Below are 72089 nucleotides of genomic sequence, written 5' to 3' on the forward strand. Positions count from 1 at the left end.
TCAGAACTGTGTGAAATCTCTTTCTGGGTCGTAAGTTCCCCCCACACACACACACACCACCACCACCACCACTGGCTGGCACCAGGTCTCTTTAGCGTATTTTCATTCCTGTCAGGAAAGTTAAAGAACCAAAACTGATAGTGTAGATAGGTAGCGCCAGTTTTTTTCAATCAAGAAATTTAAAAGCAAGCAAAAGCTTGGACATTCACCAACTCTGCTGGCTTCTGAGGCTTTAATTAAGTTATAGGCGGCCTCACTGCTCTCTGGGTGCCTTTCTTTGGCACCACAGAAGTGGCATTAGGGAAAGGTTCCTGGTGCTAGAGAGTGACACGGCCGTGGCCTCCAGACGCAAACTTTCCAATGTGATTGTAAAGTTAGATTGCGCGGAAGGTTGATAATCAGTAAACTATTCTTAATCGCGAGGAAGGTTGAATGAAGATTCTGGGTGCGGGTTGCATGCCTGCTCGCCGGCTAAGGAGCGGAGGGCTCCTTGTAGTGTGGGTGCTGTATGGGTTCCCGCCGTGCTCAACAAGCGCCCTCTGCCGGGCACGCAGCGGCCGCCAGGTACTTCTGCCCCGGTGCAGACGGGGTGCGCGTTCCCTTCATGAGAGCAGGGCTCAGGCGGCGTGCAGGCCTTGGCCCATCCAGACCTAGCCTAACCGACTCTCCAAGCATCCCCGAGGCGAGCCACCTGGGCCCCAGAGGCTGGATGCAGTAGGTCTCCCCTGCGTCCTGCCCTCCGGTGCAGCGCCACCAAGACCTCAACCCTGCCAGAGCAATGGGCCCGCGTCAGAGAGGAGGGTAGACAATCCAAGGCCAGCCTCACCGGAGATGGCTTAGCCTAAGAACTGAGCTGCATTCTGAGTCACCAGGCAGCTTGCAATGACTGGCTGATATTAAGACATTTCAAATGATCCCTTTTAAAGCCATTTGTCATTCCCTGGCACGATTGTGGAATAGAACAGTGTGCATTGGTTGGGACATGAAGACTGGTCTCGGGTGCTGTAAGTTCTAAGCCAGAGCGTGCACCCTTCCTTCATGGAAATCACAAGTGAGGTTTCGCCTTAAGTCTGATGATAATTGTGCAGTAGATGGAAGAAACGCTTGTAGTTCCTAAACTGATTTACCTAATACTCATAGGGTAGATGTTAGATCAAACTCAGGGAGGCAAAGAAAGAGTGCAGACCTGTAGGCCGCCAACCCAACTCGGCAGGTCAAGATGGCACCGGCCTCCGCCTCTGGTATCGGCTACTAGTAAATAGTGCACTGCGCATGCTTCAACTCAGTTTGGCGCCAACCCCTCCCGAATGGGGTATGCTAATGAGGTACCACAATCGAGCAGGGTATGCTAATGGAGTACCACGATCCTGACCAATCACCCCCTCCTGGGTGGGGTATGCTAATGTGGTATGCTAATGAGGCACTGCAATTCTGACCAATCGTGCACCTCCACATGCTTCTCCCCGGGCTGAGGGTATATAAGCAGCTCGCCCTGGGCATTCGAGGTCTCCTCCTGAAAACTAAAAGAGCGCTTCTGCATTAAAGGCTGTTGAGAAGGATCCGATTGTTCATGTCTTCCTTGCTGGACGAGTGGGGTGCGACACAGACCTGCAAGATTCCAGTCCTCCAGAATCACTAACGTTTATTATTAGTCGATCTGCCTTGTTTGACCAATTCTTAACACACGAGTGCCTTTTTTTTTTTCCCCTGGGAACTTAAGCTCACAAATAGGCTGGACTCTGTGGTTTGTGTCTTGGTTAAGGGGGGATAAGATGCTGCAAGGTGATTACCACTGGCTGCTTAGTTTTTGCTCTTTGAGCCAGCTTTACAGAACTTTTTAAATTTTTGTGTATTGGAACAATAATGCCTATCAGATTAAAGATTAGATTAAATGAGAAAGGATTTTTAAAGTTGCTTGTGCAATGTCAGACCCACCAGTTGTGACTATATTTAATAATATTTATAACATTTAATAATATTTGATTTATTTAAATTATTTAAATTAAATTGTTTAATATTTAATAATATTTAATAATCTTAGAAACATCAGATCCCCAGAAAAAGCAAGTTGGGTTTCACTGGTGTTGCTGGGCTCATCCCTGTGTTCCCTCCTGGGAGTACTGTCTCTGGGTTCCAGCTTGGTAAGTCTGAAGTTACTAAGGCAGGACTGGCTTGTCTCTTCCCTACATACCCCTTTGCAGGACAGCCACCCTTTCAGAAATCAGATCACAGAAACAAAGGTGGCTGCTATGATGTTTGCAATTAGACCTCTGGTAAGGCAGATTCTACTGGTTCTGACCTGCTGCGTTGGCTGGAGGGCATGGCTACTATTCTGGAATCTTGAAGCTTCTCTGCCTCACCCACACTCCTTCAACTGAGACCAGAACCAAATTTTTTGACCCATAAAAATGGAACCATCACAATAAAAGTTATAATCTATAAAAGAATGTACTATATGCTGGGGGCACAAAGGTCCATGTACTCACAGAATGCTAGGGAACCAGGAATGTTAAACACACCAGGACCTGTCCTCGATGGAGAAGATTAAAACCTGTTTTACCACCACCACCACCCCCAGAAGGCTTGGAGTGAATATTTTTGACATCTGGTGACCTTTTTGCTATCCATAGTGACCTCATTTTTTCCACATTCTTTTCTTAATGCTTTTTTAAAGATTTATTTATTTTTATTTATATGAGTACACTGTAGGTGTCTTCAGACACACCAGAAGAAGTCATCAGATCCCATTACAGATGGTTGTGACCCACCTGTGGTTGCTGGGAATTGAACTCAGGACCTCTGGAAGAGCAGTCAGTTCTCTTAACCATTGAGCCATCTCTCCAGCTCCCTTTCCACATTCTAATAATCAAAATGTATGGTGTTTTCAACAATAGGGTCTTACTGTCAAGTTCTTGGGAGCAACCAGGAGCAGTGGCAAAAGCCTACATTGTTAGGAAGTTATCTCTAGGGTCCTCTGACCAACAACTCAAAGAGATACCTCACACCTGGCCCCAGGAATCTTATTAGCAACCTATTTAAGGAACATGATCCCCTATGCAGGATAATTTCAATTAAATGAATTCATATATATGTAATTAGAATTATATAACATAAAATTGTGTATAGAGAGAACGCATATGTACACATATATGTACATAGAGAATGCATATGAAGATATACACATAAACATATAAGATCTTATAAAATGGAAGGTTTTTCTATGTAGCTTGTTTCTGAAATAGGATCTTTCATTGAACCTGGAGTAACCAACTGGGTAGGCTGGCTGCTGAGCCCTGGGGTCCTCCTGTCTCTACCTCTCTGTCCCAGCACTGGGACTGAAAGCAGGCCATCTTCTTTACATGGGCCCTGGGGATCAGAACTCAAGTCCCCACTCTTACACAGCAAGTACTTTATCTACTGAGCTTCCTTGGCCCTTGAATGTTTTCTTTTTAGATTGTGTGTTTGTGTGTGTGTGTGTGTGTGTGTGTGTGTATTTCCCTGCATGCATGTTTATGTACCCTGTGTGTCAGTACTCAAGGAAGGTGGAAGAGAGTGTTGAATTCCCCTGGAACTGGAGTTACACATGGTTGTAAGCTGCTTTGTGGGTGCTGGGTCCTCCAGAAAAGCAGCTGTAAATGTAACTTTTATTCCCCTGATGTAATCCATCTGCTTACCTAGGCCTAATCCTGGAAGCTTCTAGCCTCTGTACAATCTAATCTAGGCTTAGAATGTTTTCAGCCTCTGAGACTTACTGCTGAATAAGCTCACCCTTTCTTGTTTTTCCTGAATTCTGCTGGATGGTTTAACTCAGCTGTCCTGGCTCAAACTCCTCTAAGTTACAAGCCTGCCCCTGACATTTCACTTCCTAACAACCACCAATCAGGAGGAAAACAGAAGTTAAGTTTATGATTTGGCTCCCAGCACCAGCCAATTATGTTAAAGGCCATAATGTCCCCCCCCCCCAATCAGATGTGTACCAGGCTAGATACCCCCTTCTTGCCTCTATAAAAGTTCTCCTGAAACTGGGCCCATTCTTCTGTATCAGTGATGGTGGTGTGGCCCAAGCTTAAGATTAAATAAAAAGACCCTAGTGTGAATACATCGGAATCAGCTCCTTGGTGGGTTTTGGGGGTGGTTCACAAACTTTCCTGGCACAACACTGGCTCCTCATTCCCTGGCTGGTTCTGTCTTCACCTGTGCTAAGTTTGTTCTCTCTCTGTAAACTCTCCTGGTAAAACTGCCTCTTCCCTCTCTGCACTGCCACTCGAGAAGCTTCCCTTTCATCTCTCTTGTGACAGTTGAGCATATCCTATTCTGTCAAATCTTTCTCTGATTCATCACTTTGTCTGCTTCTCAATTAGACATCACTTTCAAACATGGATGCCTCCTTCTACAAACTAACTTTACTTTCATTTGAGGGGATTAAGGGTACTAAGTATTATGGGTAAGGATATTAAATATTAAGTATAAGGGTATTGTGTACTAAAGGTATGTCTATATTCCAGACAGACGGATTAAAGGTGTGTGCTAAAGCTGAGACACACCTCAACTAGAAACAGGGGTTTTCAGTAAATAACACAACATTGGTGTTCACCGTGTGATTAAATATCCTACAAGAAGCCAGTGCTCTTAACCACTGAGCCATCTCTCCAGCCTTCCTTCTGTGTGATTTTTAATAGAGAAGAATCTCACTGGATTTGCTACTCTAAAAAATAAATAAGAGAAATTAAAATAAAGATAGGAGTAGCTTGTACCTCAGATGGTAGAGGACATGTCTAGCATGCGTGAAGCCCTGGGTTCAACCCCAATACCATATAAACTAGGTACATAGTGCACACCTATAATCCCAGCACTCTGGGAGTGAGCCTAGGAAGAGTCAAGGTCATGTTTGGCTCCGTATTTTAAAGCCAGCCTGAGACACATGCCTCTTACATACATATGCATACACACATGCATCTGTCATTGTAGTCCGATACTCAACTGCACCTTCCCTCAATTTTACTGTCTTTTTTTCTAGAAAATATCAAATAGTCAAATTTCTAGTTAAATATCAAATAGTGAAACTGTATGTACATTCTAAGCCTGTGTTTTGTTTTGTTTTGTTTTGTTACCCTGTTTAGTGAGGGTTCCCAGCTTAGGTCAGAAAAGCAATTTGATCTGTTTTTTTTTTTCTTTTCCCCCCAGATTTGGAGACCAATTCTGCAACTAAGGATGCTGTACTACCAGAGAATGGCTTTGGAAAAGATTTATCACAGAAGATCATTGTAGAGAGGCTGAGGGAGAAAGGCCTGTGAGACTCCAGAATGGAAGGCTCAGGAAATGGAATGACAGGATACGAAGACTGTGAAATATTCAAGAGCATCACCCTAGTCAAAGACTAGCGACAAGAGAGAAGACACTTGCTGCTCAGAGGGGCTGTAGACTTGGAGCTGCTCTTTTCCCAGAACCAGGAATTGTCGCAGAAGAACCTGACCAAAAATGCCAAACACACGAGGGAATTTCCACAGAGAATTTATATTAGAGTACAGATACCCATTTGGGGGAGAGAATCTTCAAGGATATGGAAGACAGCAAAATTATAAGACAGACTTCATAATTTATTTTGAGGGAAAAAAATCCAGTACAAAAAAAAAAAAAAAAAAAAAAAAAAAAAAAAAAAAACCCTATAGATGTAGCACATGTGAAAAGGCCTTTTGTTCTAAGTCACTGCTCGCTCATTCAACATGGAGAGCTCACAGTAAAGAAAAACCTTATGAATGTAGTGAATCAGAAAGACCTTATTTGCTTCTCCATCACTGAGGTACATCAAAGGATTCATACTAAGAAGAAGTCTCACTGGTGCAATGTCTGTGGAAAATCCTTCAGCCAGTGTTCCCACCTTAATCATCATCTAAGAATTCAAACTGGAGAAGAAGCCTATGCAGGCATGCCATGTGGAAAAGCATTTGGCGATAACCCATAACTTGTGCAGTACCAGGAAACTCACAATGGTGAGAAGCCCTACAAATGTAGGGACTGTAGAGAAGCTTTCAGAAGTCAGTACTGTCTTAGTGTGCATCAGAGAACCCAGACCAATGAAAACCATATAAATGCAATGGTTGTGGAAAGTCTTTCAAGAACACCACAATTTTTAATGTTCATCAAAGAATCCATACAGGGGAGAGACCCTGTAAATACCATGAATGTGGAAGAGGCCTTCATGTGTTCTTATCCCTCATTAGTACATCAGCCTGTTCACACCAAAGAAAACCCCTACCTATGTTCTTAATGTAGGGAATCCTGCAGGATAAAATCACGTTTAAGTGTACATCAGAGGATTTGTACTGGGGAGAAGCCATGTAAACGTACTAACTATGGGAGGGTATTAAGCAAAATGGCAAATCTCAAGGCGCGTCAGAAAATTCTTACTGGAGTGAAACTGCATCCGGGTTCTGGGTTGCATTCATGTTAGTATTAGCGTTAGACTTGTCAAAGCATTCAGGACGAAGTCATGCCTTGTTGCACATCGAAGAACTCACACTGGAGAACACCCATGTGTTGGGCCTAACACAAGGTCTAATCTCCATTCCACCTCCACCCTTCAGTCACGTACACAGGTGGAGGGGCGAACAGGCCCTAGAGAGATTTACATACTAATAAGGTACCTGAAGGCCAGAGGTGGAGCCGATTAAACATTCCTCCCCAGCCCCTCCCCCCTTCTCCCCTCCCCTTTTAACTCAGGTCGATCCTGGGTTTGAGGGGGTATGCATCCAGATCCATCCACGATCTGCCATGTGAATAAACCAGTTTTGGAAACCCAAGGGCTTCCTCGTGTGTTGGGGCTGTGCCGCTATGAGGAACCGTGAGGAGCCAGGGAGAGACTTTTAGTTAATGAACAGCCGGGCCCAACTTCCAGCTGGAGAAACCCAGAGCGTTCCCAGCCGACTACCCACAGCATGGCAGGAGGAACCGCGGGATCCCCAAGCCTTTTTTTTCCCCACACCCATGTAGAAGTAGTGATGTGCTAAAACATTCACTAATCCAGCACAGCTAACGTGCATCAGAGAAGGCACACAGGAGAGAAACCCTATAAATGTTATGAGTGTGCAAGCAAATCAGGAGAGAAACCATTCAAGTGAAATGACCATGGAAAAGCATTCAGCCAGACGGTGCACGTCACACAACATAAGAAGATCCATAGTCGTGATGTATGGGGGAGAGAGGTCATACCTTACAATGCTCCGGAGAACAACCCCGGGGGGAAACCTCTATACCTGTAAGGAACGTGGGAAAGCTTGTGTTACTCCATCACAGCTAACTCTGCATCAGAGAATTCATACTGGGGAAAGGCGCTACAAATGTGATGAGTGTAGAAAAGCCTTTAGAACTGACTCAGACTTCACTGGGCACCTGAGAATGCACACTGGAGTGTAATCACTGTGGGAAAGCCCTCCGGAAGTAGCTCAAGCCTCACATCAAAACCAAAAGCAGAGCTGGAAGAGAGCCTCCTCTGGGCTGTATAAACTACAAACCAAAGACAGAAAGACCTGGAAGCAGCTGCTGGGGAATCAGGTCATGAAAAAACATAGGGTGAAGAAGAGATAAGCCCAGTGGTCCCTCAGTCCCTATATTGTTCTGGGGGATTCAGATCAAAATAATGTAAAAAAAAAAAAAAAAAAAAAAAAAGTAAAAGTTTTTTTTTTTTTAATCCTAAAATGGCTAATAAATGTCACAAATGAAATAAAAAAAAAAAAGAACATGAGACTGGAGAGAAGAGCATGAGGCTGGAGAGAAGAGCATGAGGCTGGAGAGATGCTCAGCAGTTAAGTGTTTACTTCCCCTTCCCAGGACACACATAGTAGCTCACAACCATTTATAAATCCATTCCAGGGGATCCAGTGTCTCCTTGGACATTGCACACATGTGGCATCTATACGTACAGACAGTCAAAACATAAAAATAAGTGATTTTTAAGTATCTGTGCACGTGTGTTGGTTGTTTTTCTGTTGCTGTGATAAAGCACTGTGACCTAAGCAACTTATAGAAGAAAGAGTTATTTGGGCTCACAGTCCCAGGGAGCTAGGCATCTATCTATACCATCTGCGATGGTTTGAATGAGGATGCCCAGTAGGCTTGTACATATGAATGCCTGGTCCCCAGGTGGTGGAAATGTTTAAGAAGGACTGAGACAGCCAGACCTACATAGAGAAACCCTGTCTTTAAAAATGAAAAAAGCAAAACAACAACTACAGAAGGTCTTCCAACCTTGTTGAAAGAGGTCTCTCCTCTCTCTCTCTCTCTCTCTCTCTCTCTCTCTCTCTCTCTCTCTCTCTCCCTCTCTCTCTCTCTCTCTCTTTCTCTCTCTTTCATCATCATCATCATCATTGTAGATTGAGATGTAAGCTCTCAGCCACTGTTCCTGCCTGTCTGCTGCTATGCTCCCCACCATAATAGTCATGGACTCGCCCTCTGAAGCTGTGAGCCCCCAATAAACTATTTGTTCTATAAGTTCCCTGGGTTGTATGATGGTGTCTTAGCACAGCAATAGGAAAGTAACTGAGACACATCACAGGGGCAAGCATGGCTGCAGGAACAGCTTGAGAGCTCACATCTCAAACCTATAGGAAGCAGAGAGAGTAAATGGAGAATGGTATGTGGCTTATGAGACCTCAAAAAATAAAACAAACCTGCAGAGATACACTTCTACAAGGCCACACCTCCTAAACGTCCCCAAACTCACCAGGGACCTCTGGGGCATTCAAATGCCTGAGACTATGAGAGGCATCTCACTTAAACTATCTCAGTAGGTAATCTTCATTTACTACAGTGTGTCATATAGGTAATTTGGGCTAAACTCATATTTAATATAAATTTTTAAAACAGAAGTAAGTAAGAAAGTTAAAAGGGATATAAAATAAAGTTACTTTTAATTATTTGTACACAGTGAAGATACTTGGATGTTTTTCCAAAATGGGGAGGAAAATTCTAAAAAGCCTAAAGCAAGTCATAAAAAGACCTGAGAAAGTTATGTAAACTAAGAGGAGATGGAGATGACGCTCAGAGATGAAGTATCTGGTATTAAAATTTCTTAAGTTCAAAGTCTAATATAACTGATTAATCTAATCAAACCTCTACATAAAATAAACAAGTTCTACTCTTGGTAACAATTCTAAATACTAGTTTAAAAAAACAAAATGGGGGGGGGGGGGGGTTGACTTGCAGGGCCAAGCATTCAAACCCATGAGTCTATGGGAGTCAGACCCATTCAAACCACCACACAAATGAAAGATGTTTTCACCAACTATGAAACATGCTCACTCTGAAAGACAACTTTTTACAACTATGCGTGGCCTTCTGTGCCCTAACCACCCACGTTCTCTGATTTAAAAAGACTACCAGTACCCTGTTGTCAAAATCAATAGGTTTAGGGGACAATAATTAGGATACTTAAGGGAGCATCCCCAGGCTATCTTACAAGTCCCAATAGAGAATATTTCTTTCTCAGACTGTCAGTTAGAGACTAATGTCTGCTGTGTCCTCAACAAGAATGGCACTCAGCTTTTACCAGAATCCTTCATTTTGCCTTATTAAACAAGACTTATATTAATTGTGATGTTGAAAAATTCTCAGTATCCTTATCTCTCAATGTTTCCCACAAAGTTATAACAGGATAGATCCAATGGCCAATCTGAACTTAAGCTGGACCATGGAAAGCTCCTGGAGTTCATGAGCTAACCCAACCGCCTTCTTCGTGGTGTACACCTTTGGGTGGACAATAATAGCAACCATATCAGCAAGCTCCCTGGTGTCTATACTAAGCTGCCCAGGGGTTCTTTGGATGGTTTTGTTTTGTCTTGTCTATTCTTTTTCTCTAATGAGCTCAAGACTGCCCAACTGTCTTCCTAACTACACTCTCAGTGGGACTTATAATTATGCCAATAAATCTTACTTTGTATATGCCATAGGCACTACTTCACCAGCACAGCATATGATAAGGAGATATGCTATCATCAAACAGCTGTCAACTCTCCTTGAAGGGACTCTGACAGCTGTCTCTTCCTATGTTGCCCCTTTGGTCAGCTTTGGTCTACATCCCAAAACTCCAGCGACACATAGGGTGACCTCTGAGAAGGGGACATGAAAGCCCAGGAGCTACACACAAAAGGAAAGAGGCCACCGATAAATAACAAAGATGGCAAACTTTTGGCTTTTTTCTTGCTCTCCTTACCTGTAGACAAAGCCCCTTCCCATTCCAACTGATTTGTCCAGGCTAGTCAAATAAATCCAAGGCCATGTTTTACTTGAAGGTGGGCAACTGTCAACTCCCCTTCTCTTTGTCTAAGCTAACCAATACAAAATGGGGAGAAGGGTACCATCCCAGGCCACCAAAAATGTTTGGAACCACAAGCTCACCAGGGAAAACCAAAACCAGAATTGAGTTTCCAAAGCCCCTCTTCTTACTTTGTCAAAAATCCTCTCTCTCTCTCTCCCTCTCTCTCTCTCTCTCTCTCTCTCTCTCTCTCTCTCTGTGTGTGTGTGTGTGTGTGTGTGTGTGTGTGTGTGTGTGTGTGTGTGATGGATGTGTACATCCCTGAAATACAGAGGTGCCACACTAACTATATTACAAACGAAAACCCTAACCCAGTGTAAAGGACCTGAGGAGCAGAACTCAGGTTTGTAAGGCAGCATGTCTCCTAAAGAGGAAGATAACTGCACACACAATGTGACATTCTAAGTAAACCTTGATTCTCAAGGCTATGGGTCAGTGTTAGATTCCTAAATGCAGAGTAAAGAGACAAAAGGCCAAAAGGGATCAAATCTGACCTGAACAGATAAGACTGTTTATTAGCACACACAAGGCACAGCCTCGCTCCCAGGGAAGGAGGGGTCTGCAAAGGGAAGAGAGCTGGACAGCATTCTTATAGGGGTTGGCAAAGGGCTCGGGTAAGGGAGGTGCATACAGCGCATTAGTCCAGATCTAGCAAAGTTTGTTCAGAGTTGTTCCAACAGTAATCATGAAACATACACCTATTTGCACACATAATTCTACACATTCATAAAAACATCTGCACCTGCACATGTTAACGTATGTTATACATGCACACAATCATGTAGCTAACAACAGCTGAGTATCTCACTGTGAGAGAGAAATCAAAAATAAAGAAAAATGGAATCATGCTGCATTGCAATGAGGGCACCTAACACCCAGATACACCACAATCCATCAATGGGAAACAGAGTTCTCCAGAGAACAGTGTGCAGATCATGTGCCATACAGCTGGGGCAGGGGAAGCACAGAATGAGATTGGAAGGTCCTGTCCTATTAGCAGTGTCAAAAGGTTAGAGGAGCCCGTCCCAGCTGCCACTGTGCCACCTGATGACTGACAGCACTATGCCTCCCACTCCTGACCATCAAAGCAGAAGAGGTGACTAAGGAACTCTGGGGACCTTTGCTTGAGCAAAGTAGACTCCTGCAAACCAGCCCAGGCAAAGCACCTAGGAAACAAATGGCTCTAAAAGCTGCTTGCATGAGTGCACTCTTCACTTACGGAAGGAATGATTTCAAAGACTGCACTGTGGCACTCCTTGAAATTAGATGGTCTCACAAGTCCACTAAACTTTGCTTCACAGTCTGGCCTTCCACTGTCTGCTATGAAAAACCATTCAAGACTTCAAAATCTTCCTTCCAGAGTGCCACCGCTGGGGCCATGTGGGAGGCAAGGACAGCCAGATATGATTAGTCTTTTGGAAGACACCAACTTAGACACTTTCTGTTGTAAATGTGTTACAAGCATGCCAAAGGCCATCGGCATGCATGGGAAAATGGGAAAATGTTTCCATTCCAATGGGAAACATTTTGCACACACAATCCAAAAGCTTCTATTCTTCACTCTCATTGGTAGTTCTGAATATCAGGGTAGGTCTCCTGAGGGATCACAAACTACCAACATATTTGAAATTTCAAGTAGGAAAATGGGAGGCAGGAATCAAGAACTGGTTAGTTTCCTTTTTCCTTTGTGTGCAAGTCAGTGTTTCACTGAGCCAATTTATTTTTCTTTTCTTTTCTTTTTTTTTTTTTTTTTTTGGTTTTTCGAGACAGGGTTTCTCTGTGTAGTCCTGGCTGTCCTGGAACTCACTCTGTAAACCAGGCTGGCCTCGAACTCAGAAATCCGCCTGCCTCTGCCTCCTCCCAAGTGCTAGGATTAAAGGCGTGCACCACCACCTCCCGGCACTGAGCCAATTTCAACAGCTCAACTTTAAGACCATTGAAAACAAACCTGTCGAACCTTCCTGGACTGCCGGCATTTGGCATTTATATCGGAAAAAAGAAACTAAAGTTGCTTATTGACAGCAATAAGCAGGTGTTTGTGGCTTCCATCTGCTTGTTGCTTTTCTGGGTTGTCCACATGTGAGCGCAGTCGCTCATGTCTGTCTTTCATGCATTCAGATGGTGGAATTTTACTGAAGTGCCATCAGAGATGCAGAAGACGCTCACCCCTAAGAGGAAGAAGGTTCAAGATCGGGATAAGCTTTTGTATCACTCTCTCTTGCCAAACAGAATACATTAGTAGACGTCAATGAGAAGAGACAACATGCAGTTAAAGGAAGATTAAACTGTGTTAAAGCATACTCCGGTTAAATGCTCAAAGACATCTCTAAATCGCTTATTGGGCAGGAAACTTAAAAGTGTAACTTTAGAATAGAAAAGGATATCAAAAACATAAAATACATTGAACGTTTTTAAGGCAGAAGGGTGTGGTGTATCAGAAGTACAAGAGCCCACCTGAAGGATTTATAATGGCTGAAGTTAAAACGTTTTCAGCAACAAAATAAAGGATAAAATTGTATGAATTAACAGTATCCACGAGTCTGTGTGGTGCAAACAAATAAGTACATATGTAAATAAGAAAAATCAGCTTTCTCCCGAAGGAGAAATATAACGTTAAGTGTAGATGAAAATCGCCAATAGTCAAACACCGCAGCAATAGTTGTTCCAGTCAAAATGGGTACTGCAATCAGTGGTTTCAAGGGTAAGAAATGTGCACCTTCGACAGTGTGTCCCATCCCTAGATATTATTTTAAAAGGGAGAAGAGTAGCTTTACAATGAAGAAACTCATCGGCCCTCATGTGGATCTACTTTTATCCGACCTACTAACAGCGTGCAGCTCCTGCCCCTCAGATGCTGAAAAGGGCACGCCATTCCTTTAAGAGATGAGGGGGGAACAGTGTGAGGAAAAAAGAGGTGGATAGTAAACCTCCCGAAGATTAAAAGTGAGCTGCGTATCACATAAAACCACCGTGTTTATGGGTGCACCTGTGATGATAAACCAGCAGGTCCTGAGAAGAGGCAGCGCCTAGGGTCAAGCCGGCAAGGCTGTGGCTGACCGCAGGGCTGGCTCCGCCCATTCTCCTGGCCGCTGGTATCGGAACCCTAAGGGCGGTGGGTGTGGTTACCAGTTTTTATAATGCTAGCCTTTCCCCTGATGTTCAGTTTTCAATACGTTTAAGTTTTATAGCTACAGAAGGAAGAAGGGGGAAATGACACAATTCCGTTCTTAAGTGTGTGAGTGTGACCTGGGGTTTTCCTTCCTCCTCGCCTTGGGGACAGGGTCTGCCTGGATGGCTGGCTCGCTGCGCGCTGCTATATGAGCTGGTCCAGAAGGAAAAGGAGGAGAGGAAGCCGCCAGGATGCTGGAGCCTTAGAGGATCAAAATTCATTATGTATCAGTGACCTCGTGGCGCAATGGTAGCGCGTCTGACTCCAGATCAGAAGGTTGCGTGTTCAAATCACGTCGGGGTCATGAATACCTGTTTTCCCACAATTGTTTCAGTGAGCTAGAAAGGCCAAAACCCTGGCATTTTCAAATCTACAGACAAGTCATTTACCCAATTCTTCTCTATGCTGACCAAGAAACTTGGCTACTTGAATGTAAAACCGCCTCAGCATTGAGATGGAAATTTAATTAAGCAAAGAACCAAATCAATTCACAGATGATGAAATAGAAGCTAGAAACATAAGCTCACTGTAATTTACACCAGCGCACTTGTATATTTAAATACATAAAGAGGAACAACAGAATGAAGAATTAAGTTTTAAACTCTCAGAGTTTTGTTTGGTTGGCTGGTTAGTTTTGACCCAGGTGTTGGGGGCTTCAATAAAGGCCCTCACAGTCATTTTTAAGCTGAGGTTGGGGTGACCGAAAAATTTTCACTGAAGTCCTTTACTCACACACTTCAAGCTCTGGAAGACGACATAGACCTAAAATCCAGAAATGAGAAAAATTAAAATCCTTATGATTGAATTTTTCCACTCAGCTGGTTTAGGAAGGTTTTCTGGAGTGTTTCTAATGCTGCTGGTTTCTTTTAGCACATCTAAGCAGCAGGTTTTAACCCGATTCTAAGGCATGGTCTCCCTGACTGTGACAGGAGACGCCTTGTGCTCATTCACAACTGTTTAACTCACTGCCAAACACAAACTCTAAAGTCATTAGATTCTTCAAGCTTTCAAATCTTTATAGTCAACAATCTCTTTTTTCAGCATCAGATTCTAAGAATTAATTCTGTGGAAACACCTTCTTTTAAATGTCTGCTGTTCAGGGTTGTGAATGGATAAAAGTTCCCCTTCTCATATGAATAAATAAGGTTTTAAAAGGTCTGCCTGTCAGATAATATTCTATCCTAGCATCATCCTCATTATTACAAAAGCAGAATTTGCTGGGGACTTCTTTGTGTATATACGTGCATGTGTGCATGTGTGCATGTGTGCATGTGAGTACAGATTTCTCAGTGATTAAACACCAACTCATCTTATTTAAAATTAGCAAGGATTTGTTTCCCCATTATTTGAAGATCAAAATAATCATACATTTTATAAAAACTGATACAAAAGTGTTTTTCTGAAAAAGAAAAAATAGGGGGGAAGAGAAAGAAAACTTGATTTTTTGTTTGTTTGTGTGCATTCACTGACACAAAATAGTAAGCTTCATCACTACAATGGGGTTAACTTCATAAAGAACCAAAAGAAAAAGGAAGAAGAAGAAGAATAGTAGGAACTCTGACAAAGGCTCCAAGGCCTGCGACAGAATCCTATGTGGGAGAAAGAGTCCAGTCCTGAGCAGAGCACTAAAGTCAGAGAGAGAGCAAGGGAGACAGGCTTACTCCTTTCATGTCAACTATCCAGGGCTTGTAGGACAATTTCCTGTCTCCAATGACTAAGGAGCCTCCTCATGGCCACTGCACCCTCCTAAGGCTCTGCACCCTCCGAACACAACAAGCCGAGGAAGAGGTGCTCCAGGCAGGAACACTTTTTAAATGGTTCGCATCTATCTCTGAGTCAGTGCAGCCGCCTCAGCAGGTGTCCATATAGTGGCTAACCTTATATTTCTTTGTTAGAAAGGATTTCCAGCTTCCAGATTATATTGAAGGAAAAAAAAAAAACCTAATGAATGTTTCCAAGTGTGCTTCTCTAAGGTTTAGGAGGGTTGTAGACGGCCAACTTGCAATCTGACACCGCCCTCTAGTGGCTAGATGAGAAAATGACATGACCCCTGGGCACGCCTATGGCTTTAATAACAAATGCCTCCTAGAAAGGCCTCTTTTTCCACATCACACTCTGAAAGACAGGACTGCTTGCAAAGTAGGCTATCAGAGTGAATATTTAAGAACCAGAGTCAAGGCCTGGATCACATGATTAGCAGGGCCTGAACCTAGAGACTATTGACAGTACCTGGTTTATACCACAGCTGTGTATGATCATGCCTTGTAATGCCTGTCTCATTCTACTCTAGGCAGGTAATAAACCAACCTCTCAGGTGCAAGGTATTCTCCTGAGCCAGCCTGTGCCTGCTAGAGGGAGACTACAGCCCACTGTTCTGTTTTTCCAGCAAAAGTGCCACAAAAACAAAAGTCAAAATAAACAAGCAAAAGACAAAAAAAGAGAAAGAAATAAACAATCTACAAACAAATACCACTGGGTTCATTTTGAGTTAGTCAGTTAATTATTCCTGGGCACCATACCCAGTTGATGTACCCAGTGATGCTCCCCTGAAGAATACTGGTTGTCCCTTTGCCAGTGGATGCCAGTGGCATATAGCTTCCCAGTTTTAAAAAAAAAAAAAGTGAGTCCTGTAAACTTCCTCCTCTCCATGCTAGGACCTGCTCTAGCTTGAACCTGTGCAGGCCCTGTGTGTGCTTCCAGTCTTTGTGAGCGCATATGTGCGTCATTGTGTCTGGGAAGACCGTCATGGTGTCTTGCTCTCCAACCTGAGGACACCTGATTGCTGCCCTGGCTGCAACGAGATAGAGGATCCAGAGGAAGGAGCCACCACCTGAGACATGCCAAACGAGGGATGGGTTGGCAGCCTTGCTCTCGAGCCTCTCTGCCTCTTGCTTCTGAGTCAGGTACCCCATGCATGTGTTGTCGACTGACGCTTATCAATGTAGTGAATAAACCTTAAAATCAAACAGTTCCTGGATGGTCTCTCCTTCCTAGCCTTAAGCTGAACGTGACTGGAGTAGTCGGCAGGATTCCACCTTCAGGGTAGGATGCCGAGAAGGAAACTGGACCCTCTAAGGACCAGAGTAGTCCTGATTATTTTAACTTTCACCAAATTGGCAATAAGCCTCTGGTCATACAAAATTAATTGCAGCCCAGGCACAGAACTAGCCAGAGCTCTAAGGGAGATGGTGAACGAAAGACCACCACCCCAAAGCCAAGAGCTGCTGAAGCCAACCAACCGGCGCTGAGGAGGTAGGAAGAACCAGGGGTGAGGGGCCTCATCATGAGACCACAATACCTTAATGCCATCTGCTGCCTGTGCCGTAGGAAGAGCTGAAGGAAACCCATCGAGACTGGCTGACCAAAGCCTGGTGAGAAGGGCAGATAAACTATTGGAAAAAGTAATAAGAAACTCACCCCACACTACCTTTGGGTGGTGTATAAAAAAAAAAAAAAAAAAACTATCAAAGCTCTATACTTACTTTCGTATATATTAACACCAGAATGAAGAAACTAATTAGTGGCCTCAAAGCCATGAAAGTGAGGCCACATGCCATGGATCCCACAGAAAGGAACTGGCCTGGAACAATATAAGGCCTGAAGGGAAGCCAGGTTTAAGGAAGTGAAGATTGGGGTCTCTCTAACAGGAGCCACTGCCAGGCTGCCCAGATAGTAAAGAAGATCCTGTGATAATGAAAACCATAGTGGACACAGATAAAGACAGACTAATTCACAAGAGCCAAGCTGCTAATATAACTAAGAAATGGGGATGAAGAATCCCTTTAAATATGCTCTCCTAACCCAGGGCCCAGGCAAGACAGCCATATCCCTCCCAGTGACATCTTCCAAAGTTACTACACCTAGAAGATTCACAGGATTTGGTAACAATGGTGAGGAACCACTGGTGCAACAAATAGAAATTAGTCCACACACTCCTCAAGAAATAAGTCAGTCATGACAAGAATATGCCCAGGATGGAATGAAGGATGCATCCTAGCTGATAAAACTCTGGGGGAAAGGAGCAGACACAGTCATGCTGTCAGAATTAGAGATGAGGAAAATTAAGACTACAGTAGAAAACCCAGCAGTGTATGAAGCTATAGAGCAAGTCCTAGACACTTCTCAAAGCTATGTATGCCCTCCCTGGGCTGGATAACCGCAGCCTGGAGGTTTGCATTTCCATCTTTAGACCTTACACAATTTAAAGCAATGGCAAAATGGAACACTTTCCAAGAAGCCATTCAGGTAGTGAGAAAACTAGGAGTACTGTGGTTTATATATAATGAAACAGCCACACCACAGGCTGCTCCATTTATACCACAATTCAAAAGACTTTTAATTAAGGGGTCACCACCACATGTGAGAATTAATTTGGCAGGACCATTTCAAAATTGCAGAACCGTTTCTGAGGTAATTGGATACAGGGAGTTAGGCCAAGAAAAAGTAGTAACATTAAATATAAGAAGAATGCACTTAAATTAAGGAGAAAAGGCAGATTTTTCAGACCATTCACAAACATTAGACCCTTCGGCAGAAAACCTGGAATGCCGTTCGTTTATAAACAGAACCCCACAGAGGTGAACACCAAATAGGATTTTTGGAAGGAACAAACATAAGCCTTTTTTAAGGAACAGAAGGCTGCCACAAAGGTGGCCGCCAGTACAAAGAAACAATCAGTGCCCAATTATAAGAGAGCAAACACGTATATCTTTCAACAGGAATCAAGCCAGGTGCCAATAAGACCATATATGATGTTGCCCCTAAGAATTAAGAATAAGACAATAAATGTTAGGTGGCTTATTAACACAGGCAGTGATGTTAATATATATGCAGTACTACCAGACACTATACCAAGTAAGGAAAAAATAATTATAAATTGAGTGGCAGGAGAATCCATAGTACCAGTATATATGTTAGAATTAATGGTATATGACAAAATTATTCCCTTGGGTTTTGCATGTTGCAGTGCACCAGAAAGTACTTTAAGCTTCCCATTTTTAAAATGTTTCCTGATTTTCTAAATTTTAAAAAGATTACCAAAGTAAAAAGTAATCTAACAGAAGTAAAAATAGAGCCTATAAGGCTACCAACAACTAAAGCCTCATTTACACCACATACCCAATTCAAGGAGGAATGAGGAGCTATCTGAAACCATTAAACCCTACTAAAGGAAGGGGTAACTGAACCAACTTAGAGCTTCAATTTCTAAAGTCCAATTCGGCCAATTTTAAAACCAAATGGTAAGTGGCGAGTGACAGTAGATTGTAGGAGAATCAGTGAATTGTCCCCTAAACTACCAGGACAGTTACCAGATGTAGAAGATATTTTCATGAGAATTAAGAAAGCAGCACCAAAATGGCTGGCAACTATAGATTTGTCAGACATGTTCTGTGGCATACCACTGCACCCACAAAGCAGAGAATACACCACATTCACTTGGCAAGGAAGACAGTACCAATATTTTAAACTACACACGGACACATAAACAGCCCAATTGCCCATAACATTTTTAAGTGGTCACTGGATAAGGTCAGGCCAGCACCTAACTGTAGTATATAGTCATTTGTTGATGACTTTTCGATAATAAGACAAGAAAAGGAAAATATACACAAAACAGTATACCAAACCATACAAGTATTGAGAGACGATGGTTGGGTCATCAATAAGGATAAGGTATCAGGACCAGATACAAAGGTCACGTTCTTGGGTGTAATGTGGTCTACTACAGGACCAGAAATACCTACAGAGGTCATAGGTAAATTTGAATAGCTTAAATCACCAACTGATAAAACAGAGGTACAACATCTTATAGGATTATTTGGATATTGGAGACAACACATACCATACTTACAACTCATTCTGCAATCTTTGTATAATATTAGGAGGAAAGCAAATGATTTTATTTGTGATAAGCCCCAAGAACAGGCAGTGAAAACAGTGCTAGACTATGTAAAGGAATATTCTAAGCTACAATACATCCAACCAGATGATATAGTTTATTTAGACATAGTGTACCTGAAACAGTATGGACACTGGAACATCTTTCCCAAAAGAAACGGTAGAGAATGGCCGGTAGGCTTCTGTTGTAAATAGCTTCCTGTGGTTGGAAAATGAATCCTCTCTATTTGAGAAAACAATTTGGACAGCATGCCAGGTCTTAAAACCTTGCCACAGCAGAACAAGCAAGTAATATTCAGAACCACCATTTTGATCCTAGATTGAGTCTATGCACCAGAGGAAGCATGGGCCGGTCTACCCATTTTGAAGGGAAAGTACTACAGTGAAAATGGCACTTAGCAGAGCTCCTTCGCTCTGGTACCCTGTCGGCAAAGGGGCTGTGCCAAAAGCATTGGAGGTAATCATTCAGACCGACTGCTCTATGACTCCACAGGGATTGGCAATCATCCCAAATGCCACCCCTCCCCAGAAACAGGTACCGCTAGGGCTTTGGATACAGGAGAGTACCAGCCTTCCCTGGTAAATGCCTGGTTTGCAGATGGTTTAGAAACAGAACAAGGTCTGGTGATACAGAGTCAACCACACAACCCATAACCACAATAAATCCATGCAAACCAATGAATTGGACATACCATCTGTTCAACCCTGGCCCCTACGATCAGGGATGCCGCCTTTGTCCAAGCCATATGGGAAGAGATGCCCCAATTACTTGAAAGAAAAGTTAGATGAAACTTTAAGACAGCAATAGGACACAACAAATTGGCTATGTATAGCAGAATGTCCTAATATACCCTGGTATGGCAACCTAGTGCCATACAAGACACCATCCTGGGACTACAGTATTAGAACTGAAAAATTCCAAGATCTAAAACAATGGTGAAAAGCAATGGTATTGGGCCATTACAACATTACAGACAGCCATGAGTGTTTACTGACTCCATTCTACAACCGTGGACAACAACAGTGACACCATGGAGAAAAGCACCATCTTGCATGTACAGCACTACAACACATACATGCTACCTTGTAGGAGTAGAAGGCAACATTGCAGGGACATCGACCCCCCAGTATAGCTTATTATTGTCTGAGCAAAACAGCAATACCATATGTAACAACAAGCTTTGTGGGTCAGAATGTTATGGGCTCACTTTACAAAAGTTTGAGCCACACCTCTTCAACTTTTAAAATCATGAACACAGAAAAGTTTGGATGGAACATTAAGAACAGAATAAGGGTATCAAAGATGCTATATATTGATTGGTAAATGGAATATCCCAGTACTATTTGGATAGCAATGAAGGCTATATCATTTAAGCCTGGTACTTATAATAAAACTGACACACAAAGAATAGTAAACATAACAGGACCTTGGCACGCATTACCTTCCTATAGGAGGACTTAATAGGCAGTCACATAGTCCTCATGCTTGCTGATAAGCACCGAGGTAACGAGACCTTCTGGGACACAGGTAATAGAATGAAGTTCTCCAGTCAGTTGAAATCAATCTGGGATACAGTACTAGACACCCAAAGGATAGATTTCCCAATACCATGGGACATTAAAGCAAATGACACTACGAAACCAATGCCAGCTAAAAATGTTACTGTGTTTAAAGAGACACAACAAATACCAGCCTTTGAAGTTTCAGGGTGGACACAGGTGGAATATATTAAGCCATATATTATCCTGCAAAATATAGAAAAGGTAGGCACACCTCAAGAATTAGAGGGTTATAGAGTATTTTATTCTATTCCAGCATTACAGAATCAGACAGTACAATGACAGAAAACTTGAAATTTAGATATGAAGGGTGTTTCAAAAATTAAACATGATAGCTTATCATATTATTTTCATTATTTACTACCCAATCCACAATGTAAAGAGTGGATGATGTTGGATTGGACAATCCATAACCCTAAAGCAAATGTGCAAAATATGACTGAAGAATTGTGAGATAAAATGTATTATTTTCCCATGACCAGGAAATTATGACACAATTCAGAACACTCATGTTTAGTAGACAGAGGTAACAAAATATAATGATACTATGTAGATTAAATTTAAAACAGCCCACTATCCTAGAGGATGGATTATACCACCACCAGGTAAACCAAAACTAGTAATAGCTCCGTTTATTGAACCAGACACAACATTACCAGCACAAGTCATTCTCTTGCCAAGAATTAGACCCATACAGTTAAAAATTAATTTAGTGATATTACAGTGGCCCAAAACATATTACCCAGATGGATTTTCTTATGAGCTACAGTATTCCTCACTGAATAAATTCAGAGGAAAATCCCTACAAGCATTAGCAGTGGGAGCTTTTGTGGCTGGAGCAATCCTCAGAGGTATTATGGGCAGTAGCAGCAGCCATTCTTCAGCCTATTGAAGCAGAATTCTATTGTATACAAAAAATTAAGGCAGACACAGTCAAAGCATTACATGTAATATCATAATCTATTGATGAATTGCATACAATAGTTAGTGCCATGGAAACAGAGATACAGGCATTCAAGGAAACATACAGTCAGGAATACAAAAGGACATTGAGTCTCATTACCGCTAATCATAACCTGATTGTTTGCCAAATATATAAATCTAATGTAGTAAGTATAACTAGAGAATTAGACATATTGTTTACAACTGGAATAGGCAAACAAGCCCCAGAATTTGAAACTATTATGAACACTGAAAGAATGTCTTACTGTGCTGAAGGCATATGTGAACTTAACTTAGTACAAATATTTTTAGATAATGCACAGAATGGATACATGGGTAAACATATACCACAACCAAATAAATTGTACAAAACACCATATACACAGGAAGAAACCTGGGTAACACCAATTGACAGCTTCATATGGATAAATGTTACTAACACACCAGCATGCATCCCCCACGGAACAAACTTACAGACTAGAATCCAACACAAATTCATATCCACACATACTGATAAGAAAGATGGAAGTAATACTATACCTCAGACTGTAAAACCCTGGGTAACTATAAATTCTTGGTGTGCATCAATAATGAAACTATAACTAGATGCAATTATTTAAATAAAACAATTGTGCATGATAATCATGTAGAGTGATAATCATGTAGAGTGGAATATCACGAGAGGGTGTTACCCAGTACGTAATTATTCACAGACGGTAGTATACAATCAGGTGAGAATAGCCATAGTAAACTGCCAAGAAAAAATATTACTTCTCATCTGATGCACGATTTGATTTTGAATGACAGAAAGGCCACAGGGATAAATTTGTTAAAACCATTAGAGAAATCGTTGAGATAAGAGCACAGTGAGAAACAACTACAGAGCATACATCCAACACTCCTGAATTAAGAAAAATTACTGCTGCGTATGATTGCAGAATTACACAATATGGTAGGGCTACTCAGAGCAGACACATACATTCGGAAGGACTGGAATAAGGAATTGAAGAAGTGTGGCATAGGGGACCAATTAGCTAGGATTACTCGGTTTGATTTTGTGTGTTACCCTGTATATAATTGGTTTCATTGGTTGAAGGTAGTATTTTGGTTCATGATATTTTGCATTCATCTTGTACTAACCATAAGAATAAGTTTGTTTCTTTTAGACGTGTCTGCAACAAGAAAAGCAAGAACTCCTAATAGAAGAACTGGGGAATGCACTCAGAATGTCAGTGCGACCTGGGAAACTCCTCCTCAGCCAGATACTACTTTGTTAATTGTTTCCATAAAACTATAGAGCCATTGAAAGACTTAACAGATTGCATGTGTTTCACATTTGGAATTCCCCCAAATTGTACTTATTGTACATCCCCGTTAACCATGATGCACCTCTGGGGTCCACCAGAGGAAAACCTGCTTTGTATGTTAGTAAACTATGCTTGTTTCCACTTGCCAAACCAGACACCTGCTATATAAGAAACCAATTAAACAGGCAATTCGCTGCATAGCCTCTGCGTTTGCAGCCTATATAAACAAAGGCAGCCATTATCAATATGAGCTATGAAAGCTCTGATCAGATGTGATCGTGAATCTGCAAACGCCTTGCTCCATGGAGACTGCTGCTACAGTGGAGACTGCCGTGGGGTCTTGCTCTCCGACCAGAGAACAACTGACTTCTGCCCTGGCTGCATCGAGATAGAGAATCTAGACGAAGGAGCCACCATCTGAGACACACCGAGCAACTGACACATTCAGAGTCCATCATGGTGACTAAAGGTTGAGTTGGCTCACAATGTGAGACACAGTCCATCGTGGTGACTGAAGGCTGAAGCAGCTCCTCATACTCCATCTGCAGTGAGGAAGCCAGGGACCCCAGCCCATGAAATTGTGCCACTCACAATTAAAGTGGGTCTTCCCACCCAATTAACTTAATCGAGATAATCCCTCAGAGGACTGGGCTAGAAGCTTGTCTCCTAGGTGAGACTAGATTCTGTCATCTTGACAATATTAATCACTCCATGTCCGTCTATCCCTTGTCAACTTAACACTCAAATAGTGTTATTTAAATGGTAACCTTCTACCCTTGTCCCCATGGGCTCATGTCCATCTCACAATGGAAAATGTAGTCATCAAAAGTCCCCATCATCCTTAGCAAGTCCAACACTCTTCAAAAGTCCAAGTTTCATCACACATACACCATACACACACATATACTATACACACACACCATAAACACATATACTGTACACACACATGCACACGCCATAAATATATACACCATATATACATACATATGCCATACATACATCATACACACATATATCATACACATGTACATATACCATACACACACATACTGCATATATACACTCACATATACCATACAATACACCATACATACACATACATCATACATACACTATACAAACACAAACACTGCACACATACATGCACACACCATAAACATATACACCATACACACATATACACCAAACACACATACAGCATATATACACACACATACTATATAAACACACATACAACACACACACACACTAAATATAGGAGTGTAAAGAAAGTCTAGACACAGACAGATTCACTGCAAAATTCCACCACACTCTTAAAAAGAACTAACACCAACACTTCTTAAATTGTCCCATGAAATAGAAAGGGGAGGACTGCTTCCAAACTCCTTTTATGAAACCAGTATTATCCTGAAACCAAAGGCAGATAAAAGCATAGTAAAAAAGAAAATTACAAGTCAATCTGCCCTGATGAGCAGAGATGTAAAAATTTCTCAATAAAATAAAAACTGAATTAAGAACACGTCAAAAGAGTGTTTACCACAATCAAATTGGCTTCATTGCCGAGATGCAGGGATGACCCAAGTAATCAGTAACCATAGTAAATAACGTACACAGACTCAGAGATAAAAGTCACACAAGCATCTCAATAGATGCAGAAGGGCCTTTGACAAACTCTAACATCCTTTCATCATTTGAAAAAAAACTGGAGACATTGAGAATGGAAGGAACATATCTAAACATAACAAAGGTTATTCATGACAATTCTACAGGCAGAGAAGCTGGAAGCATTTCCACTAAAATCAAGAACAAAGCGAGGGTGTCCATGGTTCCCATTTCTGTTCAAAATAGTCCTTAAAACCTGAGAGAGCAAGACGTGAGGAAACATAGAAAGGATACAAATAGAAAAGGAAGAAGTCAAGGCACCCTTACTTACAGATGGTACTAGTCTATATGTAAAGACTCTAAAGACTCCACCAGGAGACTGTCAAGAGTTGACCAACATATAAAAATACATACAAAATCAGAAGCCTTAATGCATACCAATGCTAAGCACACAGAGAAAGAAATCAGAGAAACAATTCTATTCACAATAGTCTCAAAAACAATAAAGGACCTCGGAACAAACCTAACCAAGGAAGTGAAAGACCTCCACAAAGCAAGCTTTAAAATGCCAAAGAAGGGAATTGAGAAAGACACTAGAAAGAACTCCCAAATTCATGAGTTGAAAGAATTAATACTGTAAAAATGACCATCCTAACAAAATCAATCTACAGACTTAAAGCAACACCTATCAAAATTCCAGGACCATGCGTCACAAAAAAAAAAGAAAAGAAAAAAAAGAAAAAAAAAGAAAAGAAAAGAAAAGAAAAGAAAAGAAAAAGAAAAGGCAGTCTTAAATTCATATAGAGTATCAGGTGTATTGGTGTACACCTTTAATCTCTCAAGTCAGAGGCAGGGGGATCTCTATGAGTCCAAGGCCAGTTTGGTCTACACAGCAAGTTCCAGGGTATCCAAAACTACGTGGTGAGACCCTGTCTTAAAAAAAAAAATTATGTGAAAACATAAAAGTAGCTGTACAGCCAAAATCACCCCGGACAGTAAGAAAATGCTAGCAGTATCATAGTATCTGATTATAAGCTATACTACAGAGCCATAACAAAAACAGCAGAGTATTTATTACAGAGCACCAGACAGGTAGGCTTATGTACTAGAACAGAGGATGCAGGTATAGACCCACACATCTACAGCCACGTGAGTTTTTAAATTAAAATATAGTTAGATCATCCCCCCCTTCCTTTCCTCACTCCAACCCCTCTCATTCCACTCCCCATTCCCTTCCAAATACATAGCTTCTTTTCTTTGTTATTGTTACATTGTGTGTGTGTGTGTGTGTGTGTGTGTGTGTGTGTGTGTGTGTGTGTGTGTGTGTGTGTAAATCCTGCTGAGTTCTTTTAGTGTTGCTTGTATGCATATGATTCCAAGGTTAACCGCTTGGTATTTAATCACCAATTAAAAGGGCTCATCCCTGAGTAAGACTAATTCTTCCCTAAGCATTCCCTAGTTGTCTGTGGTTTTCTTGTCAAAGGTGAGGACCCGTGAAATTTCTTCTTTCTAGGCATGTTCATTGGTGCTGTTCTTGTTTCAGGCCTTGTTTAAGCAGCAAGGTTGTTGAGATGTCATGTGAAGCTTCTTTGTCTCACCCAGATTTCCTGGTCTCTGACTCCAACAGTCTTTCCACCATCTCTTGCTGCAGTGTTCCCTGGGCACTGGGGTCAGGCGTTGTGTTGTAGATGAACCTACCGGGGCTGGGTTCCCTATAGCCAGTAGTTCTCTGCATTTTGATCAGTTGTGGTTTTCTGTAATGATTCATCTATTCCAAAAAAAAGAAGCCTCTTTGATGAGGGGTTGAGAGCTATCCTTATCTGTATGTATAAGAATAAGTATTTAGAGCCAGGCATGGTGATGCACCTATTTAATCCCAGTACTTGGGAGACAGAGGAAGGCAGATCTCTGAGTTTGAGGCCAACCTGGTCTACAAAACGAGTTCCAGGACAGCCGGGGCTACACAGAGAAACCCTGTCTCCAAAACCAAAAAACAAAACAAAAATCTTTAATTACATTTTAAAAAAAGAATAAGTATTTAGTATGCAGTTAGGCATTATACATAGGATGCCAGTTACACAAAAAAGAAGACCAACAATCAACAATTGGGCCTTAGGAAAGTAAAAGACTTTTATAGAGCAAAGGAAAGTGTTAAGTGAAAACAATAGGGGAAATTCTTCACCACCTGATAGAAGATGAATGTACACGGTATCCAAAGAACTCAAGAAACTAAACATCAAAAAAGCAACCAACCTAATCGTAAAAGTAACTATTGAACTGAACATAGATTTCCCAAAAAGGAAAAAAGAAACACAATTTCCTAACAAATATTTGAAAAGCATTGAGTTCCTTAATCATCATGAAAATACAAATACAATTTCTGAGCTTCCATCTTACCCCAATCAGAGTGGCTGTAATCAAGATAAACAAAAGACACATTGGGGAGGCTGAGGATAAGGAGAAGTAGCATCATTCATTGTTGTATTGGCTAGTCTTATGTCAACTTGGCATACAAACTAGTTATCTGAAAACTCTGTTGACAAAATGTCTCCGTAAGATCCAGCTATAGGGCATTTTCTTAATTAATGGTTGATAGTGGAGGGCCCAATTCATTGTGAGTGTTTCCATCCCTGGGCTGGTCATCCTGGGTTCTATAAAAAAGCAGGATGAGCAAGCCAAGGGGAGCAAGCCACTAAGCAACATCACTTTATGGCCTCTGCATCAGTTCCTGCCACCAGGTTCCTGCCCTGTTTGACTTCCTGTCCTGACTTCTTTTGATAATGAACAGTAATATGAAAGTGTAAGCCAAATAAATCCTTTCCTCTCCAACTTGCTTTTTGGTCATGGTGTTTCATCTCAGTAATAGTTACCCTAAGACAGTCGGAGTATAAACTGGTGTGACAACTACCAAAATTACCACAGAATTTTCTCAAAAAAGACCTCTCATCCTCAAAGATCAGCAGAACTAATATCGTGGGAGTGGTCATATTACCAAAACTAATCTACAAATGAAATGCAATCACCGTTGAAATACCAATGACATTCTCCACAAGAACTGGTGGATCATAAAATTCATATGGAAATGCAAAGCCCATGGATTGCCAAATCAGTTTTAAATAGAAAGATATAGAATTATCACATGGCCTGGCTTCAAAATATGCTACAGAGCCATAGTGACAAAACACTAATGTACATCACTGAAGCATAACAGAGGGCACAGGCAAAGACACGCTATTCAATACATGGTGCTGGTAAAACTAGATACTCATCTTCAGAAGAATAAAATTAGATCCAGATCTCTCATCACAAACCAAATAATCAGTTCAAATGGAATCAAAGACTCTAGCTTAAAACCACAATTGTTGAACCTGCTCAAGGAAAATATAGGAGAAACACTTTGGGATACAGGTTTATGCAAGAAATTTCTGAATAGCACAGGAATTAGGCTCAGAAATTGACAAACTGCTCCTCAACCTTCCTCACATTGTGACACTTTAATACAGCTCCTCATGTCATGGTGACTCCCGATCATAAAATTATTTTCATTGCTACTTCATACCTGTAATTTTGCTTCTGTTATGAATTATAATGCAAAGATCTGTGTTTTCCAATGGCCTTAGGCAAACTCTTGTGAAAGGGCCATTCAGCCCCTAAAGGGTCATGACTCACACAAGTTGAGAACCACTAGTCTGGACTATATACAGAACTGTGCAGAAATTAAACATCAGAGCAGTAAATGGGCCAATAAACTGGACTCTCAATGGAAGACATAAAAATGACCAATAAATACTTTTAATGTGTTTGACTTCCTTAGCCATCAGAAAAATACTACTTAAAGATTCTATCTCACTCTAGTCAGAATAGCTATCGGAAGAAAACAAATGTCAACAAATGCTTTTAAGGTTGCAGAGAAAAAAGCTATCTTATCTGTGATTGGTGAGTGTGTAATGTGCTGCAGGCACTATGGAAATCAATACAGAGGCTTGTGAAAAAAAAGTAGATCTTCCATATGACCTGGCTATACCACTCCTGGACATACACCTAAAGGCATCAACATGTTACTATGCATGTGCTTGCACATCTGTGTTTATTGTAACTCTTTTCACGAGCACAAGAAAAATGAATCAGATTAATGTCCATCAACATTAATTACTGCCCTGATCTTAATTTCTTTTCTCCTCCTACTGATGGGTTGGGATTTCCTTCTTGTTTTGAAAGTCATAAGATACATTATAACATTGTTTATTTTCTTAACATTTACTTAATTGTGTGTGTGTGTGTGTGTGTGCGCGCGCGCGCGCGTGTACCTATGTGTTATGTATGTGTATCACATGCACACAGGAGCCTGGAAGTCAAAAGAGGCATCAGATTTTCTGGAACCAGAGTTACAGACTTTGAGTCATCATATGGGTGCTGGGAACTGAAACACAGGTCCTTTGTATGAATCATAAGCACTCGTAACCACTAAGCTATTTCTCCATCCCTTTCCTCCTCTCATTATGTAGCCCATACTAACCTTAAACTGGTTGTACAGACTAGGCTGACCTCAAATTCAGATTCCCACTTCTCTCCTACTTTTGTGTTTGGTTTTGGTGACCCAGTGAGTCTAACCTGTTTTGCTTTCATAAACATGAGTAGGGAAAGAAATCGGTATTTTGATGAGGGAGGGAGCCCACACAGAAATGCTGAAAACTAAAAACTCAGTGAGTCGAACAGAAAAACAATAGAAACTTCACCAATGGACTCAGCCAGACAGAAGAAAACAATATCAAAAATGGGGGACAAGATTGACTACTGTATCTAAATTCAAGAAGGACTTTTTAAATGAGTATTACGATGCCCAAGAAGTTCAGGATGCTATCAAAAGACCAAACCAAAGAATCCACAGAACAGAAAGCTGAGAGAAATACTAAAGACAGAGAATTTGGTTTTTAGTTGAATTGGAGGTCTCGGTGTCGGATTCTAGAGGTGACAATCAGAGCCATTAAGAATGTATGCACTACAGTCCACTTAGAGCGCTGTGGGTTTTCCTCCCTGCAAGCCACATGCTTGATTGATGCCTGTCTATCTCTGCTTTACTCTCCAAACGCTTTCCCAGCTACTGCTGCTACAGCCCCAAAGTCCAAGTCTTCTGCCAGGCCTATCTTTACCCAGGGAAACTTTAAAGTTCCCGTCAAAACCTTGTAGCTAACAAGCAAGTCGTGGTGATGGGTGGAGGAGGTTGCCATAGAGACAGGTCCAGGGTCTGGGCCTCAACCTGGGAAGGCTCGAGTTCGGCTTCCCATTGGCTCCACAGACGCGCAGCGTTCTCCACTAGCACATGCGCAGTGGCGCCGAGGCGAGGTCGCTAAGAAACCCGGGAGCTGGGGATTCCGCCCGGGGCCTCTGGGGACCGGGCTGGGACAAGCGTGTCCTGGCGGCTCCCGCCTCCTCCTAGGGAGGGAAGCAGTGAAGCTGAGGCCCTGGTGCAGCTCTAAGTCGAGCCTGCCACGGAGACACCCGCCACGCCGCCGCCATTGTTGCCCGGGCTGTGCCGACAGGGCCCGAGTGACAGGTACTGATGTCCGAGCGCGAATGTCCAAGAGGAGGCCGGCCCGGGGCAGTCTGGGAAGGGGAGGCGGTTGAAGGCAAGGCGGGCCCATCTCCTCGGGGCATGCATGACTATTGATGAGCTAGGCTGGGAGTTGGAGCCCTATTCAGTACGAGGGGTTCTTCTCCGTGTGTGTCGGGATAGTTGTGAGGTTGGCTTTGGGGGGCATCGTGCTTTCGATTTACACTTGAGGACGCAGGCTTGTCTTCTCTGCTCTGAGAGTAGAGCAGACTTTGCAAGGCAGATAAATAGATCCCCTTGGCCCCACCCCATGAGGTTGTTTGGAAACCTCCAGTCTGTCCCAGTAATCACAGATTTGCTCTGTTGCTGAGAACATCAGGAATATTAGTGACTAAGATAGTGAAACATTTCTTTCTGCAAGGTGATTAGTTTTTAACAAGTTAGAAATTAACCATTCTGTTCATAGTTTCTTAAATTATTGCTTCTAACACCACCATCAATAAACATATTCTCTCTCTCTCTCTCTCTCTCTCTCTCTCTCTCTCTCTCTCTCTCTCTCTGTGTGTGTGTGTGTGTGTGTGTGTGTGTGTGTGTGTGTGTGCCTCGAGGATGAATATATTCTAAGTCCAAAGAGAGAGGAAAGGAAGACCAGGGTAAATCCTGTTGTTTATCCTGCACTTTGAGGAGTCTGCTTCTGTGTGTATGAGGAGTAGCAGAGAACACCAAAAATTCTTGAGCTGGATAGTTTTATGCCACCTTGACACAAGCTATGATCATCTTATAGAAGAAATGCCTCTATAAGACAGCTGCTTCCTGCCTCCAGGTCCCTGCCCCGTTGAGTTCCTGTCCTGACTTCCTTTGATGATGAACAGTGATGTAGAAGCATAAGCCAAATAAACCCTTTCTTCCCCAGGTTGATTTTTGGTCAAGGTGTTTCATTACAGCAGTAGTAACCCTAACTGGGACAGAAATTAGAACCAGAAGTCGGGTATTACTGTCACAAACCTGACCATGTTGTTTTGGGAGGATTGTAGACAGACACTGGAACTTTAAGCTAGAACAGTCGTTGAGTGTTGGGAGCTCAGTGAGCTGCTCTGTTGGACGAGAAGAATGTTAGCAGCAGGAGAGAAAAGCAAATTTGGCCTTTTGTGTGTGAAGAATCTTTGGTGTCTGGTCATCTGGAACTGAATAATCAACTATGACTAATAAGAGACCAGTGTCACTGAGGTGAAGTCTTCTAGGAAGTGTTTCCTCCGGGTCAGCACAAGAAGCTCTATTTCAGAGGTAGACAAGATTATACCTCATTCTGGCTGCCAAGCTTAGTGGGGTAAGAGTCACTCAGATAGTACTGGTTTTGATGGCATGAAAGAGTAGTGGAGAGCATCTGAGGCTTAGCACTGTGTGGCAGGGCTGGGATCCCTGAAGAAATCCCAGAAGAGGTTGTCTTAATCAGGGTTTCTATTGCTGAGATAAAACACCACAACCAAAAGGCAAGTTGGGAAGGAAGGGGTTTAGTTGGCTTACACACTCTCACGTTGCTGTTCATCATAAAAGGAAGCCAGGACAGGAATTCAAACAGAGCAGCAACCTGGAGGCCGGAGCTGATGCAGAGGCCATGGAGAGATGCCGCTTTCTGGATTATTTCTCATGGCTTTTTCAGCCTGCTTTTTTATAGAACCCAAGATGACTAGCCCAGGGATGGAACCACTCACAATGGACTGGGCCCTCCACCATAAATCACTAATTAAGAAAATGCCCTATACCTGGATCCCATAGAGGCATTTTCTCAATAGAGGTTTCCTCCTTTGAGATAACTCTGGTTTGTGTGTCAAGTTAACATAAGACTAGCCAGCACAGAAAGTATGGGTGAAAATACAGTCCAGGTTCATCAAGAGATCCCAGCATTTTGGAGATGCCAGTGCCCTGGGGTGATCACCAAGGACAGCAGTAGCAGTGGTGTGAATCCAGCTGGACCATAAAGGACAAGCTGTGTGTTCTGCAGAGATTGGAGCCAGAGATGTGATCCAAGTCTTCTGGAGGAGCCCAGAAGATTGTGAATGGATTCCATCAGACATTGGACATTGAGTTATTTGCACAGTTAGAGTTTGGTTTTCATTTGATTTGATTATGATTATGCCCTAGTTCTTTCCTCTTGAAATAAGAAAATAACATCTTTTATTTTATAGGAGTTGAGAGACTTGGGATTTTTAAAAAGACTAAAATAAATGTTTGATTTCGTAACGTAAGTTTTAAAATGTTTTATATTGTGATGTCGATATTAATGTTTGATCTTGGAGGTGAATAAGAAAGGACAGGTTGTGGCTTAACAGTGGTGCATTTGTGTGTCAGACTGACAGAAGATCAGTTGTGCTAGCTAGCTTTATGTCAGCTTGACACAAGCTGTAATCATCTCAGAGGAGGAAACCTCAGTTGAGAAAATGCCTCTACAAGACTGAACTGTAGGCAAGACTGTAGAGCATCTTCTTAATTAACAATTGATGTGGGAGGGCCCAGCCCATCATGATCGGGGCTATCACTGAACTAGTGGTCCTAGGTTCTGTAGGAAAGCAAGCTGAGCAAGCCATGGAGAACAAGCCAGGAAGCAGCACTGTTCCATGGCCTCTGCACCAGCTTCTGCCTCCAGGTCCCTGCCCTGTTTGAGTTCCTGTCCTGACTTCCTTTGATGATGAACAGTGATGTGGAAGCATAAGCCAAATAAACCCTTTCCTCCCAAGTTGCTTTTGGTCAGGATGTTTCATCTCAGCAATAGTAACCCTAAGATGATTCTTGTTTTTCAGGGTCTTGCTCGTCCTTGCAAGTTCTGGACTCAGAATTTGTTACAAGGCACTAACTTTAGCGTGGTTCCATTCTGGACCTGGCCCCAGCAGCCCTTGGGGGAAAAAATTGTTGGGACTGTCACATGAGACTTCAAACAGTTGGCTCAATTCTGGAAAAGTAAAGGGTACTGTCAGATAGGTTCTCCTGTCTGTAGCAATGTTAGCCTCAAGAAAGAAGATGGCAAATTCTTCATGCTCACAAGTCCTTCTAATGTGGAAGCCAGGCGAGAATCAGAACGGACCCTGCAGTGTTGAGAAGCAAACACTCACCTCAAGACTCTTGCGTGACACTGAAACCTGTCGACAGAACTTTAGAAATTTTCCATACCCAGATGTGGCAGGTCCTCGGAAAGCATTGTGTCAGCTCCGAGAGCTCTGCCTGAAGTGGCTGAGACCTGAGGTTCATTCCAAGGAACAAATTCTGGAGTTGCTGGTGCTGGAGCAGTTTCTGAGCATCCTGCCTGGGGAAGTTAGGACTTGGGTAAATTCTCAGTACCCAGAGAGCAGCGAGGAAGTTGTGGCTTTGGTGGAGGATCTGACTGAGATTCTAGAGGAAGAAGGTGAGAATTGTGCCCCAGAGAGTGGTAGAATCCCTGGGTGGTTAGAGAAGACACCTAGCACCTCTGAAAACAGCCCTCCTCTTCAATGAAACTGGGGAGAATAAAGGTCGGAATAATGAACTTTAACATGAGGTCCGTCCTGCATCATTGTCCCCTTTAGAGCGCTTGGGACCACTGTGACTTACAGAGGTTTGCACCATTGTGCTAATAATCCATTAGCCTTATGAATGAGGTTTTACAAATATATACTTCCAAAATAGCAGAAATTAGCCGAAGAGCACTGATGTATTGAGACAACGCACAAGTTTGTATCAGACATTTAGAGAGCAGAGGATGTCTGTAGCCTGGCACAGCTTGCCTTGCATGTATATAGTTCAGGGTTCAATCCCAGCACCACCAAAGCAGACAAAAATAGTGGGGAAGTATGGCTTTTCTGCATATAGTGCCAAGGCAGGCTTGGTTTTGAAGTCTGCATTGATAGGATAGGCCAGGTCATTGGCCTTTTCTCGGACGCTGACGTATTAGCGAAGTTTTCAATATCTTTTACCTTCTTGCGTTAAGGACGTATAGATGTCTGGTAAAGTGTGTCCTGGGCCATGCAAACAGACTAATCATCATTGTCTCCCCCAGCTCCTCAGAATTCTGCCCTTTCCCAAGAAATCCCAGAGGAAGACCCCATCCATGCTTTCCAGACAGGGTGGCTCAATGACTTGGTGACCAAAGTGAGTTTGACTTTTCTTTTGCAATTTTAAAGTTGCTTCTTAGTGTATGGATATATTTTTTCCTGGGCCTATAACTGATAAAGTCCTCAAAAGCCCCATCCAAGACCTAGGCCTCAGTTTCCCTCAGTAAGCACATGCACCTCCCTTGTCCTCCTCACTGTGACTTTAGTCAGCAGTATTGTGTGAAGGCTCTTAGACCGGCCCCACAACCTGATGGGATCTGGGTTTGGGTTCTTGGCTCTGCTATTGAATCTGTGGTGTGAGACAAGATTCTTAACCACCCCTGTTATTCAATGCCAGAAAGTGGACTTTGCCTTTTAGATTGTAGACACTAAATATGAGATACCTGGTTATCCTAGATTATAGTAGTGTTGCTAATATTTTTCTCCATTAAAAAGCAAAGGTCATATATTCTGTGGTCTATGGTTTGAAAGCCTCTTGTTTTAGGGAATAACAACTCAAGCAACATTACGAGGAGGATTTACTGGGAAGATATATAGATATAGATACAGATGTAGATATCTCCTGAAGTTGGAAAGCCTCTGACTGGTACCCAAATCGTTATTTCTTTATAGATGATACAAACATATTTACTTAGAAATGAGAAAATGAAGGGGAAATTATTAGAAATTTAAAAGTGGACTGCGGTAGAAAATAACATACAAAAATATATCCCATGTAAAGACCATGTGATAAAATAAAAGATTATTTAGCCAGTATCATACATGCGCACACACTCAGAATCTTTTTTTTTTATTAGATATTTTATTTACACTTCAGATGCCATCTTCTTTCCCCATTCCCCCTTAGAAAACCCCTATCCCATGCCCCCTTTTCCCTTTTGCATTTATACATTTTTTTAAAATAATGTTAATCATAAGCTTTATAAGTTTGGAATTGGTCAATCAGAGGTGTAACCCACTGACCAACCTAGATATAACAACTATCTTTGACTGGTGGAGATACATGAATATCTACCTCCCTGTCTCCCCCCTCTTTCTCTCTTTCATTACCTAGCTTCTCCTCTCCTTCTTCTTCTCCTCTTGTTACTCCTTTTCTTCCTCTCAGTACTCCTCCTACCTTAGCTCCTCCTACACATCACCCTTCCTGTTAAAATGAAACTTTTCTCTCAAAATACAATTAGAGCATAATTATGCCAGTTTGTACCAGTGAGGTACAAGATAGTCCTAATACCCCATTCATCCTTTTGTTGACTAACCAGCACCTCTGTCATCTATCCTAACTAAAACATTTAGTTCTGAACCTGGCTTTAGGATGAATGTCAGCTGATGACCATCCACTCAAATCTTTTCTCTTAAGGTAAATAGCTATAAGTTTTCAACCCCGTCAGAAATCCAGAATGACTGAGTTAACTATAATTGTGGGAAGCACAAAGCATAGCTTCTAAAACTTAGCCAGTTTATAGAGACCTCTGAACACCTGAAAAGCCCCTATACTACCGAACGTTGGAGCATCAAATCTTCAGCCTTCTGGCCCAGAATCATCTGACAGACCTTGGTGATGCAGGATTATTAAGGACTGATTACTCTGTCTAGGCAGATATTTTCAGTCGACTATTCTGCATGTGTGTCCTTTTCTGGACAGTAATTTGTCTGTAGATGGAGAGAGGCAATTCTTGCCTAGTGGCTGTTACCACACAACTGGAGTAACTCCAAGGATGCTCAATTTCTTCTTAGAATCCACGACAGGAAGCTGTCAGGAGCAGACAGGTCTCTAATCAATATGAACACTAATATATAAATATTTGTAGCATCAGTTCTATGGACTTCTGATGTTTTGAAAACCAACTATCCATGTAAGGTAACCTGGACTGTTGTCTGTTCACTCCTCTCAGCTATTTCTAAATAAAATATGGAAAACACCCTAACAATAAACTCAAAAATATGAATTTGCTATAGTCCCTTGACTCATAGGTTAACCGTCCCAAATCAGTTAAAAAAGTTAAAAAAGGGCTGGGTCTAGGCATTGTATTCCTAAATGTGTTATACAGGCACAATGCTCATGAGCGTATCAATATTCATCTCATTTTTATATTATAAGAGGCTCGTACCAATGAAAACCTTAAATTTGAAATCAAAGTAAATTTTGTACCATTTAAGAAATTATAACTTCATCTTGATAATAATTATACAGATTTCTACCAATAGGTTATAGCTATGCAATAAGTCCTAGCTAACCCCCCCTGTTCCAACAAAACCACTACTTTTCCCTAGAAAGACAGACCATTATTAACCACATTAGTCCCCAAGCTCAGGGAATAGGGGCACTGACTCTTCTTTAACTTCTTCAAGCTGATTAAGGGCGTTGAGATTTTAGAAGAGGGGTGGGGGGAAGAGTAAGTTGATAAGCCTCTGATGCTGTGTCTTCACTGAATCCAGATGGAATTTCAGGACATCAGAGGTTTGGGCAGGTCTGCTCAGTATGCTTGATGAGTAGATACACCAAGGCTGTGTGTTCTGCAATATACAATTCTCAGAACAAGTTTTAGTATCAAGAAAAAAAAAAATTTCCCACCCCCAGGGGGCTGACATTTTTTTTTAAAGATGTTGGTTCTGAAGACTTTTTTTTTCTGCTTGTTAAAATTGGTTGTAGTATTTACGTTTCAGATTTTATCCCCTTAGCCTACTTCCTCCCACCACCCAGAAACCTCCTATCCCATCCCCCTCCTCATGCTTCTATGAGGCAGTGACCGCACCTACCCCCCCTCACTATCCCCTCCCCGACCTCACATTCCCCCCCCCACTGTGTGTTCATTTTTTTTTTTATGGGACCAAGAAACTCCTCTCCCACCTATGTCCGACAAGGCCATCCTCCCCTACATATACCTCTGGAGTCTTGGGTCCCTCCCTATGTGTTCCCAGGCTGGTGGTTTAGACCCTGGGGGACTCTGGTTGTTTGGTATTGTTGCTTTCCACCTGGGATCACTAACCCTTTCTGCTCCTTCAGTCCTCTCACTAAGTTCTCCATTGGGAAACCCCTGATTATATCAGTGGTTAATTGTGAACATTGTCCTCTGAGTGTGTTAGTATTTGGCTGACCTCTAAGGAGACAGCTATATCATGTTCCTCACATTATGCACTTCCAGCCATCTACAACAGTGTTTAGATTAAGTGGCTATACATGGGGTGAATACCCAGGTGGAATGGTCTCCTGATGGCCCCTCCTTCAGTTTCTGCTCCATGTTTTGTTTCCCTGTTTGCTCCCTTGAGCATTTTTGTTTCTCGTTCTAAGTAGAACTGAGGCATCCCCTCTTGGTCTTCCTTCTTCATGAGCTTCATGTGGTCTGTTGGTTGAGTCTTCGATAATCCAAGCTTTTGGGCTAACATCCGTGGAGATATGTTTGTGTAACTATCTTCTTTTGGGGTTTTTGGAAGATCACTTTCTTGCTTTTTCTAGGTTGTAGTTTCCCTCCTTGTGTTGGAGTTTTCCACCAATTATTCTTTGAAGTGCTGGATTTGTGTTGAGATACTGTGTAAATTTGGATTTGTCATGGAATATTTTGGTTTCTCCATCAATAATGATTGAGAGTTTTGCTGGGTATAGTAGTCTGGGCTGGCATTTGTGTTCTCTTAGGGTCTGTATGATATCGGTCCAGGATCTTCTGGCTTTTATGGTCTCTGGTGAGAAGTCTGGTGTAATTCTTATAGGTCTGCCTTTATATGTTACTTTGCCTTTTTCCCTTACTGCTTTTAGTATTTTTTCTTTGTTTTGTACATTTGATGTTTTGACTATTATATGGTGGGAAGTATTTCTTTTCTGGTCTAAACTATTTGGAGTTCTGTAGGCTTCTTGTATATTTATGGACATCTCTTTCTTTAGGTTAGGGAAGTTTTCCTCTATAATTTTGTTGAGGATATTTACTGGTCCTTTAAGTTGGGTGTCTTCCCCCTCATCTATACCTATTATCCTTAGGTTTGGCCTTCTCATTGTGTCTTGGATTTCTTGTATATTTTGGGTTAGTAGCTTTTTGTATTTTGCATTTTCTTTGACAGTTGTGTCAATGTTTTCCATGGTATCTTCTGCACATGAGATTCTCTCTTCCATCTCTTGCATTCTGTTGGTGATACTTGTGTCTATGACTCCTGATCTTTTTTTTAGGTTTTCTATCTCCAGGGTATTGTCCCTTTGTGATTTCTTTATTGTTTCTACTTCCATTTTTAGATCCTGCATGGTTCTGTTTAATTCCTTTTCCCATTTGGTTGCATTTTCTTGCAATTCCTTAAGGGATTTTTGTGTTTCCTCTTTAAGGGTTTCTATCTGTCTACCAGTGCTCTCCTTAAGTTCTTTGAGAGTGTTATTTATGTCTTTCTTAAAGCCCTCTATCATCATCATGAGAAGTGATTTTAATTCTGATTCCTGCTTTTCTGGTGTGATGGGGTGTTCAGGGCTTGCTCTGATGGGGGAGCTGGGTTCTGATGATGCCATGTAACTTTGGTTTCTGTTGCTTACATTCTTGCTCTTGCCTTTTGCCATCTGGTTAACTCTAGTGCTGCCTCTACTTGCTGTCTTTGACTGAAACCTGTCTTTCCAGTTATCTAGCTTGTGTCTGATCTCCTAGGGGTCCAGATGTCTCTGTGATCTTTTCCAGCTGCACTGATTACAGTGGTACCTCTAGGATGCCTCAGGATATGGTGCCTCCAAGGTAGTAGTCCAGCTAGGTGTCTGCTGTTCTGGGTGCAGTGTCTCCTCTAGAATATCTCAGGATATGTTGTCTGAAGCTCTGAGTTCATTTGTTCCTCTGTGGCTCTGGGTTGAGTGGACCTTCCAGTATGTCTCAGGTGGAATCCGGGGTCCACACAACAGCAGACCTGGCAGAGGTCTGATCCAGGCCTCAGATCTGAGAACTAGTTTCTAAGACACTGTCCAAGTTAGAGCACCTGGGATCCCTGCTTCCTCTGGGTTCTTGGAGGTTGGGGACAGAGCTGCCACCCAAGATCTGCTCAGTGCTCTGGCTCAGACCAGAAGGGACCAGTGTTCCCCACACTCAGAATCTTAAGATACATAGAACTAAGCATAGTATGGACTTTACAGCTCTTTAATGACCTTTGTCATTTTGTGAGACATAAAAAAAAACTTGAATAATTGCAAAGCTGTCATCTCCCTAAATTATAAACTTAATGTGATTCTACTCTCTCTACTCCTATTCAGCTGGGCAGGCTAAGGAGGTAGTGTCCTGAGTTCAAGGCCAGCTACACACTAAGACCTTGACTCAAAAATATGTAATGATTTTTAAATTAAAGTTACAACTGAAAACAGGAGCATGCCAGAGTAATGCCGAGCCTGGTGGTGCACAGTGTTAATCCCAGCACTGGGGAACCAGAAGCACTGGAGCAGATCTCTGAGTTCAAAAAGCCAGCCTGCTCTACACAGTGAGTTCCAGGCCAGGTAGGGCTACATAGTGAGACCCTGTCTTTAAAACATTTTTTCTTACAAGAACAAAAAGTGACACAGTAACCTTTCCAGTAAGTGTATCTACAAATGCAGCAGTTCAACAGAAATAAAAAAAATTAAAAAAAAAATTTAAAAAAAAAAGAGCAGGAATAAAAAGAGTGGACTCTATTTCACTGTAGAGCACATGGATTTGTAATTATAGCATGCTGAATTTATTCTTAAGGCTAAGTCACCTCTGTCATCTAGTTCTCAGCCTTGCTCCTGTTGTTGAGATATGGCTTCGTAGGCAGAGTGTACACAAGCATGACGACCTGAGTTTGGATCCCCAGAACCCACATAAAGCTAGATGTGGTAATGTACATCTATAAACCCAGAGCTTCTATGACCAAGATTGGAAGACAGGAGAATTCCTGGAAGTTCACAGGCTAGCTAGCAAACAAGAGACCCTCTCTCAAAGAAGGTAGAAGGTATTGGCTGACACCTAAGACTGCCTTCTGACCTACATAAACATCATGACATAGGCATGATCCCCCCCCCGTGTGTGTGTGTGTGTGTCTGTCTGTCTGTCTGTCTCTTTCTGTGTCTCTGTCTCTCTGCCTCTCTGTCTCTATCTCTCTATCTCTCTCTGTATCTCTCTCTCTCTCTCTCTCTCTCTCTCTCTCACACACACACACACACACACACACACACACAAAACACATGTCAAGTGCTCTACCACTGAGCTATGCCCCAGCCCTTTAAGATGGACCCACTAAATGCATGTGCTAGTATCAGCTGAAAACAATACATTCTACCTTATTTTAAAACGTCCCTTTAAGGACCTTTGAAGGATACTATGGAGTCAGCCATACACTGAACAAGGGTTTTTCGACTTTGGTTGGTTGGTTGCTTGCTTGCTTGCTTGCTTGCTTGCTTGCTTGCTTGCTTACTTGCTTGCTTGCTTGGTTAGTTGGTTGGTTGATTAGTTGGTTAGTTGGTTAAGACAAGGTCTCATGGTGTAGCTCAGGCTGGTGGCCTGGAACTTGGGCTCCCCTACCCCAGCCTGTTGAATGCTAGTGTTACAGTGTGAGCCACCACACCCGGCAGGATGAGACTTCGATTCTGTGACCTCCACCAGCACAGGCACACAGACAGTGTCACTACTGCCTCTGCCCTCCATAGTTCTTCAGTCAAGCTAAGTTAATGTTTGATGTTTTAGGAATCAGTGACATTCAAAGACGTGGCTGTGGACATCACCCAGGAGGACTGGGAGCTGATGCGCCCTGTTCAGAAGGAATTGTATAAGACTGTGACTCTACAGAACTATTGGAACATGGTCTCTCTAGGTAAGATCCGCACCTCTTATCTCCAAAAGCTTGATACAGTATGTTCCAGCCCCTCCTTACTAAACATTAGGTTAGGCTCCTGGAGGACCAGACTAAAAACACAGTCTGGAGGTGAGAAGTCTCCTTCAGGCACAAAAATGGTCATGTCTACTGCTCCCCAAAAGAAAGGCCTGCTGGGTGGTCCAGTGCACAGCATGGTACTGCACCGCCACTGGGTGCTGCCTCACACCTAGCACTCCTCTTAGGTCACGCCCATGAGCCATTGCCTCCCCACAGAGGCCCAAGCAGAAATCTAGCTCCTTATCTCAGGATGAACTTCTTCTGTTGCTTCTGTTCAGGATTGACTGTGTACAGGCCGACTGTGATCCCCATCTTAGAAGAGCCATGGATGGTGATAAAAGAAATTGTGGAAGGCCCTGGTCCAGGTGAGAAGAAAAGCCAGCACATGACTTGACACTTAAGAATCTGTGTCCTTGGTATGTTGACGCTTGGTTTCTAAGCATAGCAAGGTGACTCTGCAAGGGCATCCAGCTGGTCCAGGACACAGAGCTGTCAGCATTGCTGTCCTGTGGGAAGTCTTCAGGAAAGGTCGCTGGGCTTTCTTATGCCTTTTTCAGTGTCTGCACATTTTACTCTCCAAGATCCCTAGATTCCAACTCTAAGAACAAACGTCTCTAGGGTTTACTGTGCCGCTCCCCCTCCCTCAATAGATAAGTGTGTATTAGTCAAGGTTCTCTAAAAAGAACAAAACTGACTGGTTTAATAAATTGTGTGTGTGCGCGCACACACACATGCACATGTGTATTATATATATGGGACTTATTAGAGTGGCTTACAGGCTGTGATGTGAGTAGTCCAACAATGGCTGTCCCCTGACAGAAAGGCCACAAAAATCCAGTAGTTGCTCAGTCCATGACACTGGATGTCTTAGCATTTCAGTGTGGTATTGGAGTTGCAGGGAATTTCTAGAGCACTGTTGCCTTCAGTGTATATTAGAATCCTGAAGAGTTTGGTTCTAATACCAGCAAAGAACTGCCTCAGCAACAGGATAGGTAAGCTTGTCAGATAGAGAGAGGACTAGCAGGCAAAAAGCAAAAGTTCCCTTCTTCAATGTCCTTTTATGTGGGCTTCTACCAGAAGGTGTAGCTCAGATTTAGGGTGAGTCTTCTCACTTCAAATGGTCCAATCCAAAAAAGAAAAAAGAAAAAAAAAAGAAATAAAAAGAAAAAAAGAAACCCCTCACAGGCATGTATGGCTGCTTAGGTTTTAGTTGATTCCAGGTGTAGTCAAGTTGACAACCAAGATCGGCCATCATAGAAAGCAAGTATAGACCGTCACAGAAACACTTGAGACTTCCTTGGTATTTTTGTTTCTTTTACTCTATTGACCAACAAACCCCATCATCTATGTATAGACAAAGTATCACGCTGCACACAACACTCAGGTCCCTCTGTCTCCCCAGAAACAGTGGCTATTATTTATGCCCATGTCCACTACTGTTAGAGTAGCATAAGCAGAAGTCAGCCTGAACTGTGAACAACATGCTGATCTCCAGCACAAAACCTGGGTCTTTAAACAATGGTTTATATTTGCAGACTAAGAACCTGGTTTGATCCTATGGACATGTGTCCCTAGCATTGTGCTTCTTTACACGGAACAGGGGTTTTTCATATAAAGTCAGGATAAAACTGTTTTCAAGACCAGGCATATAGCACACTGAGGAGCACCTCCCAGCACGCACAGGAACCCGAGCTTGATCCCAGGCAGTGAAAAGGAATAAACAGGATAGAGTTTTTTCACAGAGCATCACATCTTGAGACACGTTGAAGTTGGGCATGGTGGCACACACCCATAATTCCAGCACTCACAAATCTAAGCAAGAAGATGGCGAGTCCAGAGCCATCCTGGGTGAACAGTGAGACCCTGTCTGAAAAACCTTCTTTTAAAAGTGCTCGCACCACTTGGGAGGCAGAGGCAGGTGGATCTCTGAGTTCGTGAGTTTGAGCCTAGCCTGGTCTACAGAGTGAGTTCCAGCACAGCCAGGACTACACAGAGAAACCTTGTCTCAAAAACAAACGTATGTAAAGAGATGTTTCATTCTTTTTCTCTTTTTTTTATTCTCCCATCTCAATCGCCTTCACAGTAACTTGGTTTTGAAAGCCTACAGACCTGTACAACAGTCGGAAGCTTAATCCATGGAACACCAGTCCATCTGGAGTCATGAGTTGTTACTGCTCATTTGAGCATCTCAAATATTTTTTGAGATATCAGATATTTTTTTCCAGTCCCGGCTCTCATCCACCTGCTCTCTCCTGTCTCTAATTCCTTCTCATGTAAAACTATCCCCAGGCTCCTCTCCCTTACTGGCTGGTTCCTGCCATCCCTTCTTTCCAGTTGGTTGGCTGGCTGGCTGGTTGTTCAGCTTTCAGAGGACCAGGCATCCTTCAGTGCTCCCCCACATACTTGGCTTTGGTGGCTCTCATCCCTTATCCCTGCCTCTCCTGTCTCCAAAGACTCAGTGCACCCCGCTTCCCTTTCACAGCTCACTGGTCTGTGACTCCCCACCTCAGGGGCCTCTTTCTAATTCCCTGGCCATTGCTCACATCTACATGTGATGCATGCTTAACAGCTAGACGCTAAGGGGCCAGCAAAATAGGATGGTGAGTAAAACTGCTTTCCACACATGCCTGGCGACCTGACCCTAGGAGCCCTAAAGATAGGAGGAGATAACAGACTCCACAGTGTCTTCCGACCTCCACACGAATGGCTGTGGCACACATACCCACACACACACCACACATGCATGTATACACCCGGTTTATTTTCTAATAAATGAAAAGGAAAACACAAGTAGAAGCTAGGAGCCATACATGAGAGAAAGCTCTACCAAAGAGTCTGTCTTTCTGAGCCTAGGTTATTCCACTTAGTATGTCTTCCAGATCCATCCATTTCCCTACAGATTGATAGAATTACATCATCATTACCCATTCATGTGTGAGTGAGCAGCTAAGCTGACTCCTTTTCCTCGCTAATGTGAGAGGAGGAGCAGTGAGGAGATGACCAGGACCGGCTCCTGTGGGTGTGTGCTCAGGAGTGGTAAGCTGGGTCATGTAACATACCGTTTTGGTTTTTGAGAAATCTCCATATTGGCTTCCATTATGCATAGACCTTTTTTCTCTTTTCTCTTTTTAGTCTTTTATGATCATAAAAGTCTTTTATGATCATAATTTTTATGATAAAAATATAGGTCCAAGACAGTCTTGTTTACAAAGTGATCCCAATTTTTCCCCTTCCTCACAAAAAGATTTCATTTAAACTGTTTGTTGCTGATTTAACTGTTTTTTTGTTGGTTGTTTGAGACAGTCTCACTATGTAGTTCTACCTGGCCTCAAATTCACCGTGTAAACCTGGCTGGCCTGTAGCTCAGAAGTCCACCTGCCCCGCCTTCTGCCTCCCAAATGCTGGGGTTAAGAGTGTGTACCACCATACCTGGTCTCACATTAAACATCTTTGCTCAGGGCATTTCAAAGTCAGTATTACACCTTATTAACCATTGTTGTCTTTGGTGATGATCAGTTTAGTGAATGTAGTGTGTAGGTTAAGGGTGTGGATTTTTTCCCTGTAAAAATTTGTGAAGTTTGATCCCCGAGGCCACATGACTGTTGCGTTCTCTGTGTTGTGCTGGATGCACAGGAGTGATTTCCTAACTCAGTCATTTCTTCTGCATGATAAATAGCATTCTTGGGTAAAGCCTGCCTCTCTTTCTTCCTGTCGTGTTTCTATGTGTGAACCATTATTGACTAAACAAATTTTTAAAAATTCAAGGTATCATCAGTCTGTTAATTCTTGGGTTTTGTCATTGTTGTTAGTTTCTCTTGGGTTTATTTTGGTTTTGTTTTTGATATTCAGTTGTTCCAGATTTTTATACTGGGACCTTCAGCCCCACTAGTCTCTGAGTGTGTCCTGCTTCTGACACAGAACATTCTTTATTCTCACTTGTTCCAAGTCTCTGGGAGACTTGAAATGTCTCCCAGAGCCCTAACTAATTTTAATGAAGACTAATCTTGGAAATCAAGATCTCTGCACAATGAGGCTTCCAGGGACTCTCTAAGTATCATTGCTTCCACCCATGATTAGTGGGCAGCAATGGAAAATATGTAGGTAGGTAGCTTCTCAGGGCAGTGGTGGTGGGAGTGGTGTTTTTCAAGACAGGGTTTCTCTGTGTAGCTGTGGCTGTCCTGGAAATCACCAAAGCTGCATAGAGAGACCCTGACTCAAAAAGAAAACAAAAAGTATTATTATTTTATTTTTATTATTATCATTATTATTATTTATTTGGGATTGCAAGTATAGATTGGAAGAGAAAATAGTAAAGCAGCATGCTTACTTGATGAGACCATCGTATATATAAATTACTCCACGTACCCTAAGTTTCTCTTAACACTGTCACCTGCCTCCCCTGTGCACTGAACACCACGCCGACTAGGAAGGAGCCTCTCCATTTTCAGTGACATATCCCCTCCTTTTCTAAGCATTCATTTTCCTTTCCTAAAATTTAAGAACCATAAAATGTAGTTATCAGAACTATAATCGTTTTTAATATAGTATTCTTTTTTTATTTTTTATTGGATATTTTATTTACATTTCAGATGCCATCCCCTTTCCCCATTTCCCCTCCCTAGAAAACCCCTATCCCATCCCCCTTCTCCTTTTTGCTTTTATACAATTTTTTTAAATGTTAATCAAAGGCTTTATAAGTTTGGTAATGCTCAATATAAATCAGAAGTGTAACTCAATACCCAACCTAGATATACCAACTATCTTTGACTGGTGGAGACACGCAAACATCTGCCTCATGTTTCCCCTGCACCCTCGTCTCTCTCTCTCTCTCTCTCTCTGTGCCTCTCTCTCTCTCTCTCTCTCTCTGTTTCTGTCTCTCTCTCTCTCTCTCTCTCTCTCTCTCTCTCTCTCTCTCTCTCTTTCTCTCTTGTCACCTAGCTCCTCCTCTCCTGCTCCTCCTCTTCTCCATACTCCTCCTACCTTAGCTCCTCCTACATATCACTCTTCCTGTTAAAACTCTTCTCTTAAAATACAATTAGAGCATAACTATACCAATTTGTGTCAGTAAGGTACAAGATAGACCTAATTCCCAGTCCATTATTTTATTGTCTAAGCAGAACCTCTGTCATCTCTCCTAACTAAAAGACTTAGTTCTGAACCTGGCTTTTTTTCTTGGCTTTAGAATGAAAGCCATCCTCTCAAATCTTTTCTCTCAAAGTAAATAACCGGGATTGGCTATGAGACTATAAGTCTTTAACACCATCAGAAATCCAGAATGACTGAGTAAACTGAAATTATGGGAAGCATAAAGCACAGCTTCTAAAACTTAGCCAATTTATAGAGACCACTGAATACCTGGACAGTCCCTATACTACAAAACATTGGAGCATCCAATCTTCAGCCTTCTGGCCAAGATTCATTTGACAGACCTAGTGATGCAGAATTATTAAGGGCTGATTACTCTGTCTTGGCAGATATAATCAGATGACTATTCCGCAAGTGTGTCCTTTTCTGGACAGTGATTTGTCCGTAGATGAAAAGAGGCAATTCTTGCTTAGTGGCTGTCTCACCACAACTGGAATAACTGCAAAGATGCTCAATTTCTTCTTAGAATCCAAGACAGGAAGCTGTCAGGAGCAGACAGGTCTCTAATCAAAATGGACATTAATACAGAAATGTTTGTCACGTCAATTCTGTGGACTTCTGACATTTTGAAAACCAACTATCCATGTAAGGCAATCTGGACTGTTGTCTGTTAACTCCTCTCAGCTATTTCTAAATAAAATATAGAAAACACCCTAACAATAAACTCAAAGCCATGAATTTGCTATAGGCCCTTAACTCACAGTCTAACCATCTCAAATAAGTTAAAAAAGTTAAAGAAGGCCGGGCAGTGGCAGCGCATGCCTTTAATCCCAGCACTTGGGAGGCAGAGGCAGGCGGATTTCTGAGTTCGAGGCAAGCCTGGTCTACAGAGTGAGTTCCAGGACAGCCGGGGCTATAAAGAGAAACCCTGTCTCAAAAAAACAAAAACAAAAACAAAAAAAAAAAAAGTTAAAGAAGGACTGGGTCTAAGCCTTGTATTCCTAAATGTGTTATACAGGCACAATGCCTATGAGAGTAACAATATTCATCTCACTTTTATATCAGTAAGAAGCTCGTACCAATGAAAACCTTAAATTTGAAATCAAAGTAAATTTTGTACCATTTAAGAAATTATAACTTCATCTTAATGACAGTTATACATATTTCTACCAATAGGTTATGGCTATGCAATAAATCCTAGCTAATCCTCCCTGTTTCAGCAAAACCACTACTTTTCCCTAGAAAGACAGCCCAATATTAACCACCTCAGTCCCCAAGCCCAGGGAATAGAGGCACCAACTCTTCATTAACTTCTTCAAGTTGATTATGGGCGTTGAGATATTAGAAGAGGGGCAGGCGGAAGAGTAAATTGATAAGCCTCTGACGATGTGTCTTCACTGCATCCAGCTGGAATTCCAGGACATCAGAGGTTCGAGCAGGTCTGCTAAGCTTGCCTGATGAGTAGGTACACCAAGGCTGTGTATTCTGCAATATAAAATTCTCAAAACAAATTTTAGTATCAAGATAATTTTTTGTTTGAATTCTGGACTCTAGTCTTATGGCGGCCTGCCTCTGTCATGTCTAATCCATATAATTCTGGGAGTTTCTATGAGGGTGTGCTCCCACCATCCTCCCATTCCTGCCTCCCTGCTCTTGAATTCCCCAAACCCTAGGGAATCCAAACTTTCAGGCACCAAGGCTGTCCACTTCCACTGATGTCTGGCAAGACCACCCTCAACTACCTATACAGGTGGAGCCATGAGTCCCTCCCTTTGTGTTCTTGGGCTGGAGATTTTAGAATGGCTATTCCAGCTTGTTTCTTAGGACCATTTGCTTGAAAATTGTTTTCCAGCCTTTTACTCTAAGGTAGTGTCTGTCTTTGTCACTGAGGTGTGTTTGCTGTATGCAGCAAAATGCTGGGTCCTGTTTATGTATCCAGTCCATTAGCCTATGTCTTTTAATTGGGGAATTGAGTCCTTTGATGTTAAGAGATATTAAGAAACAGTGATTCTTGCTTCCTGTTATTTTTGTTATTAGAGGTGGAATTATCTTTGTGTGGCTATCTTCTTTTGGATTTGTTGGAAGAGGATTACTTTCTTGCTCTTTCTAGGGTATAATTTTCCTCCTTGTATTGGAGCTTTCCTGCTATTATCTTTTGTAATGCTGGGTTTGTGGAAAGATATTGTGTAAACTTGGTTTTGTTGTGGAATATCTTGGTTTCTCCATCTATGGTAATTGAGAGTTTTGCTGGGTATTGTAGCCTGGGCTGGCATTTGTGATCTCTTAGGGTCTGTATGACATCTGTCCAGCATCTTCTAGCTTTTATAGTATCTGGTGAGAAGTCTGGTGTAATTCTGATAGGTCTGCTTTTATATGTTACTTGGCCTTTTTCCCTTACTGAATTTAATATTCTTTCTTTGTTTTGTGCACTTGGTGTTTTGATTATTATGTGACAGGAGGTATTACTTTTCTTGTCTAGTCTACTTGGCATTCTATAGGCTTCTTATATGTTTATGGGCATCTCGTTCCTTAGATTAGGGAAGTTTTCTTCTATAATTTTGTTGAAGATATTTATTGGCCCTTTAAGTTGGGAATCTTCACGCTCATCTATACCTATTATCCTTAGGTTTGTTCTCATTGTGTCCTGGATTTCCTGGATGTTTTGTGTTAAGAACTTTTTGCATTTTGTGTTTTCTTTGACAGTTGTGTCAATATTTTCTATGGTATCTTCTGCACCTGAGATTCTCTCTTCCATCTCTTGTATTCTGTTGGTGATGCTTGTGTCTATGACTCCTGATTTCTTTCCTAGGTTTTCTATCTCCATCGTAGTCTCCCTTTGTGATTTCTTTATTGTTTCTACTTCCATTTTTATGTCCTGGGTGATTTTGTTCAATTCCTTCACCTGTTTGGTTTTGTTCTCTTGTAATTCTTTAAGGGATTTTTGTGTTTCCTCTTTAAGGGCTACTACCTGTTTACCTGTGTTCTTCTCAAATTCTTTGAGAGCGTTATTTATGTCCTTCTTAAAGTCCTCTATCATCATCATTAGAAATTATTTTAAATCTGAATCTTGCTTTCCTAATGATATAGGGAATTCAGGATTTTCTTGTGTGGGAGAACTAGGTTCTAATGATGCCAAGTACCCTGGGTTGCTGATGCTTATGTTCTTGCCTTTCGCCATCTGGATCTCCTTAGTGCTACCTGCCCTGTCTTTGACTGGAGCCCGTCTTTCCTATTATCTTGGTTGTATCAGAACTATGTGGGGTTGGTGTTACTACTGGGGTTAGAGTTGGGGCCCAAGATCTGCTCAGTGCTCAGGCGCAGACAGGAAGGAATCAGTGCTCTGGCCAGGAGTGATATCCTGGGTCCTAGTGGGTCCCAGTTACTCCCTGTTTGAGGCAGGTGTTGCTGTCACTTTACCTAAGATACTGCCCAGGTTAGAGCTCCTGGAAGGCCTGCTTCCTCTGGGTTCTATGAGATTGGGGGCAGAGCTGCCACCCAGGATCTGCTCAGTGCTCAGGCCCAGACCGGAAGCCAGAACTATAATCTTTAGATATTATTTTATCTATATATATTGTTTCCTTTTTTAAACAGAGTGAGGCTTTTAATATCTTTTTTTTAATTTCAGAATGGGAAACTAAAGATCAAGCACATATTCCATTAAAGAATCTTCCTAAACTCAAACAGAATGGAACCCAAACTGTAAAATTGGAAGAATCCTTTGACAATGATGACAGCTTAGAGAGGCAGCCAGTGTGTGCCTTCAGAGAGATTCTTATAGATGAAGGAGACTTCAGTTTGAAGTCAGAGATTTCACAAGAAGAACCTACAGAAGAATTTCTTAGTAATTGTGATATATATAGAGATGATTTTGAAACGCACACAAACCTAATTGTACAGTTTGATACCCAATCAGATGATAAAACTTCTCTATATAATGAAAGCAAGCCAATGTTCAGTAATGTCTCATCTGTTGCTGTCGTGCATGGGAAAATACTTCCTGGAGATAAGCCTTATTCGTGTAATGTCTGTGGGAAAAAATTTAGAAAATACCCATCACTCCTGGCACACCGAGATAACCATGCCAAAGAGAAATCATATGAATGTGAAGAATGTGGTAAAGAATTTAAGCACCTCTCATCTCTCATTGCACATCAGAGAATGCACACTGGAGAAAGACCGTACGAGTGCCACCAGTGTGGAAAAGCCTTCAGTCAGCGCGCACACCTCACTATACACCAGAGAATTCACACTGGAGAAAAACCCTACAAGTGTGAGGACTGTGGAAAAGACTTCAGTCAGCGCGCACACCTCACCATCCATCAAAGGACACACACCGGAGAGAAACCGTATAAATGTCTGGAGTGCGGTAAAACCTTCAGCCATAGCTCCTCACTGATTAATCATCAGAGAGTCCATACCGGAGAGAAACCTTACATATGCAACGAATGTGGGAAGACTTTCAGTCAGAGCACGCACCTTCTCCAACATCAAAAAATTCATACTGGGAAAAAGCCGTATAAGTGCACCGAGTGTTGGAAAGTGTTCAGCCAGAGCACTTACCTCATTCGGCATCAGCGAATCCATTCTGGAGAGAAGTGCTACAAATGCACTGAATGTGGGAAGGCCTTTGCCCACTCCTCAACTCTCATCCAACATCAGACCACCCACACTGGAGAGAAATCCTATATATGCAAGGTGTGTGGGAAAGCCTTCAGCCAAAGCGCCAACCTTACCCAGCATCATAGAACACACACGGGAGAGAAACCGTACAAATGTAGCGTGTGTGGGAAGGCCTTCAGCCAGAGTGTGCACCTCACTCAGCACCAGAGGATTCACAACGGAGAAAAGCCCTTCAAATGTAATACCTGTGGGAAGGCATACAGACAAGGTGCAAATCTGACCCAGCATCAGCGGGTCCACACTGGAGAGAAGCCCTACAAATGTCACCACTGTGGGAAAGCCTTTATCTACTCTTCATCACTTAACCAGCATCGAAGAACTCACACTGGAGAGAGGCCCTATAAGTGTAGTCACTGTAACAAAGATTTCAGCCAGAGAACATGCCTTATCCAACACCAGAGGATTCACACAGGAGAAAAGCCCTATGGATGCCGTATATGTGGGAAAGCCTTCACCCAGAGTACAAATCTTATTCAGCATCAGCGGGTTCACACAGGCGCCAGACATCGCAACTGACAGATATAAGAGACTTTGTTTATGCTTTAAAACTTAATTGCCTAAATTTTATTGTGTGCTGTGTCAAAATACCCAAAAGAAATCTGAAGAAGTGCAATATGCTTGATACCACAGTATCAGAAAGTCCCAGAAATAGTAAAATGGTTCTCATCCATTTAGATTTAGTGTGAGATTTAAAGCGCCATCAACTGGCTAGCTTTTATCTGATATCACTTGAATTCATTCCAGAAAGAAACACTAGGAAAAGACAAATTATAGCCTGTGATTCTTCAACTCTTTGTATATTTCAAGTATGTTTTATTGAGGCCTTAGGAACATGCCTTGGGAAAGCGTCTGTCAAGTGGGCCTCACACTAGAGAGTAATCCTGACATTATAGGAAAGCAGGTAGATGCTTCGGGGCCTTGCTTCATCCTAGCTTTGAAGCCTTAAAATAAATAAAAGGTCCCAGTTTTTGTTCCCTCTTTTGCCATTGTGATTTCCATGTGAAGCCAGTAAGAAAAGAAAGACCTGAAAAGCTCTTAAAAGATTTCTGCATGACCACTGCTAACTACACTTTGTAGAAGTTAATAGGAAGAGGAGGTAATCTGATAAGACAGAGGATCAGTATAGCCAAAACCCTAGACAAGTACAAACTCAAATGACACAGATTAAACACCCCAGCCTAAAGGCATCTTTAGTACAACAGTATACTTAGTTTCACTTGGTTTTGACATCCATCCAGTGTCACCCTGAAGGAAAGAAGACAGGCAGCGAGTTCCCTTTTTCCCCACCTGGCTATTAAATTGACAAGTTTTCCCATGGTTCTTATTGTAGCAAAGTTGTTTCTTCCATTGAAACACACTTCTCGAGAGCCTACTGTGCTCAGAACACAGACTTCTTTTTATTATTATTCATAGTTTTTTTTAATGTAGAAGTGCTCTGTCTGCATATGCACCTGCATGCCAAGAGAGGATCAGATCCTTTTATTCGAGCACCACGATGTGGGTGCTGGGAATTGAACTCAGGACCTCTGGAAGAGCAGCCAGTACTTTTAACCACTGAGCCATCTCATCAGCCTGAGATGAGACTTCTTAATTGAACCATTTCAAAGATCTTTAGAGTAAAGAGAAGGTAAGGACATGCATGTCCCTAACTATTTTGCCATGGAACAAGCACAACCCTGCCTAAATGTTTGCCCAATGCCACCATAAAGCCAAGTTGAGTGCAGTGAACATGGCTACAGAAACGTGACAATGAGTGACAGGAAGCAGGTTTGAGTCGAGTGCAGAGGTGGTGAGAGAAAGCCAAGGTGGAAAGGAGTGAGGAGGGAGAGTACACAAACAGCTCATGTGACACGAAATATAATTGCACCCACTTTAGCCAAAGAAACAATAGTGGTAAAAACAGAAAATTAGGCTATTTGTAAGAAGCAAAAAAGGAAATTATTTTCAGGAATAATTAGAAGCCTAGTACTCCTTCACACATGGAAGTAAAATTTAAAAAAAAAAAAAATTACATTTAATGTGTTAGAAAAACGTTTCATTGGAAAAAGCCTTAGTGCAGAAATGACCGTCAATGAGGAATCACAAAACGATAACTGAGTTCATGGTTGTAAGTAGCATAAACAGAAGCCTGGCAGGGACCAGGGGTTTTTTTTTAATTACTGTTTTTTGTTTTGGGTTTTTTTTTTTTTTTACAAACAGTAATTATAAACTGTAACTATGGTTTATAATTACTGTTGTATTTACTATCCGCAGTGTCGTGCTCTCAGAATATTCAGCTGAGCTTCATCCTGCTCGTTCTTGTTCCCCCAGTGCCTTGCTTACAATCAATATACTGGTTGAATTGACAGTAAATTCTTTAAATTCAAGCTGAGTAGTTAAAATAGAATCACCACCATGGAGAAAAAATGGGCGGGACTGAAAGTAACCTCTGTGTCCCTGGGTCACGTCTGACAGTTTACTGTGAAATGACAGCACAAGAATGGAGACTCAGAAGTGTTGCCAAAGGAAAGGTCCCTGAGCTAAGTGAGAGAAAACGAGTTTTGGCTCCGCAAATTCCTAGGCTCACAGTGACAACACAGCATCACTAGACACCACAGCAGGGCTGAAGAAAAAAGGTCGAGGCTATCCTTGTGGGAGTGTTTTCTTAAGGAAATTGTCACTTTCTTCTTCCTGATATTAGTTATCTTGACTCCGTAGTATTCGCAAAATACTGGTTAAAAACATACTCAGATTATGCTTACTCCACAGTTTGTTTACTAGATGATTTTTGATGTTGCTTCATGCCTTGATAACACTTCTTTCTACTGGGATGGGTGTGGCTTGGTACAGGCCTTCAGGCGGTGCTTTGTGTTTCCTACTTCTGTGCGTTTTATGTAAATAATGCATTTATAAAGTCTTCCACACAGGGGCAAGTAACACTCCTATAAAAAAAATAGAATAACAGTGCAGAATCCTGTCTCTGTGCCTTTTCCCCATTTTAAAGTTGTCTGGTCCATGAGTGACTGTACGGGTCTTCAGCAAATATTTCCTACAACTTTTTCTTAGGAGCATTGCTAAATACGTGAACAAGTTTAAAGTCATAAAATCAACTGTACCACCTATATTTTAAAGTTAATATTTTGCCATATTGAAAAGTAGCTTAAGACACTTCACCTCTAAATACATCTCATTAAAAAAAAAAATGTCATTCACCTAACTATAGTACCTCAAAGAAAATGGGTAGTCCTTTGTAACCTCTAAACTCAAGTCCATTTCCTGATGTCCCCTGTCGAGCAGGTGAGTGTCTGCACGTCCTCTGTTGCGTCAGTCTCCTCTGCCTAGAACAGACTCTGTTTTTCTGTTTTCACAGTGTGTTGATCGTCACATTCAGGATTGGCTGAGAGTCTATACACGGCTTGCATGTGCTTCAGTACATATCCTGAAGCTTCTATGAAGTACAAGGGGAGGCCAAAGGCTCCAGTTAAACATCTTTAACCACAGCATTTCACAGTCGCATTTCCTCCTGCATCACCAGAACTCTCTGTCAGGCCAACATGCTCTGATGATGTGACATTTGACTAATGAGGTTGTAACCTCCAAATTGTCCCAGTCCCTCCTGTTACCGTTATCTGTCTGTGGACAGACAGCTGGGCAGTGCGGCTGTCCAGTGTACCCACAGCTTTGTGCCTAGCCACGTTGTTACCTAACTAACCCTTGCCTGCCTCAGCCTCATCATTAAGGCCTACAAAACAAGTGATTTTTTTTCTATTGCTCTTTCCACATTTGCTGAGCAGTATTCTGTAAGAAAGAATTTTCCTTCATTAGCTGAAAATGCATTTGAAGCAAGTTTACACTTAGCTCCTTTCCACTAATTAACCAGTTTAGAAGTTCTCTGTGTTATCTATGGCGATGGCAGATGGGTCTATGTGTTTAGTCCGTTACAGCCGCTGTCGCTGTGAACCATCCTGCCATTGCATTCCCAGTCTCTGGGTGATTTATTGCCTTCTCACACAAGATATCTCAAGTTCATCCTAAACTTGCATGGCCCCAGACTTGGATGGAAACAGCTCTTCTGAAACTCCTGGCTCCTTTTTATAAGTAGCTATATAGAAAAAGATCTGGGCACTAACACACACTCCTTACAACTGGAGTGGCATTAACAAGCATTTCCAACCAACTTTATAAAGGAGAAATCCTGTCTTCACTCACTTCCTCAGTTACACAGTATCCAAGAATATCCGGCCATGGAAAGGTATCCTGGTCCTTGGGTTGGGTATTCAGCCATGCCCCCAGAACCCAGGGCCCTGACATGAGGTCCATTTTTACCTTCCCAGGTCAGTCAAGACACAGGTAGAGGGCGTGACTAATAAGCTTCCGCCTTTTAATTTAAATATTGAGTTATCTAAAGGCTGGGAGTTGTAGCTAATTAAGTTATGCCCTCCCCTCTTCCCCCTCCCTATAAAAAGCCAGCTCCCCTGGCTTTTGGGGGGAGGCACATTCAGACCCATTCACCACGCCATGAACAATAAAGCTTTGATCTCTTGGACTCCTGTCGTCTGGGCCTACAACTGGTTTCTAGCCTTTGGAACTGGACCTTCTCGAATATGTGGGACTTGCCTGCCATCGTGTGACCAGGTGGAGGACTTCCTGACGCAGCCGCCCGCCTGCCTGCCAAGGCTGCTGTTGGAACCCTGCCTCAGGACTCTCCCGCCAGACTCTCCCCCGCGAGTTTTTTCCCACACAAGAATATAATGAGGAATGCAATTTTCCCAATGGGGTAACTGGAACAAACCACCAGGTCTTAAACATCAAAGTAAATTGAACAAATGTATACAGGGAAAAAAGGAGCAAGTATGACCACGAGAGGTCAGGTGCAAGGTCCTCAGCCATCTGTTCAGGGGGAATGGAATTTGTCAGTGAAGCTGGCAGTGAGTTAAGCATAGAGCAGTTATGAAAGCAAGCTGGTATATGCTCACTGCCACACTGTGACTATTGCATCTCAATAGCCTTATAAGCTAGTAACACTTTCAGTTGTGGTTCTGGTTTGATCCGAGGGTCTCACAAGTTAACCTAATGCTCTACCACTGAGCTACACCGTCAGATCCCTACCCTATTCCCCTGCCGTGTGTGTGTGTGTGTGTGTGTGTGTGTGTGTGTGTGTGATGTATATGGTGATATGTACCCATGGGTGTGCAGGCCAAAGTTCAGTGTTGGATGTTTCTTTCTCTCAATCATTCTCCACCTTATTTTTTTAACTTACTTTTTTTTATACGTACGGGTATTTTGTCTGTACATCTGTGCACTGTAACCATGCAGCCCTTGCAGCGGCCAGAAGAGGGCATCAGATTCCCCTGGAACTGGAATTACAGAGGATTGTCAGCCACTGTGTGGGTTCTGGGAATGGAACCTGGCTCCCCTGGTAGAGCAGCAGTCAGTGCTTTTAACCACTAAGCCATCTCTCCAGCCCTCCACCCTATTTACTGAGTCTGTGGCTTTTCAGAGATTCCCCTTGACTGGCTGAGCAGCAACCCCCATATTCATGCGTGTCTAACTCCTCGGCACCAGGGTTGCAGCACGAGCCAGTCCTCTGCTGAGGATGTGAACTCAGGTCCTCACGGCTGCCCAGCAGGCCATCTCTCCAGCAGCCCTGAATCACAATTCCTAAGCTAGTTGTCTGAGGATCTGCTGAATGCAAATATAAGCCGTGTGTTGTCTGTTTGAGACAGGGTCTTGCTGTATAGCCCAGACTGGAACTCATTATCCCCCTATATCAGCCTCTACAGGCTAAAATTATCACCATGTACTACCAACTGGCTTAGCAATCATTTCGGTTTCAGTTGACTAAGATTTAGGATTCAAACCTTTAAGGTGTAATGATTCATTGTTGTTTGTTGTTGTGTCTGCTCCGTATATACACCTGTAAATGGCATGCACATCCTCCGTGTTACCCTCCCCAGGGGTCTGTATTCCACCATGTTTATTTGTCCCGTTGAACACTAGAACCATTAAAAACACCAGGCATGAGCACTTTGGTGATCCATACAAAGTATACAGAAAGGAAAGGTGAGCCTACGTGTTGAAGTGTCATTTTGTAGGTCCGATGACTTTATCTTGTGTCAAATTGACCTGAAACTAGCCAGGACAGATACTTTCTTTCCAGGATAGCATATCAGCCATACAATTTATGATATGAATTACTTCACAAAATTAAAACACATTCACACATACATGAACACACTCTCATTTCCTCTTGGACTATATAGTGTTTCCCAAAATTGGTAAAGGTGTCCCAGTAACCAGAAGACTAACAGAGGGACCTGCTTAGAACGTTATATGATGAAGAAAAGAACAGTGTTGACTTTGTAAAAACTAGGAACGGTAAGCAAAGGTCCAATCCTCCTGAGACCTATCTGCAAAGACAAGGGCTAGCCACAGGTGGCAGTGCTGAGGAGAGCTCTGGGCATGTAATTCCACAGTCTGTCCTGAGTCAGGGATGCTGCCTGCCAGGAAAGGGGTCAGGAACAGGAGTGGGCTTCCCTTCGAGTGGCTGCAGTTCGCCGTGTCTGCCAGCCTTGTGAAAGTTAACTGTGGGCTCAAGCTTCACTGTGTGGACACGCAGTCTTGACATGCTTTCCTCCTAACTAGGTCCTTCAAAGACTACAAGGAAGGTAGCTTCTCAAATGTGAGTCCCTTTTGTTAGTGTGTGTGTGTGTGTGTGTGTGTGTGTGTGTGTGTGTGCCCTCCTCCTTTCTCCAGCCAGGTCCTCCTCACCTGCCCATGGAGACCATTTCCTCTCGGAGGCTGGGAAATCACAACCAATCCCCACTTCCAATGTCACTCAAAACCTCTACGCAAGGGTCTCCCTTCCCCAACCCTTCACCAGGCCCGGTAGCCAAAACAAGTAAAGACCCCTGGCCACCCAGCCTCGGGCTGCAAGGGCTGCTGGAACTCTGGGAGGCTGAGAATGGAGTTCTGGGAAATGTGGTCCAACCCTCATAGCGCCACTGTCCCAAGCCCCTCAACCCCTAGCCCGAACTAGAGGCGCCAGCCCTGGGGTTACCCAGTGCCGGCTTTAGTTAGTGCAGACCGCAAATTTAACAGAAGACTGTAATCTCAGGACTTGGGAGGCTGGGGCAGGAGTATTGCGATGAGTTCAAGGCCAACTAAGAGTATGGAAGAAGACCCTTTCTCAAAGGTCTGGGAAGTGCCTCAGCGGCACACACACGTTGGTTGCTTTTCCAGAAGACTCCAGTTTGATTCCCAGATTGTACATGGTAACTCACAACTACTTGTAACTCCAGTTCCAGGACATCCATCACCCTCTTCTGACTTCACTCGAGGTGAGCTGCAACATGCAGACAAAAACAACACTCATAGAAGAAAAAAATAAGAAAAATTTAAAAAGTTATGAGAGGTAGTTGAGCAGTAAAGCCCTTACAGCCCAAGCTGCAATGCAGACTAGCATTTAAGTCCCCAGTAACCATGTAAATGCCAAGTGGACCTGGCCAGTGGAGATGGGAAAACTAGCTCACCAGACTACCTTTCAACTAGCTGTGATTTAGGTTGAGAGACCCTGACTCAATGAACAAGGTGCAGAGCCACCCAGGAAGACGCCCAACATTTACCAGGCCTCTTCACACAAGCACACATCAGTGCACGCACCACACATGGACAACTAAAAAGAATTTAGTGTGGAGGACCTGCTTTTTGTTAAGATCCTCTGAGGAGCTAACAGAAGAGGAGATCCTTGGTGACCTTGGAACACAGTCACATTAGCTGAGCTAGCTAAGAAGCCCAGCTCACAGGGACGGAGGTCCCCTTGATCAGATCTCTAACTGGACCAGAGATGAGGTAATGAGAGCCCAAACCTACTCCATCTTGGGACCAGTCTTCATCGGAAAGAAGAAGAAAAAAAAAAAAAGCCTAAGAACTTGACCTGCAGCAGAACCCAAGCTGCACCCATGTACTAGGAAGGACCCCACAGCTTGTCCTTGGCCATCGTTACTCCCTAGCTACTTCCTAGCAACAGCTAATTAAAGATGAGTCTGACTGTTTCAGATGTACTTTCAGACTGTTTGTGATTGTATATGGTCTTGCTTCAGAGCACCCACCTGTCGGCTTATAGTCGTTCTATTAGATGCTTGCCAGACTGGACACCTCCTCCCTCACCCGCCTCACTTGCTCCTCTTTTCCTCTAAAAACTTGTCCTGCTGAGGGTTGGAGGCTGCTCTGCCTTCCCTTCCCTGTGTCAGTGTTGGGTTGGAGGAGAGCCCAAGCTTGAGCTTGTAATAAAGAGACCCTAATATGGAGTGGGGGGGGGGGGGTAAGTGGACTTTTATCTCAGGTTAGTTGGGTTCTAATCCATACAATGGGCGCCAATTTGTTGTAGTAAATTTCTAACCCCGATAAGCCTGTGCAAAAACCACACAACTCAGTTATAATATTTATAAGCTGCACACCGATTGGGCTGGTTTACCACCACACTACTCTATTCCCCAGCTATGAGACTCCTTGCTACTTAGGGCTTCTCCAGGCCATGTGGTCCTGCTCCATCTTCCTTCTACCTCTCTCTCTTCTGTCCTTCCTCATCATCATCCCTTACCCTTCCTCCACTCTCTAAAACCTCCAACCCCACCTTTTCCTTCCACTGCCCAATCACAGGCTCTAGCCTTCATTTGACCAGTTAAAATGGGGAGAGGGTTCATGTGAAGTCACCTGAGTACATGATCCACTCCTTGTCAGAGCAACTCAGGATAAACAGACACTGACCCAAACACCTTGGCTAAGATCTAGGACTATTATATGTTGTGAATTGCAGGGTTTTAACATACAAAATTTTCAGTTCCAGTTTCTGTAAACATGGTTTAATCACAGCAAAATCTGAATGTTTTCCTACCATTGTTCCTAGTGTGTTTCAAATTAGGGTATCCTTGGATGGGGTGTGTTAAAATATTTGACTTTTAAAATGCTTGTGGAGCTGCCATCTTTTCTCTCTTGTTGTAATAAAATATCCTAGTAAAGCAAGGTAACGGAGAAAGGGTTTCTTTTCCTAAGATTTACCTTGTTATTTATGTAGATGCGGATGTATCTGTGCATGCACATGCAGGTGCCTGCACAGGCCAGAAGAGGGCGCCAATCCCCTGGAGCTGGAACTACAGGCAGTCCTGAGCTACCTGGCATAGATGGGGCATCTGAATTCTCATTCTCAGAAAAAGCAACAGGGGCTCTTAACTACTGTGCCATCTCTTTGGCTTCAGAGAAAGGGTTCTACTTGGCTCACAAAGGTAGGACATAGTCAGTTTGTTGTTACAGGGACGTCATGAACATGGGAACTTGCCGGGCAGTGGTGGCACACGCCTTTAATCCCAGCACTTGAGAGGCAGAGGCAGGCGGATTTCTGAGTTCGAGGCCAGCCTGGTCTACAGAGTGAGTTCCAGGACAGCCGGGGCTACACAGAGAAACCCTGTCTCGAAAAACCAAAAAGGAAAAAAACAAACAAACAAACAAACAAGAACATGGGAACTTGTCACATGACATTGACAATCAAGGTCAAGGATCAGTGTTAAGGCATGCATGCTAGTGTTCCACTCTCTATCTCTACTCTGTATTACATAGTTCAGACTCCTCTGCCCAGGGAACGGTGCTGACCTCAGTGGGTAGGTCTTCCCACTTCAGTTAATGTAATCAAGATATGTCCCACAGAGGTGCCCATGGGCCAACCTAACCTAAACTATTCCTCACTGAAACTCCCTTCCTTCCTGTAGGCCAGGCATGGGGTGCACACCCTTAATCCCAGAACTCGGGAGACAGAGGCAGGCGGATCTCTGAGTTCATGCCAGCCTGGTGTACGTAGGGCTACACAAAGAGCTCCTGTCTCAAAACAAAACCAAAGTGCCTTCCCTTCCCAGGTGACACTAGATGTCTCAGATTGGCGATGAACATTAACCAGAACCTGCTGGCTTAAGTTTCTCAGTTATGAATTTCAGCTTAGGATTATGACAGAATTTCCAACAATTTCTGAAATAGCCCCAAATATGCATCTTCCATTTTGTGCTATGTCTATGTGCACCATTCTCAGAATTGGCAGTTATAAAATCAAAATGTCCTTCAACTCTGAAAACTGGTGAAGATGTTCTATGTCCTGCGATACCAAACATTCAACTGAGATGTAATACTGTGTGTAATATAAATAGGCATATCCATTCTGCTAGTGTGAAAATGTGCTTATCTTTCAGCAAGAGATAATGTTCTATGTGCAGCAGTGGAACACACCTTTAATTCCAGTGAGGCAGAGGCAGGAGGATCTCTGGGACATCTTGGTCTACAGAACCATTTCCAGGACATCCAAGGCTACCCGAGAACCTCTGTCTGGAAAAAATAATAAATCTATAGCAAAGAATTGTTTTTAAATTAATTTCTTTATTTTTATTTCTTTACTCTCGGTGAATGTTTGATTTGTATATATTTTTCATGAGTGCTTTGCCTGCATGTGTGTCTGCGTACCACTTGCATGCCTGGAGTTATAGAAGGTTGTGAGACACTGTGTGGGTACTGAGAATTGCTGGGAATTGAACCAGGGTCCTCTGGAAGAGCAGTCAGTGCTCCTAGCCACTGATCCATCTATTTCTTCAGCCCCTGTGTACATGTTTTGCAAATCTATATACCTAGGGTCACATAGAATTTTCTGAGTGGAAATTTTTTAAGAAGCCCTGAAATTAATAATGGCTCCCAAGTATGTCCACATCCTAATTCCTGGACTCAAATTGTGGAACTTTTTGTTTTCTTTCTTTTTTATTTTTAATTTTAATTCAAATGCTGGGATTACACTGGGGATTGGATTGTGAGTTCCACGCATGCTGAGCAAGCACTCTTATTTTAAGGAAAAGTGACGGGGAGAGAGGGCGCTTAGAGATCTCGAGATAGGCAAAAATCATCCTGCATTACCTGGGAGCGCTAAGTGAACTTGCAAATCCATTGGAAGAGACAATAGGACAATTTAGCAGAAGAAAACGGGAGACCACACACTCAAGCCACAGGGCAATACCAGCCACCGAAATGGAAGGGGCAGGTCTAGATTTTACCACTAGAGGGAGCAACGACTCTGACTTCCTGAGGCCTAGCCAGGGAAACTGGTGAACCTATGTTCACCAGTCTATGTTCTCTCCCTCTCCCATAGCTTGCCCTTGTCAACTTTTATGATTTACTTCCCCAGCCCCCGTGTCTTAACAGAAGGAAATATAGATACATAGTCAGTTTCTTGCTGCTCTTTCTTGGATAGCAAGCGACACAGGACAGGCATATCTCTCCTTCCCGCCCCACCCCCCACCCCCACCCCGCGAAAGACACCGTAAGGTCAAAAGCAGAAATATCCACAACCATAGCTGCTGTCCCTGATACCGCAACCATGGTCTGGCATAGCCTAATCTGATGATTCCGAATCATGATGATTGGTAAAATTGGTAATACAGAAGAATCGTGACAATTTTTCTGAAACAACGTAGTTCAGGCCCAGGTAGGAAGCCTAGAGAGATCTTCCTTGTTTCAGTATTTCTCCCAGCCAAAGAGTGGACAATTACTGCCGGAGGGGAATGTAGAGCTAAGGAGTTGCATTCAGCACATCCGTGCAAGGAATTTGAAAAGAGTAAGATGCTGTGGAAGAGGAAAAAAAAAAAGAAAGAAAGAAAGTCCTTAAAATGGGCTGAAGAAACAGCTCCCCAATTACAAGTCTACGCTGCTCTTGCAGAGGGCCCAAGTGTGGTTCCCAGAGCCTACATAGAGTGCTCACTGCTCTAACTCCTGCTCCAGAAGATCTGACACTCCTGGCCTCCGTGGGTATCCACACTCACATACACAAAACCCACATGCAGACGACACGCACACATATACATAACTAAGAAAACAAAAGAAGAATCTTTTTAAAACAAACCGTAGAGAGCAGGGGATGTGGCTCGTGGGCTGAGCCCCATCTGGCACGTATGAGGCTCTGGGTTCATCAGGACAGACTTGTGAGCCAGTGTCTGTTCCCTTCTGGCCACACACTATCAGCCCACTCACCTGACACTGGTCCTTCAGTGCAAGAGAGTGTCCTAGAGCGAGACATTTTCATCTATTGCATAACAGCGACAGACAATAAATCTATCACTTGACTTTTAAAAATCAGATTATTTCTCATTCTCTCTGTGTGTGTGTGTGCTTATTCGTGTGCATGTGCGTGTGTGTGTGGTGTTTGAGACAGAGTCTCGGAGTGTAACCCAGGCTAGCCTTTTCCTTCATTTATAAGGGCAAATTTCTCCTGAATTCCCAGCAACCACATGATGGCTCACAACCATCTGTAACGGGCATCTGATGCCACCTTCTGGTATGATTTTGAGATATGTTCCCAGTGTTTTCAAGGATTTTAAGCCGAAGGGATGCTGGATTTTGTCCAAAGCGTTTTCTGTATCTGTTGAGATGATCATGAAAGTTTTGTCATTGAGTCCATTTAGACAATGTATTATTATTGCAGAGAGTCATCCCTGTGTCCCTGGGGAAAAGTCAGTATGATCTCAGTGAATGCTTTTTGATATATTCTTTTTTTAATAAATTATTTTATGTCTGTATATGTATGTCTGTGTTCCACATGCATGCCTGGTATTTCTGGTAGCTGGAAGAGGGCATCAGGTGTCCTGTAACTGGAGTTACAGATGGTTGTGAACTGTCACATGGGTGCTGGGAATTGAACACCAGTGCTCTTAGCTGCTCTTAAGCACCTTTGATTTATCTTGAATTTAATTTATACATACTTTGTTTAGAATTCTGGCCTGTGGGACTGAGGCTCTAGATTAGGGGTAAGTTGATTGCCTCACATGCGCGATGACTTAGGTTCAATCCTCCGTACTATCAAGACAAGCATTCAGACAAGCAAATAAACAAACAAGACTTTCCTCTCAATATAGACTAGAACAAAAATTAAGAATTTTTGCATCTATATTCATCAGGGAGATTGGTCTATAGCTTTCTTTTTGTTATTGTGACTTTATCTGGTTTTGACATCTGGATAATACTGGCTTCATAAGAAACGTTTTAGTAGTTGTGGTAGTTTGGATAAGTATGTGTAGTAGAAATTTTGGTCTCTTTAAAAAACACAGAAATATTATAAAGCTATTGTTTGTTTTAATCTCAGGTGTGGGACATGGAGCTGCTTCAGATTGTCCACAGCAGCTGATTGTGATTTGCCTTGTGCTCTAGCAGGGGTGTGATTTTGTTAGCTGCACATAGTTTCTACAAGTGTGTGATTTTTGGAATTCTGGAACTCTTCAGAGGGTATACAAATGCCAGGGCCCTGAGAGGAAGGGTTGGTGTTGATTTGATTGTGGTTTGTTAAGTGGTCGTGTGCAAAGAACAACAAAAAGAAGTTAGATAGTCTGACAGCGAAGATCAAACCTGCCCCAAGAACTCAATGCCCCTAATCAGCAGGAAGTAGTCTAACGATAACTCCGCCCCTTTCCCTACCCTACTTTATTTGGGGATTTCTTTCTCTCTCCCTTCTATCTCCTACTGCTAGGAGGTTGAAAGGGTCGAATAAGGGTGAAGAAAGGTAGAAGTAAGAAGTACCTACAAAGTAGCCAAAGTCTGGCTACAGGCATGGCCCCCCACAGAGTCATATGTTTGAATGCTCCACCACAGGAGTGGCATTATTAGGTGTGGCCTTGCTGGAGGAAGTGTGTCACTGTGGAGGCGGGCTTTGAGGTCACAGATGCTCAAGCTATGGCCACTGGGGCACACAGTCTCTTTCTGATGCCTGTGGATCAAGATGTAGAATCATGATGTTTGCAATTCCAGTTCAAATCTAAGGAATCGGATTTGGGGTGTTGGTGCCACGGGTGGAGTTCAGACCTTCCGGGCGAGTTTTCCTGAGCATGGCTATGGAATACTCAGTTCTCTCCTTACTCACTTATGCTCACCTTGGTGTTGTGCCCTGGGCCCTAAGAGCGACCTTAGTGTTTTGTAGTGCTTGTGTGTGTGTGGTGAATGGGTGTTCGCCTGGTGGTTCCCATAAATCCCAGCTGACCCCTGAACTCAGTTCAATTCCCAGGGTCACTCTCAGTTAGGCCTGGAGTCCTGGGCTGTCGCCCTGTTGCTGCAGGGCTGGTGTGTGAGAAGTGCCTCCCCAGAGCTGTTTACTGCCCTGGCCAGATCAGCTTGGCTTACCCCAGGACTGGATTCCCAGCTACTCCTGCCTGCTTCTCCAGCCCAATTACATATGTCTTAACAGGTTTCTTTAAAGTCCTTGTCTCTTGCAGGAAAAGGGATTGTTGAATAACAATCTCATCTGCTTTCTTGCTCTTGGTTTCACTCCTTTCAGTGTGTAGTCCACACACTTAGGAGGCTGGAGCAGGAAGATTGTCATTGGAGTGATGACCTGGACTTTGACTGTAGACAGGAACCACCATACCCTGCATCAGACTGGCTTTTCTTTTAACTGTCCTAAAATTGTTTATTGGATATGAATTGTACAAACATCATGTGTATTAGTGGTAACAGTGGAGCTGGAGAGTATTGTGCCTTCTCCAGGCTGCACGGCGAGAACTACCAATAGTGTGGTGGAACTTGTGGCCCTTTCCAAGGCCACGGCTCTTTCAGCCAGCAGATGTCAGCCCACGCATCTCTCTGTGCTTGTGGACTGGTTTGGTGATCCACTGGGTGTCAGGATTTCTTCTGATAGCTTTATGGAATGGATCAATGAGGATAACCTCGAAAAATTTGTATGTGGAATCTTCACCAACCCAGTAGGAATTCAGGACTCTCAAAGCCCCACAATGACGCCCAGCTCTCTCCTCAGCAACAGACTGAAGGCTTCGGGCAAATTTCAGCTGGTTAACACCATGGTGGACAGGCGTGCCGTAAGTTGCACCCTTAGGGACGGGGCGTTTACGACCACCACGGTGGACACGAATCCTGTAAATGACATAACCTTGCTTCGCCTTGTATCCCAGTCTTCGCACTTTATCAGGCCGGGTGGGGCGGGGAGCCCTGTGCAGCGCAGAGAGCTGGCGGTACTGCCAGCAGCAGACCCTCAGAAGAAAGCGCATCACGTCGGATTGCTTCTTCCTCCATAGCTCCTGGATGTAATTGTATGCATCCTTCTTGGCTCACCTGATGGCTGCCGCCAGAGGAAAGCCAGACTGGCTTTTAAAAACCTGTTTGCAAGAAATACACTTAGACTTCCAGGTAAAGTGATGGATTAGAAGCTATTGAAAAGATACAAATGTATCTAACAGGATTACAGATGTGTTTGGGTTCAAAGCTACCTTGTTTGTTTCCTAGGTCTCACCTCCTGTGTTTTCTTTGGGAAATTCTCCAGTTGTCTATAATGAATACATTACAATGCTTCTAATTGTAATTGAAATTGTATTTCTAATTGAATTCGGGACCTCTGGAAGAGCAGTCAGTGCTCTTAACAACTGAGCCATCTCTCCAGCCCAAATAAATAAATCTTTAAAAAAAAAAAGAACTACAAGTAGAAAGTATCCTTACTTACAGATTACAGAATCTATATACAATATACATAAACCCTTGGTATTGATAAACACTTTCAGCTGAGTGGTAGGATATAAAATTAACACAAGAAAGTCATAGCTAGGGCTGGAGAGAAAGAAGAGCACTGCTTGCTCTTACATCGGTCCTGAGTTCAATTCCCAGCAACCACACGATTCACAACCATCTATACTGGGATCTGATGCCCTCTTCTAGCATGTAGGCATACAAGCAGATAGAGCACTCATGCATAAAGTAAGTAAAATATTTAAAGAAGAAGAAGAAGAAGAAGAAGAAGAAGAAGAAGAAGAAGAAGAAGAAGAAGAAGAAGAAGAAGAAGAAGAAGAAGAAGAAAAGAAGAAAAGAAAGAAAGAAGAAAGTTGTAGCCATCCTATGAACCAATAGTAAATATGCTGAGGAAGAGATCATAGAAACTCCCATTCCCAACAGCCTCAGTGGAAGAGAGCCCTTTGAAGGAAACCTAACAAAGGAAAGAAAAGACATCTATACTGAGAACTTCAAAGCAGAGAGAAATTGAAGAAGACACTACAGGGTGGAAAGACCTCCCGTGCTCACAGATCAGATTGGAGGAAACAATATTATGACAATCTATAGACCAGTGCAACCCTAACAAAAATTACAATCTTGTTCTTCCCAAACATAGAAAAAAAAAATCTTAGAATTCATTTAGAAGCACAAAGACAGGGCTGGAGAGATGGCTCAGTGGTTAAGAACACTGACTGTTCCTCCAGAGTCCTGAATTCAGTTCCCCATGGTGGCTCACAACCATCTGTAATGATTCTGGTGTCTCTGAAGAGAGCAATAGTGGTGTATTCATATGCATAAAATAAATAAATTTTTTAAAAAATTAAAAAAAAAAAAAAGAAGCACAAAGACCTTGGCTAGCTAAAGCCATCCAAAGCAAGGGATGGAATGGGAAAAGAAGGGCTGTCGGTGTCACCATGCCTAATTTCAGGTTATGTTTACAGCCCTAGGAACCAAGCACATGGTGCTGATGCAGTGGCAGACATGTTGATCGATGGGACCTACTAGAAGATTCAGATGCAAACCCCATGCAGCTGCAGCCACCTGAATTTTTTCAAATTCTCACTAGAGAAGGGCATTCTTAAATGGTGCTGGGAAAACTGGGGCCTTACCACTCACCCTACACAAAAATCAGCTTCAGATAGATCAAAACGTTAACATAGGACTTGAAACTCTGAAACCATTAAAGGAAAAAAGCAAATAGAACACTTGAGATGTCGGCATAGGTAAGGCTTTTCTGAATAGGACTTCAGTCAGTCAGGAAACAAGGCCAACAGTTGACAAATGGGACCTCATAAAATTAAACAGATCTTATATAGCAAAGAAAACCAGTAATCAAGGTAAGACACAGAATAGGAGAACAACCTGCTAGCTACACACTAGAAAAAGATTAATATCCAGAATATCAAGTAACAGAAAAACTAAGCAACTAGAGCTGGAGAGACGGCTCACTGGTTACTAGCACTTACTGCTCTTGCAGAGGACCTGAGTTTAGTTTCCAGCACTCATGGTGGGCAGCTCACAAGCGCCCATAATTCCACCTCCAGAAGACCTGATGCCCTCTGGCCTCTGCAGGAAACTTCACATGCAAACCACACACAGATACAGATACACATACACACACACACACACACACACACACACACACACACACTCATTAATTAAAATTTTTTAAACCTAAAAAAAGGGAAAATTAAGCAACAAGTAAATAAATAAATAACCCAGTAAAAACTGGTTTGCAGAACTAAACAAAGAGTTCTCAGAAGATGTGCAAGTAGCCAGTTCATATTCTTTAAAGTGCCCAACATCCATAGCCATCAGGGGGACCCAAATTAAAATGATTCTGGAACTCTGTTTCAACCCTGTGATCCGGCTGTTACACCCCAGGCATTTACTCAAAGGACTCTGTATCCTACGACAGAGACACTTGCATACCAGTGTTTGTTACTGTTCTATTCACAGCAGCAAGGACATGAGATCAGCCTAGATGACCATCAACAGAGGAGTGGATAATGGGAAAGTGGTACATACAATGGAACTTTATTCAGCCACAAATAAAAAGAAAATTATGAAACTTACAGTTTCATGGACCTGGAAAATATTTTATTAAGTGAGATAACCCAGACCTAGAAAGACAAATGTCACAAGTTCTCATATGCAAACCCAGCTTTTCATTTGTATGTATTTCTCTGTGGTATGTATTTATTTCTCTGTGACCATGAGTATGTGCAGAGGCAAGAAAATCAGAAGGTGTTTATGAGGGGAAAGAGAGGCTTCTGGGGGCCTCTCTGAGAACACATCACATGAAGGTGGGAGGAAAAGAATTAGGAGCAGGAAGGGTGAAGGTAAGGGCTAGCCAAAGCTAAGTATATGTGCGAAAAGCAGTAATATTTTTAAAGATAATTTTAAAAAATGAAATTGAAGATGTTTGAACACAGGCACTGCATATGAGTTTACGATAAGGCTACTCCTGTAAGTCCTGAGGTTATTAAATGAAAATCTCAGTCCAAGCACGGGTTACCTCCCTTTAGAGATATGTCCAGATCCAGAGAGATTCATGAGGTCCCCAAACAATATAGGCTATTGCCATTGCTGCTGCTTAACCAGTAAAATTAGGTGGTAAAACTCTATCGCTGAAGTCGCCACGTGCTCATACCACAAGACACAGAGAAACCAAGCTGGAAAGAGTGAAGCTTCTTCCCTGCTAGCTACCTTCTATAGCTGCAGGAGGTACTATGCCATCTTCTGGTGGAGAATGCTATCAATGACCATATTCCACTGCATACCCTGAGTGCTACATCATGACCTGCTAGGCAGAAAGTGCCCAGTGGTGCAATAGTGAGATGACCGTTTGTGGGGTAACTCACTGCTCCTGGGGATGGAATTTACGTTTTAAACCGTAAACCTGGTCAAAAGCCTGTGGCTGAGAAGAACATGGGCCCCAGTGGGAAAGTTATTGTTGTGTTGCTAAATAAATATGATGTACTTCTCAGATTGCCTTCTAAATATTTGTGGTTATGCTTATAAAATAAGAGGAAGAAAGCAAACAGGGAAAATTAAGAGTGAGGGGGTATTCTGGCTAAACTGTCTTAGTTACTATTCTATTGCTATAAAGTGATACTATGCTAGTCAGGGTTCTCTAGAGGAACAGAATTGATAGAATGAGGGGATCTATTCTATGTATACAGGGTATTTATTAGAATGGATTATTTTAATCTGTGGTCCAGCTAGTCCAACAATGGCTGTCTACCAACAGAAAGTCCAAACATCTAATAGTTTTTCAATCCACAATGCTAGATGTCTCAGCTGCTCTTCAGTATCTGCCAGAACACTAAAGAAGCTGGCTCTAATGACAGTGTAGGAATGAACTTGCCAGTGGGAGTGAAGGCAAGCAGACAAAGAGCAAAAGCTTCCATGACCTTGATATAGACTGCCACCAGAAAGTGTGGCCCAGATTTAAGGTGTATCTTCCCACCTCAAAAGATCCAGCTTCAAGGTGGTCTTCCCACTTCAAAATATTCAACCAAGAAAAATCCCTCACAAGTGTACCCAGCTACTTGGGCTTTTAGTTAATTTCAGAGGTCATCAAGTTGACAACCAAGACTTACCATCACAGACACCATGACCAAAACAACTCTTATAAAAGAAAGCATTTAACTGGGACCTTGCTTACAGTTTTAGAGGGGTATTCCATGATTATTATGTCAGGAAGCAAACAGGCAAAGTGTTAGAACAGTATCTGAGACCTTTACATCTTGATCTGTATGCAGGCAATACATCTATACAGGATAGGAGGGAGGGAGGGAGGGACGGAAGGAGGGAGGGAGGGAGGGAGGAAGGGAAGAAGGGAAGAAGGGAAGAAGAGAGAGTGAAGGAGTCTTTGGGGGCCATTCTCTTTCAAACCATCACACTGGCCCAAGACTTTTGTTGAAGACAGGCCAGGGTAGCCAGGCATCATCACTTGAAGGGAATTTGATTAGCTGTCAAAAGTGATCACATGAAGAAGCTATAACTCAGTGGCAAAGTGCTGGTCAGGCATAGGCAAGGCCCAGGGTTCCACCTCCAGCACCACACACACCAAAAAGAGCAGGAAGGCAGTTCTTGCTAAAGAGGCAGGGTTCTTGATAAAACTGGATTTACAAGAAAAAAAAAATATATATATATATATATATATATATAAATATATATATATATATATGGGGCTGGAGAGATGGCTCAGTGGTTAAGAGCACTGACTGCTCTTCCAGAGGTCCTGAGTTCAATTCCCAGCAACTGCATGGTGGCTCACAACCATCTGTAATGGGATCAGATGCCCTCTTCTGGTGTGTCTGAAGACAGCTACAGTGTATACTCATATACATAAAATAAATAAATCTTAGAAAAAGAAAAAAATATATATATATGGGCCTTGAAGCTTCAGTGCTTGACTAAAGTCTAAACAAACACAGAGCATTTGTCAAATTAAAGGAATTATGCTGTCAATGCTAATCTTTGTAATCACCATTGTCTTAGCCACTGGGCTGTTGCTGTGAGATCTTCAGATCTCTCACTTTGTTCAGTTTTGTGAACAGTAGCATACCTCTCTCTTTTGGGCTGGTACCACACTCGGTCTGCAGCTCTCCTTGGCAGGTATTTCATGACAGTGGCATCTCTAACATCCTGGAATCACCAACACAACCCAGGCCTTACCTGTACATCTTCCTGAAATGGCCTCTCTAGGCCTCCATACAGAGACACCCTTGATACACACTTGGTCTCAGAGGCTTTCCTTAGCCATGGAGAAAGATTCCACAACCCCTTTCTTGTATCCTTGACTCTAAAGCCAGAACCATGTGGCTAAAACTGCCAAGTTCTGCTGCTTGATGGGGCTGGAACTTGACCCCCAGTTCAACTTCATCTGCATCAGCTTTCTATTGTCGATGGTTTCCTTCAGTGGTCAAGCTTCTTTTAACTCTTTTCGTAAGTTGGCATCTTAGCTGGGTGGGGTCTTGTCCTGAGGTCACCTCTCCCTTTATTCCATTTAGCATCAGGATTTTCTTCAATCTTTTCAATCTTCTTGAGCACAGGACTTAGCTCATTACACTTCCTGGTTTTCTTCTCCTCAAACTGTACATATTGTATTTCTCCTTACCCCACTTGTTCCTTTTCCTTATAGATCTGCACTAAGTAACCACTAACAACCACAGGACAGAGCCAATACTAGGCGTCTTGAAACTTCCTCTGGCAATACCATTAATCTAAAACTTTTCAATTTAGCCTAAGGCAGATTGTTTTTAGGACAAGGACAAAAAGCAGCCTCATTCTTTGCCAAGCTATCACAAGAATGGTCTCTAGGCCAACTGCTAAAAGTCTTCCCCTCTGAAACCTCTTGAGCTGGGCTCCCACAATTCACATCTCCCTCAGCACCACTGTTTATGCTCCTACTATCATGGCCCCATTAAGTTCCACTTAAAGCATTTGACCACTTTTCTACTTCAAAGTCTCAACGTTTTTCATATTCCTCCAGCAAACAGCATGGTCAAGCTAGTTA

The 72089-nt window shown here is 42.6% G+C and overlaps 1 protein-coding gene, 1 non-coding gene and 1 pseudogene across 4 annotated transcripts in view; 2 read left to right on the forward strand and 1 right to left on the reverse strand.

The window, feature by feature from the left end:
* Nucleotides 1–13710: 13710 nt before the first annotated feature.
* Trnaw-cca (transfer RNA tryptophan (anticodon CCA)) lies at nucleotides 13711–13782 on the forward strand. Its single transcript has one exon. It is a non-coding gene; the product is annotated as a tRNA-Trp (tRNA).
* Nucleotides 13783–30111: 16329 nt separating this feature from the next.
* Nucleotides 30112–55544, forward strand: Znf287 (zinc finger protein 287). 2 transcript variants are annotated; one of them, XM_034506134.2, is made up of 6 exons: nucleotides 30112–30341; nucleotides 33137–33735; nucleotides 34366–34457; nucleotides 41068–41194; nucleotides 41533–41619; nucleotides 49965–55544. In XM_034506134.2, exons 2-6 carry the CDS (start codon nucleotides 33333–33335, stop codon nucleotides 51533–51535), a joined length of 2280 nt encoding a protein of 759 aa, XP_034362025.1. In that variant the 5' UTR covers nucleotides 30112–30341; nucleotides 33137–33332; the 3' UTR covers nucleotides 51536–55544. The 2 variants fall into 2 exon arrangements, with proteins under 2 accessions (XP_034362025.1, XP_076792731.1); XM_076936616.1 differs by lacking the exons at nucleotides 30112–30341; nucleotides 33137–33735; nucleotides 34366–34457; nucleotides 41068–41194 and having other exon boundaries at nucleotides 50495–55544.
* Nucleotides 55545–65462: 9918 nt separating this feature from the next.
* The window catches only part of LOC117710864 (large ribosomal subunit protein eL15 pseudogene), an 18617-nt pseudogene continuing 11990 nt past the window's right edge, over nucleotides 65463–72089 (reverse strand). The window contains exon 2 of the transcript XR_013111272.1: nucleotides 65463–66177. The product of XR_013111272.1 is annotated as a large ribosomal subunit protein eL15 pseudogene (transcript). The remainder of the gene's footprint in view (nucleotides 66178–72089) is intronic.

The sequence above is a fragment of the Arvicanthis niloticus genome, chromosome 6 (assembly GCF_011762505.2).
Source record: "Arvicanthis niloticus isolate mArvNil1 chromosome 6, mArvNil1.pat.X, whole genome shotgun sequence".
NCBI classification, from domain to species: domain Eukaryota; kingdom Metazoa; phylum Chordata; class Mammalia; order Rodentia; family Muridae; genus Arvicanthis; species Arvicanthis niloticus.

Coding starts and splice junctions, on each gene's coding strand:
- Znf287 (XM_034506134.2), top strand. CDS start 33,333: ATGTTAGCCTCAAGAAAGAAGATGGCAAATTCTTCATGCTCACAAGTC. Junction 33,736..34,365: donor TGAGATTCTAGAGGAAGAAG/GTGAGAATTGTG, acceptor TGTCTCCCCCAG/CTCCTCAGAATTCTGCCCTT. Junction 41,195..41,532: donor TTGGAACATGGTCTCTCTAG/GTAAGATCCGCA, acceptor GCTTCTGTTCAG/GATTGACTGTGTACAGGCCG.